Below are 62,277 nucleotides of genomic sequence, written 5' to 3'. Positions count from 1 at the left end.
CTCTTGTAATCCCAATGCGTCCCCTTAGTCTCTCTGCTGGACTCTGCATTCTGGAGAACAACTTCTTTGGTTCTGACAAGGTGTGAGTGTTAAACATACAGCCCAGCCTTCTAAATATCTGTTCTACGCTCCCTTTTTCATTTTCTGGCCACATCGGCCCTTCCCTCCTGGCGCTCTTTGCCCCAGCAGATTCTCTATTTCCTGTCTTTCCAGCAGTTCATGCGATCTGTACATTGGCTGAAGCGTTGTCTTAAATTCCCCAAATGAAACCATTACTTTCATATTTTTCGCCAGGAAATCTAGGAACTGGAGTGCTCCAAAGAAATAAGGCATGGTTGAGGTGTCTGCATAAGTGGAAATTAGGTCCCCTGGTTGACCTTCCTCCTGCATTCTCTCCTGACTGACTCGTGTTCTTTTAAGATGGTTCGCTCCTGCTTTGGACTCCTCCTATCCTGTTCATGATGCTAATTAGCATAGCCTGACCTAGGCAGGTCACTGCAAACTGTGAGGAGAGGCAGAGGCAAACCCAGAGAAAAAGGATCATTTTAAATGTTTAGAACTTGAAAGGGAAACCCCCAAAATCGCACCAGGAGGATAAATAATATAGAACATTACCAAGTACTTACTACTTATAATAATTAACTATAGGTTACCAGTGCTGTCAGTTTGGGGTGCATGTGTGTTCTCTTCATGCGCTGTCCTGGTTCTGTGTAGGTAGCTGGCTCAGCAGACCTTCATGGAACTGCCTAGAAAGACGACAGATTCTGTCCGGTGGCACCGGTGCTCAGCCAGATTTATTGTCCGTGAAGCGCAGTACTAGACCCCCAGCTCAATGGTTACAAAAACACTAACGTGTATGGCCGTCACAATGGACCAGCTCAATCTGCTGCCACCAAGGCCAGGCAAAGGGTTAAAGTGAGGTACCCCAACATTTATAGACAGAGACAATCTGCAATAAACAACTTAGGTATCACCTGACATGTTTCATTACATGGTTGTTACCCCCCATAGTACCTTGCTCCTGATTTTTTCAGACCAAACAACCCTATTCACCACTTCTGTCTTTGTACTTTACTCCTGATGTTTCAAACAATTCATCACTTTTGTCAAATAATCTTATCTTGTGCTAGAGAACTTAAGTGCTGGACCTATGACTAGAAAATCATCGTCCAGAACCTGTTTGACCGGTTGATGGAGATTCGTGGTAATCCTTGAACTCAATTTGCTAGTTGGATTGCCCGTTTCTCCAAATGGCAGACAATCTGCAGCTGGGTAGTTACGGGGAATGCATCGGGAACGCTGATCCATTGTCCTTCAAAATGACTCAATTTCTTGGAGCTCTTCATGCCTTGAACATCATTGATAAGAACGCTGTGGCTTGGCTTGACCAGATCGCATATGCCAAATAAAAATAATCTTGTGGTAGGTTAGGGTGTATTTGTGCTAACCCACTGGAATTTGTTTACGTGGTCAGTGTGTTTTAGCAGTGCTAGAAGTACCTGTGCCAAGATCATGTACAAAACAGTGAACGTGCAAGAAAGCATCTGCTTTTTAACAGCGCCTGACTTTTGCTCATAGCATAACTTTTGCTGACTTTGGTTCAGACCTCAAGCCTTGCCAGGCCTCATGCCCCAGTCTCTCTTTCTACTTTTCTGTCTTTTTTTTTGTGGGGAGGATGTTTACTCATCATCCCGGAAAAGGATTATGCATAGGCTCAAGATGACCCAGTGGGCTAAACAGGGTTATATGGCCATCTTGCACTGCTATCCACACAGTCATGCCCCATCTGTCCTTTGGTCTACACATTCCTATATAAGATCAATAGGCAGATTTTCATCTCCAATTGTTCTTAGTTCCATATAGTGGGCCTGGGAATGTTAGGTCCAGGACCTTGACTGAGGAATTAGTTTTATGATGGAGCCTACTACTCTCAATCAGTTAAGAGCACATTAGCCTTTGAGGGAAGAGAGAAGGAGCAGACCCCCACCCCTGCTGTTTCTTGGGACTTGTTTAAGTAATTGTTGAAACCGGTTAAGGGGTTAATTATTTAAGAAGGAACATGTCTACTATACATGTACACTATACATATGTATAGTGTAAAGTGCGAACTAAACTAGTTAGTAGAATTTAATTAAACTCATTTGAGGTAGAAGATGCAGGTGAGTAAAGTTACCTGAGATTTCTGGGAACCCAATTATGATCAATCAAAATGTAGCATGAAAATACATTAAAATTCAGAAAGGAGTTTTTGTATGAATGCAACATAGCCGGAATATTTTAATCACCCCTAGTCGGTGGGGTTTGATCATATGATCATGTATTTAGTGTAATGTTTAATGTCTGGTGTGGTGTGGTGTGGTATGGTATAGTCAGGAAAAGTACAAAAACTGCACTTACAAGTATCACAAACCGCTAAAGCTTATTGGGGTAATAAAAGTGAAAACTGTCTGTCTAAGTGCAGCTGTAAGTATGAGCTGCACTACCAACAAAGCAGGGCATTAACAATCAAGGAAACTAAATTGCATAGGAATGGTTAAATAAAACATAAAAAACAACAACTGTTACTTCCCAGAAAGCACTGAAAGCTCAGCCCCGCCCCCCACCCTACAGGTCCTAGAGACTGTAACCCATATCTTATACGCTGTCAGGCTGACTGTCACTTTGCTTTTAATTTAGGAGTTTGAAGCCAACAGGAAACAAAAAGTCACTGAATCTTTGATTAGCAGCTAACATGTTGCTGTGAAAACCGCAGGGAAAATGCTTCTGAGCATTTTGAGAAAGAAAAAAAAAGGAAGTGGGCAAAGTGAATTGCTTCTGACAAAATAATATTAAAGTTAAAAAACCATAAAACATCTAATTCAGCATCCTTTTGATTCATTGGGCTATGTCTAATGTACACGTACACGGTAAAGCAAATTCTTGCTTACTACTGCCTCCCCCTGCAACCTGTAAGTGGGAGGCAGTAGGAAAAGAAGTGAGAGTAACACCCCTTGGGTGAAATCAATTATTGTTTTGTTACTTGCATATTTGTATTAGCCAAATTGCAGTCACAACACTTTGGGGTTAAATCAGTTGCTGCGCATCATGATTCCAAAAATAGGTATCACGTTAGTTGCCATTTCAGACATTCCCAGCACGGTAAAGGAAGCCGGCACTGTATAATCTTTCTGCTTTACACAGGAAGTATCGAAGCAAAATGCAACCGCTTTTGCTACCTACAACCTAAATCATAGTTATTGTTACAAGTCTTAATTCAAAATAAAATATTTGATCTCTTGCAATTTTCCCTTTCCATCGCCTAAACAACTAAAGTTAATCTTTTAATATTTTTCCCTCTTACCCACCTATGTTTTAATCTAGGGTCTAAAGATGCAAAAAAGAATAAAATAAAACCCCACCCATATTTGGCTCCTAACTAAATCCTTAAACCTCTTTTACAGGCAAACCAAGGTGTAAACCTGAAACGATTAATGATTTCAACCCTTAGGTTTCCTGGACCTGCTCTAAACACAGGCGAGGTTAGCAAACAAAGGATATAAAGGAAAATCAAACTGGTATGTAAAAATATTTGAGACAGGTTATGTTGTTAGCTCTGAGCAAGGAGTGGGACTCTGAGGGTTAAAGCGGTTGGGAACCTGTATCCCTGGCTTTATCCTGATTCTGGGAAGAGAGTAGGGGTCATCTGCTCTTGCAAAACATGAATTTGTTCCCTCAGTGTCTGTAGCTTTTCGTCTACATGCCAACTGGATTGCAGGAGGGCCCTGCTCTGCTGCAGTTAACCATTTCTAGACAGTCCATGTGCTAATGCATCAGTTTTAGGTGTTAACCTGCTTACTTTCGGTTTTCCACTTGAAAATTCTTTTTTATCCACTCCTCTGTGATCACGTCACATCTCCTGCCTCCTAAGGTGCTCTGTTAACCCTACCGTTTTCTCCTTCATCTGATTTACTAATCCATGTTTGTCACCTTTCTCCTGATGTTTCAGACAAAACATCCCACTTCATTACTTCTGTCAAACCATCTTATCACGGGCTAGGTTGGCGTGTTCTTTTACTGGCCTGCTGGAATGTGGTTACATATTCAGTGTGTTTTAACAAGGTTAACAGTGTCTCTGCCAAGCAGCGTTGCCTCTAATTTGTGGATTGAATTTTGCTATGTGCACCAATATGGAGGTGATGTGTGGCACATCACCTTCATATTGCTGCACAGAACAAAATTCATGTGGTGGAAGTGGGGCCGCGGGGTTCAGAGTGTGGGAGGGGGCTCAGAGCTGGGGCTGAGAGTTGGGGTGCGGGGGAGGGAGGGAGCGCTCTGGCTGGGGGTGCAGGCTCTGGGGTGGGGCTGGGGATGAGGGGTTCGGGGTATGGCCTGGGCTGGGCCAGGGGAGGGGCTCCTCTCCCCCTACTGGGGCAAGTCTGGGGCCGGTCCACGCTGGGGACGGCACAGAGGGGCCAGGGACACCTTTCCCCGCCACAGCAGGTCTGCGCTGAGGAAGAGGCATCTTCCCCCCACCGCAGCCCAGAGCCCCTGCATGGGGCTTAAGAGGCAGTGACCCCGCAGCTTAGAGGGAACTTAGGTGCCAAGTTCATTTACCAGACAATGAACTTGCAGGCAAATGTCTGCCTGACTTTTGCTCATAGCATAACTTTTGCTGACTTTGGTTCAGGCTTCAGGCCTTGCACCAGGCCCCATGTTCCAGGCTCTTTCTACTACATGGATGTTTCAGGCACAACATCCCTATTCCTCACTGCTGTCAAACCCTCTTATCTTGTGCTAGGTCAGGACGTGCCTGTGCTAATCATCCCCGGTGCCTAGTACTTCTGAGGAATGCCTGTGTTTTAGCAATGCTAGCAGTACCTTTTCATATACGGGACAGTGAACTTGTAAGCATCTGCTTTAATACATGGCCTGATTTTGGTCAGTGGCAGATTAATGTGTCCAGGGGACCCAGCCAATTTGGGGCCCCCCGCAGGAGCGCCAGAACCTGTGAAGAAGGTGGAGGGGCCACCAGCACCAGAACTGTGGTCTCAACTTCTGCTCCTCCTCTTTCCCCCAAGACCCCACCCCTGGCCAGAGCTGGGCTGTCGTAAGGGCTGCCCATGGAGCTTGGGCCACTGTGGGGAGCCCCACCCGGACCCTCCACCTGCCCGAGAGCAGCCCCGAACTTGTGTCTCCACCCTGAGCGCGCGCCGCCCAGGGCAGGTGGAGCGTCTGGGGCTCCCCAGAGGGACCTGGGCTCCCTAGGATGCTTTTACTACTGCCTGGTTCTGGCTTCTGGCCTGGCCGGGGAGCACGGCCTTGGGGGGAGAGGAGAGGAGGGGCTCTGTGGCAAGGGGGGGCTAAGGGCCACCTCACCCCCCCCCCCCCCCGACCGGGAAGAGACCCGCGCCACCGGCAGGGGCTGCGATTTGCTGGGGGTGGGGAGGAGCTGGTCAACTTATCACCTCCTCCGCCGCAAAGCACGGCCCGTGCCCCAGTCGCTCTGTGCCTGCCCCAGGCTTCTATGCCCATGTTAAAAGGGGGGAACATGGCCCCCCGATTCCAGTGGCCCTGGGCCTCCAAGGTATGAGGGGCCCAAATGTTCTTTGTGCCCAGAACCGCCGTAAATCTTAAACTACCTCTGCTTTGGTTCACGGCATGGTCTGACTTTGGTTCACTGCCTGTGGTTCAGGCCTCAGGTCCTGCACCAGGCCCAGTGCTCCAGCCTCTCTCACTCTTTACTACAGTGGGGTCGGTCAGCCCTGGCAAGAACGACTATGTCAACCTCCGTCCCAGCCTGATGCCTCCAAACAGTAGCTCCCTCCCCCTTTGCACCAGCCCCTCAGCATGCCCACCCCATTGCCTCTCCGGATCCGCTACACTACGTGGACTCAGAGCATCCTGGGGGAGGGGGCTATGAACCAGGACTCCGGGGTTCTAACCCTGGCTCCGGAGGGGGAGTGTGGGCTAGATGGTTACAGCAGGTGGGGCTGAGAGCTGGAACTTCTGGGGTCTATCTCTGGCTCTGGAGGGGGAGTGGGGTCTAGTGGGTTACAGGAGGGAGAAAGGGCTGGGAATCAGGACTCCTGGGTTCGGGTTCCAGCTCTGGGACAGGAGTGAGGTCTGTTGGTTTATGGCGGGGGTGATGCTGAATCTCTCTGGGCCTCAGTTTCCCCACCTATAATAAGGAGAGAATAATAATATACTGTGAGCTGTTTGGGGCAGAGCCTGTCTCTCACAATTTATCTGTGCAGTGCCCAGCACAATGACAACCCTGATCTCACCTCGGGCCTCAACGTGCTCTTGTAGTACTTCTAATAAAACCAGCCTCTCAAAGTCCTTTGCCTGACTTGTCTGAATTCTCAGGTCCTTGCAAAGTTTCTCTAAAGAGGGTGTTTGTGAGAGAGAAAGGAGCTGTGTTGTCAGCTCCGGGCCAACTTCCACCTCACGCCAAAAACCGAAATGATTTTTAATAGTACTGATTGAAAAGAAAAAATAGATGACCCTACACTGCGGATTGACCCTGAGGAGTTTGCTGCCCTACGACAGAATTAAGGCCGAGCGCTGCAGCCAGAACTGCAGAGGCTGATGTAGGGGAGAGAGAGAGAGAGAGAGAGAGGGAGAGCCAGCCTGGAGCACTGGGCCTGGTCTGAAGTCTGAACCAGAGTCCATAAACCAAAGCCAGGCCATCTTAAAGCACATGCTTACACGTTCACTGTTCAGTACGTGAACTTGGCAAAGTTGTTGCTAGTATACGAGGCACTAGATAGTTACATAAACATATTTCAGCTAGTACCAATACATTCCCATCTAGTACAAGATACAGCGGTTTGACAAAATAAGGGTATGTCTATACTACCCGCTGTATCCATGGGCAGCGATCGATCCAGCAGGGATCGATTTATCGCGTCTAGACTAGCTGTTGGTTTAAAATTGTTTAAAACTTATACTGTATATAATGTCTTTTATCTGGCAAAAAAAATTTCACTGGAACCTAACCTCCTCATTTATATTAATTCTTATGGGGAAATTGGATTCGCTTAACATTGTTTCACATAAAGTTGCATTTTTCAGGAACATAACTACAGCGTTAAGTGAGGAGTTACTGTAACAATAGCACTTACTCCAAGGACAGAAGCACTGGGCAGCCTGAACAGTGTTACGGAGGCAACGACATTCCAGCCTTCAGCACTTAACCACACGGGGCAGTACTAGCGAGATCTACCAAACCAGCTATCAGCATCGAGCTGGGACAGCGCGCGAGGAGAGCACACACATGCAAGCCGACTGAGAGGTTTGTATGGATCCTTTCATGTGCTCGGTCACAATGATGGTAAATTAAGGATTCAGTCTGTTTGGCTTATCAGAAAGAAGATTGAGAAGTCACTTGATTACTTTGTATAATGTTAGATAGGATAGGCTATCTATCTTTCTATCTATCACACCCAAGGAGATTACCTAGATTCTGGGGGCTCTGTCTGCTGGCAGCTCAGGGAGAGGCACACCGTCCCTGGTAGGGAGGGGGAGCCAAGGCAAACTCAGAGTCTGCCCAGCAACCACTAGGGAGCGAGAAGCCCTTCCCAGGTAGTTCAGGAAAGGGGAGAAGCCGTTTTGGAGAGGCTGGAGCCAGCCCGGGCAAGGGCAGGACTGGCTGTGTGGGGAGCTGGTGAGTCCCAGGCCTGCATGCAGGGTCCCCCCTGGGAACTGGCCTCTAGAGACCTGACAGCAAGATCCCTCAGCTGGGCTTTTCCTTCTCCACTGATGATTCCCAGTTTGTAGAGTTTTGCTGGGAAACTTCCCCAGCCAGGCTGAGTTCGCCCCCCAGCTCCCTCGGTGAGACCAGTCCCCACTTGGTCAGCGCTGCTCTGGCTGCTAGTCCAGGGCTGCTGCCTGCTGGGAGTGTGTCTGGGCACTGGGCCAGGAGACAAGAGTTTGGATGTTAGTACAGTTGTGTAATCTGCACCTTGAGCCCTGCACCCCTTTGTGGTGAGGGGAAATCCTGGGATCAAAGCAGCCTTATTCCTGCTTGAGGAGGATCCTGGCCAGCAGAGATCAGCCCCTCTGCAGTGATTGAGGAGTCCAGAGTCATCTTTGAACCTGAGGATCATTCGTGGAGTTTGCGAGGGCACCATCTTTTAGTTAGTCAGTCAGGGAATTTGTTTTGGGGACCCCCTACTCCCTGAACTGCATCCTCAAGCCAGGGAGTGAGGGTTTGGGGATTTTATAACCTGCTGCATATTAAACCTGTGGTGGGATTTACCACCTTCTCCCACTTGTGAGTCCTTTGAGCTGAACTGAACCCAGCCAGCCAAACTGCTAAACCACGGCAGAGAAGAATTTTGTGGTCATAGGTCATCAAGGGCCCCAACAAAGTACACGTACCAACGGGACACTAATCTTACATTTGCTACATCGAATCATGTGACTGCTGGGGAAAGTCACAGGTATTAGCAGTGCAGGCACCGGTGAACCCTGTTATGTTCTATTTGTCTTCTGTTTAATATAATTAGTGTGTTGAATACATTGCATTTGTTTGTGTTATTTTTTGGAAGTCTCCAACTATCTGGCAAGTAAGTGGGGGTTACCCTGTGGTTAGAATTCCCCTCCCAAGCTGCCCTGGTGACCCTGCCAGGAAGGAGGGAGTGGGGTGGACGCATCGCCAAATAAATTCATAGGAAAAAATAAAGACGCTACACCCTGCTGAGTGGGTGTCAGGATCCAGAAGAACCCAGACCTGTCCCTCAAAACCTGTAAGCAGATTGGCATTAAAGAAGGTGACCAGGTGGAGAGGGGGCAATGCATATTTATCTATTGGGCTTTATATTCTTTATACTTATGTTAACAGTGTGTAACTGTGAATCAGATTCCCAGCATGCTTTTCACTGAGGCCAAGCCTGCAGGGAACTGTGTGTAATCCCAGTTCCTTGTGCATGCGGGACCTGCCCGATACTCAATGTATGTTGTGCTGAAGTTTGCCAGATGTGCTGGGTACAGGCCGTACAGCTTGGTAAGGCGAAGAGAGATGATGTTGTTGATGCTTGACCAATATGCAGGCTCACCTAGGGCTAGTGCAGGATGGGGCTGGGTTTGCTGACACCTGGAACCCTGTGTTCAAAACAAGATAGGCAACTCATTAAAAACTGGGTGCAGCCTTTCTTTGTTGTAAACAACTGAGGTATATACACAAGGAGGGTTAAGTTGATGATTTTGGAGAAGACTGATGTTGCCAGAGAAGATAGATGAGTCTCTGCTTCCCAGATCAAAGTGATAAAGGGTTAACCCTTTCCTTTCTGCCTGTTACCCTTTCCTTTCTGGGTGGGGCTCTTTTGTCTCTGACTAATAAAGCTGATTGAGGCTGCGTTATTTGACATCTTCTCAATATTCTAAAGCAAACCCCAACAATTAGTACTTTCAAGGGGAGAAAACACCAGGTATGTTGCTGCTGCCGCTTTTTATTTTTATTTTTTTGATCGGCTCCTGGCAAGGGGGGGCAAGGGGGGAGAGAGTCGGGGTGCACAGAGGGCCCAACACAGTCCCAGACTGCAGGCCGGGGGCAGGGGATCTAGTCACGTAGAGTGTTGGGGTTCTTAGGGATTGGTTTGTTTTGAAATGGGATTAGCTTGAGTTTGGGCTTCTTGTGGCAATCGGGTGCTTATTTACCCGGGGTGAGAGTTGGCAACTGTGTTTCTCACATCATCCCCTGCTGCAGCTGGCTTTGGGCAGAGCTGGAGGCAGGATACTGGCTAGGGGCCCAGCATTGGTCTGATCCAGGGAGGTCTGGCTTGATAATGGAGCAGGGAGGAGGCTCTGGATCTCCCTGGTTCTTTCCCTGTTGGGAGCTCCCCTGCGGGCTGGAGAATGAGAGGGTTAAAACCAATGAGCTCTGAGCCTGGCCACTTCCCAGAGCGGTGCTGTAAGGGGCGGTTGTAAACAGTGCAGGGACCTTAGCTCCTTCCTGTCCAGCCCGCTGCACCTCGCCTGGATTCGGAGTCACTCCCTGTGCGCAGGGGCGAGTCTCCGTCTGCAGCGGGGCCGGGCGGTGAGTGGGGGCGCTGGGCGCGGGGGGGAGAAGCAGCCAGAGGCGGCTCCAGGGAGGGAGAGAAACGGCAGCAGAGGCAGGAAATCGCTGCCTGGAGGAAGAGGCGCCGGGGACGAGGGGATCGGAGCCAGCTGCAGGGAGTGTGTGTGTGTGTGTCACACACCCAGCAGGGTGCCCCCAACTCAGCCAGCTCCAGGGCAGCGCACAGATATTAGACACACTGGGTTGGGTCACCAGAGGCCTAGTGGTTAGAACGGGGGTGGGGGGGCTGGGAGCCAGGACTCCTGGGTTCTCTCCCTGGCTCTGGCAGGGGAGTGGGGGCTGGGAGCCAGGACTCCTGGGTTCTTCCCTCAACTCTGGGAAGGCACTGGGGGCTTGTAATTAGATCCGTGAAGATCTGTGTATCAGGATCTAGGACAGGGCTTCTCAACTGGGGGTCGGGACCCCTCAGGGGGTCCTGAGGTTATTACATGGGGGTTGCGAGCTGTCAGCCTCCAGCCCCAACTCCGCTTCGCCGCCATCATTTATAATGGTGTTAAATATAAAAAAAGTGTTTTTAATGTATAAGAGGGGGGTCGCACTCAGAGGCTTGCTGTGGGAAAGGGGTCACCAGTACAAACGTTTGAGAACCGCTGATCTAGGAACAGGACACAGGTGAGGAGTCTGTAGCCCAGAGGGCTGCCTTGCCTTTATTGTATTCACTGCTTTGCATTATATTCAGCCACAGGCGCCTGCTTCCTCCTTTTCCTGGAGGTGCTTGACACACACCCCCTGGCCCTGCCCCCACTCATGGGCAGCAGGTGCTGGCTGGTGGACACTAACCCCTAACTCTCCCCCGCCCCCGCTGCAGCCCCACCCCCACCCCCTTGCCTTGCAGGAGTCCGGAACCCCCCCTCTGCAGGGCCACCACCCCCCATACCTCCAGCCCCCAAGCACAGGATGGGCAGACTGAGTGCCTCCAGCTCCCCAACTCAGCACCTGGGCCCCCGCAGCGCTAGGCAGCCCCAACCCCCCAAGTCCTGGCCGCCCTAGCTCCAGCCCCAGCAGTGCTGAAGAGGAGCAGCAACCTGGGCTGGGGCCAGGGGGAAGGGCAAGGAGGAGGTAGCTTCGGAGAGGAGCATGGCTGGGGCCATGTGGGGTTGTCTGAGGAGGCACAGCCTTCCCCAGCCTATTGGACACACCACCCAGGCCCCCACTCCACCCCTTCCCCAAGGCTCTGCCCCACCCCTCCTCTTCCTGCCCCACTCCGCCTCGCCCCACCTCTTCCTGTCCAGTTCCATCCTCCCCAAGTGCGCCCCCTCCGCTGCTCCTTCCCCCCTCCAGTGCCTCCTGCACACCATGGGACAGCTGATCACAGCGGGTGGGGAGCACCGGGAGGGAGAGGGAGGAGTTGATCAGCGGGAGGCACTGGGGGGAGAGGGGTAGCTGGCTGCTGGTGGGTGTTTTCTGTGGGGTCTCCAGCGCCTACGTATTCAGCAGTAATGCAAGGAACCTACAGGCCTGAATCCTGTAAGACGTTAGCTTCAGCCAGTTAGCATAAGGCTTGAGGCCTATGAACTCTGAACAGCTCAACTTTGCGCAGATAAACGGCCCAGTGGAAAACCCCAAGTATTTGGGGAGCTGAAAATAGAATGTTTAAGGGGAAGTTCTGACCACGGGTACATGATCCAATTTCAGAAGTGTCATGGCAACAAATTTACATACATAACAGGTACATGTGCTACATCCGCAGATACCTAACCACTAAAGGGCCATGGAAACAAATTGACAGATATGATGATAAGTTGAGATCACTGATATACTAACCCACAGAAGAAAGACAGTCCAAAATTGGAAAGGCGAGGATATACAAATAAGGAAAAAGGGAAATATCCCTACTGAATATGCATCAAACATAGTGTCGGCAGCGTATCATATTACAAAAGTTTCATCCAGCCTAGGAGCAGTAGGAGACAGAGATGATGTCCTTGGGTTGGACACTGGAGATGACGGGGAAGTTGATAGTAATGTTCTGCAAGGGATGGTGAGAGTATATGGCTGTGGAGCGGTACATTCTGTAGTATCTCTACCTACCTTACTGAGTGGGGTGTTTGTGACTGTACCAAATGTATTAATAGACCATATTTATCAATATAGAAGAGTTCCTATAATGTGAGTGTTGCAACTGTGCACATTGGGGTTCCCAACTATATAATAATTTAAATAATACAGGGCCTGATCTTGGGGGCAAGAACCTGTCAACCCTCAAAGTGATAATTGGGGATTCTTAAGTTTATATATATAATCTGTAGATCAGGCTACAAGTCCTAACAATGATACTTTTTTGGTTGATTTTCACTTCACATGGCCAGGAGGGGACCCAGGCGTGCAGAAGTACGTAGGTGATAGGAGGGAAAGAGTCACCAACTTTGGGGGCGCCTGGGCTGGGTCTGTGTCTCTCCCCACAACACTGGGGCTGGGGACAGGGGGCTGTTCCTGTGTGTCTCATTCCTTCTGTGGCTCTAATTTCTCTCCCTAGAGGTGATCATCCCCTGGGCTGATCTCATCCCCCCTTGGACGTGTCCCCCACCCCTGTACGGATGGTGCTGCAGGGGGTCCATTGCTGATGCCAGGCGATCCCCAGGCAGATACGGCCGTGCTCCGGCTCAGAGACGGGCCATGGCTGCCCAGGTGGCTCCCCCAGCCGCTCTCAGGCTCCCGTTCCAGCCCCCACCGGGATGTGGCCTGGTTCCCAAAGAGGAAGTGGAAGAGCCAGATGCCCACGGAGCCGTCGACATGGAGATGCATCGTCTGCGCTTCAGGGGGTTCCGCTACCAGGAGGCTGAGGGACCCCGGGAGGCATACGGCCACCTCTACCTCCTCTCCCGGGCGTGGCTGAGGCCGGAGCAGCGCTCCAAGGAGCAGATGCTGGAGCTGCTGGTGCTGGAGCAGTTCCTGAGCATCCTGCCCCAGGAGATCCAGAGCTGGGTAGGGGGGTGTCACCCCCAGACCGGGGAGCAGGCTGTGGCTCTGGCAGAGGGTTTCCAGTTAGCCAAGCAAGAGCCCGGAATATGGCAGCAGCAGGAGGTAAGGATGTGAAATCATTAGGGAGTGGGACACGGGGCCTTTCCCCTCTAGGGGGCGCCAGCTCCAATCCACCCATGAGGCGGAGGGGACTGGTTGGCTGAAGGGGGTCTGGGAATGGGACACGGGCCCTTTCACCTTGGGACGGGGAGGCACTGGCTCTGATCTGGCCCCGGGACAGGGGACTGGCTGGCTTTTCCTCCTAGATGGGGGGGACGGGGTGGCTCATGGGGGTGGGGAATGGCACAAGAGTCTCCGGGTCAGGAGTTCCCATCTGACGGTTTGAAGGCTGGCAGGGAAGGAGTGGATCTGGCTAGAGTTGCAGCTCCTGGTGACCAAACTGAAGCAGTGCTTAGGCCATAGGTGAAGGGAGAGACCGCGGCTTGCAAAACTCCTGTGCTAGTACTAGAGAGGCAATTTCCGTACAAGGAATGGAATCCTGCTGAGGAATGTGAAAGCAGCTTGCAAACAGATGGATTAACAAATGGGAATTGCTTTACTACTCCACTATGATTGTATAAAGTGGCTGTGCAAAGCAAATAAGGCAGATGTATATCCATGAGCGTACTCTCCAAATTCTTTGTACTTGTACTACCATTTCCACTTTGCTGTGGAAAGCTCATGGGAGCTAAACGGTTGCAATCACTCTGCTGCTTACCTGTGCCTCTGTTCTCTGGATGGTTGGAAGCTTAGCAGGACCTATCAGAATGAGGATATCTGAGGCTTGCGAAACCCAGAAGCCTCCGGGTATCTGAGTCTGGCTGCTACAAGACACCTCTGTGTCTGGCAACTCGTAAATGGAGCTACGAGAAAATCAATGAGGTCTCCGTGTTAACCAATCTCATATCCATAATGCCAATCTATATCAATAGCATGTGTTATAGTCATGCTTTATGTGACTATGAATTGTATTCATATTAAGCTCTTCCCAGGGTGCTTTTCAGTTATGCTAAGATTGGTTAACTGAGGGCACATATGAAGTGTTGCAATTTCAGTGTCAGGTACAGAGACATAGTAAAGAGACAGGATAAGATGAATAGTTTTGTTGATGCTTAACAAATATCTGTTCAGTACCAAGGCACGTGTCTCTAAGGGTTGCTGACCTTTAGAGAACTATGTTCAAAACAAGATAAGAAACTGGTGAGGACTGGTACGTCAACCTTCGTTAATATCATGGGATGAGTAGAACTTTCCTTTTGTTGTAAACAACTCAGGAATAAATACGATTGGAGGTAAGCCAATAATTTCAGGACAATCTGTGCTGTGCTTTTTGGCCTCTGACTAATGAAGCCTGATTGAGCCTGGTTGTGGGATGGCTAAACTGAACCATAACATGCCGATCGGGGGCCCTTGTTATTCCAGGAGCTGGTGACGTGGAAGGAGGAGACTGTGTGTTCCTCTATGGCAGAGCAGGCAGAGCTGGATCCAGGACAGGGCGAGATCTGCAGGGAGGTTAAGGAGGAGAATAAGGAAGACACTCTCATTTTGCTGGGTGAGGAACCGTTTCAGGAGCGGGGGGTGGGGGTTGGCAGGAGTTACTGAGTAATCAGGCTGCGTTGGGGGCATGTGGCTTGTGAAGCCCCCAGGCCCAGCAGCAAGAGACAGTCACCCTCCAAATGGTGATGCTGCGTCTTCCCAGCAGAGACCAGGCCTGGGGTTAAAATCGGGGCATGTTCTCCATACAAAGCCCTAGGGGGAGATTTCACCAGGTGCGTCTCACCCATTTCCTCCCCACCAGAAGGATTCACCATCCCCGACCCGGCCGCGATCCCCCAGATGGAGCCTGAGGAAGAGCCGAGGGTCCCGAATCTCCAGGGCTCTGAGGAAAGGTTGATCCCGAAAGGCGCCCGCCCAGGTGAGGAATGAGCGACACCAACTGGGAGTGAAGGGAACAGGTGGGATCCCAGCCGAGCCAGTGGGAGCCCCTCAGTTCTGCCTCCACTCGCTCTGTATCGTCCCCAGCAGGTCCCTGTCCTCATGGCAGGTGTCACTGCCTGATCCCACCCCCGGCAGGAGCCCTCCCCTCCCCCAGCCTTTCTCTGAAGGCTCAGTTGGGATTCTGGGGCAGCCCCAGCCCCTCCTCTCCCCTCAGGGAAGGGTTTGGGGGTTTCACTTCCCGCCCATCAGGTTTTCCGCTCAACGACAAACCCCTTTGCTGCCCCCTCTCGCCCCAGCACAGGGAACGAGCCCCGGCTGGATTCTCTCTCTCTCTCTCTCTCTCTCTCTCTCTCGTAGCAGGTGCCAGGGCAGATGAGGGGAATCCCCAGTGGGAAGGACCCGTGGGAGCTGAGCCACCTGGGACGTCCCGGAGCCCCGAGCAGGGAGATGCCTGTGGGACAGCATGGCTGCAGGGAAACCCCCCAGGGGAGGAAAGACCTGCTGGGTGTGATGACCCCCAGCCTCAGGGAACCCACATGGGACACAAACCCCGTAAATGCCCCGACTGCGGGAAGAGCTTCAGGTGGAACTCGGCGCTCCTCCACCACCAGCGATCCCACACGGGGGAAAAACCTCATCAGTGCAGGGAATGTGGGCAAAGTTTTGGGCAGAAATCCACCCTGACAAGGCACCTGAGGATCCACACTGGCGAGAGACCCTACACATGTCCCCAGTGTGGGAAAAGCTTTAGCCAGAAGTACAGCCTGTCCCAGCATCAGATGACGCACCAGCAAGAGAGACCTCACAAATGCACCGCATGCGGGCAAAGCTTCGCTCTCAAATCATACCTTGTTCGACACTTGGTGAAACGCCACATGGGACAGAAACCCTATAAATGCCTCCATTGTGGGAAGCAGTTTGCTTGGAGCTCAGACCTGAGGAAGCATCAGACGACCCACACGGGGGAGCGCCCCTATAGATGCCCCCAGTGCGGGGTAGGGTTCACCCAGAGGTTCAGCCTCCTAACACATCAGAGGACCCACCTGAACGAGAGACCCTACAAATGCCCCCACTGTGACAAGAGCTTCAACAGGCGATCGGGGCTTGTCAAGCATCAGAAGACCCACACGGGGGAAAAACCTCATGAGTGCACTGAATGCGGGCAAGGCTTCGGGCAGAAATCAAACCTGACTAGACACCTGAGGATCCACGCTGGGGAGAGACCCTACAAATGCACCAAATGTGGGAAAAGCTTCACTCAGAAATCGAACCTGGTTCAACACTCGATGAAACGCCATATGGGAGAGAAACGTGATGCAGCAAATGTAACTTCAGATTCAGTAGCTCTAGCATTGCGATAGGGACTCCACACACGGTGTGGTACTTCCTGGGCTTGGAGAGGGGCACTTCTTCCCCCATACGTATTAAAAAGTACAAGGTTTAAAGAGCCTGGGTGGGTAGTAGCGGCTTATCGATTGGTGATAAGTGTGAGAACTCGGAGCACAGGCACCAGCTTCCCATTTTCCTTGGGGGTGCTCAACCCCCGCTCAGCCCCAGGCCCCACCCTTCCCTGCCCCACTCCTTCGCCACCTCTTCCTGCCGTTGTGCACCCTGTCCCCTCTCCTCTCCTCCCAGTACCTCCTGCATGCTATGGAACAGCTGATGATGGGGGCCAGGAGGCGGTGGGAGGGAGGGGAAGGAGTTGATTGTCGGGCTGCCGGTGGGCGGGAGGCACTGGGGGGGAGGAAAGGGGGATCTTGACTGCCAGTGGTGCTAGACACCCGCTAACTTTTCCCATGGGTGCTCCAGCCCTTGAGCACCCACAGGATCAGCAGGGCCACCCAGAGGATTCAGGGGGCCTGGGGCAAAGCAATTTCGGGGGCCCCTTCCATAAAAAAAAGTTGCAATACTATAGAATACTATATTCTCGTGGGGGCCCCTGTGGGGCCCGGGGCAAACTGCCCCACTTGCCCCCCCCACACACTCTGGGCAGCCCTGAGGGTCAGAGCCTATGTTTGGGAGGAAGGAAGAGATCTTTCTCCGAGGGTGGGAGGGGGAGATAGTTAGGGGGAGTTTCAAGGTTAGATGATTGGATGTTGGAGAGAAGTGATCACAAGGGCACTAGTGGTAGAAAACTAGAGCGGAGAGAGACTGGCAGTGGAGGTACGGACCATTTGAAAAGTGGGATGATGTAGGCGTGGGAATACGTGTGTGTTTCTGTGTGCGTGCGTGTGTATCTTTTAAACACGCCTTAGGGCACGTCTACCCCGTGAGGTTTACTAGTATAATTATCCCTCTCTGGGAATACTGGTTATAACTTCCCCAGTGGACACGCTTATTCCAGAATAAGTGTGTCCACCCAGGAAGTTAGTTATAATTAGACTTGTATGCGGACGCCTGTAAAATACCCTGTGCTGACCAACCCTCACTGGGGGAAGTTTAAGGTGACAACTGAGTAGGAGTAAATCAGTCGTGCCACACCCAGACAGCAGTTTGCTACCATGCTCCTAACTGGCAAGTAGCATTATGGGATAAAAACGCAGCTCGTTGCACAGAGCACATGGTGAACAATGGGTTACCAACCATCCCGTCTTAGCCTGCGGCTTCAGCGCTGAGCCGCTCCGTCTATCGCAGGGCTCTTGTAAGTGGTGGGCCCACGGCGGTTTTCCTGTGTGGCTGCTTCCTGTAACTGGTGATTCACAACCTACTTCCTCGCCTAGCTCTGCATCCCACAGTCCACTGTGAGTGTCTGAACTAAATAACGTCCTTGTGGGAGGGAGCTGCTGCTTGACCAGCGTGGACAAACAGTCCAGGATATTTCACCGTTTACTCCTACAAACGCCGCTGGGCCGAGTGCTGGATGTGAACCCAGTTTTCTCGGCAGTGTAAATGGGGCGTCGGCCAGTCGGTTTCATAGGGATTGAGCAGGACGGTGTCCCAGAAGTGTGGGACTTTTAGGGGAGGGGATTGCAGGGGCACCACGAAGCAGCCATTCCTTTTCCTTTCCCAATAGGCTGATGGAACCAAACAATCACTACTTTACCTAATCAACCCTGCGTGCTGTTCATTAAGCATTAGTGTGCCCTGTGAAGGCAGCTGTACCTATTGCAGAACAGCGAGTTGGTGTATTTCTTTGGCTGTGTTGGGGACTGCTGTGACCCTGCCGCTCCCAACAAAAGACCCCTCCCCATCCCCCCCCCCATGGCTCCTCACTAGGGAACACATTGCTTTGAGTCTGGAAGGTGTGTGGGGGGGTGAATCCCTTGTTTCTGAAAAATGGATCCCCTTGGAGTCTCCTCAGCTGCCTGCTCACTGCCGTCCGCTGGGAAGAGACTGGGGGTATGTCTACACCCCACGTGCTACCGCAGCACAACTCCAGTGCTGCAGCTCTGCTGGTGTAGTGCAGACACTACAGTGATGGAAGGGGGTTTTCTGTCACTGTAGCAAATCCACCGCCTCGAGCGGCGGTAGCGAGGTTGGCAGAAGAATTCTGCCAAGATTTCAAGACATTTTTCACAGCCCCAAGCGATACAGCCAGGTCGACGTCAGTTTTGATGTAGACCAAGACTGCGATATGAGTTCTTTCCCTTTGCCCCTCGCCAAAATCAGCTCTCTTTTCTTTCACCATCTGCCATGATGTTCAGTCCCCATAGGAACAAGCCACACTGGTGGCCAGTGGCCAATATTTAGGCCCTTCGTAGGTACATGAAAGAAATCCAGTAGTGGACAAAGGTGGCACAATTTGCCCCTCATCCAAGTGTCTTCCTAATCCTGTCAGCTAGTTGTTGGGTTGTGCCCAGAAGCAGATTCCTCCTAAAAACATTTTTCACTTGGGCTAGTAGCGTACCTAGGGAGGTTCTCATTATCCATGTTGCTATCTGATCCTCCACTGAGCTCCAGGCCTCAGTGCTATCTAGTGGAAATGAGTTCCACAGGTTAATAATGCATTGTGTGTAAGTATGGGGGGGTGTATGAAAGTAGAACCTACATTTTGATGAATTTTCTCCCTCTGAAGTCACCCCTTTACCTTTCTGATAAACTAAACAGAGTGAACCATGTCCCTCCGTGTAAGGCATCGTTTCTAGCCCCTGAATCATTTTTGTGGCTCTTCTCTGCACCCTCTCCAGTTTGTCAACATCCTTGGACATTGTTTTCTAATATTGGTCTCCCCAAAGCCACGCAAAGAGGTCAAATCACCTCCCTCCTCCCCGCTCCTGTTTAAACAGCCATGGATGGCATTGGCCCTTTTTCCCCAGAGCATCTCACTGGGAGCTCATGTCCAGTGGCCTGTCGACAATGACACCAGAATCCCTGTCAGAATCAGTGATTTCCATATGAGAGTCCCGCGTGGGGTCAGTAAGGCCTGTATTCTTTGTTCCCGGGGGGATACCATTTCATCTGGATGTATTGAAACACATTGTGTTTGCATGTGCCCAGTTTACCAAACGGAGCAGATCCTGCCCATGTTCCCACCAGCGTCACCAGCTCCCATCCGGCCCCAGGGCAGCAGGACTGGCTGGCTAATGGGGGTGGGGAATGGGACATGAGACCATTCTCTCCTAGGACCGCATGGCAGGAGCTCCCATCAGATGGTTTGTTGGCTGATGGGGAGCGAGTGGGTCTGGCGGGGATTGCAGGTGCTGAGCGGGGGTCTTTGTTGTTCCAGGAGCCGGTGACTTGGGAGGAGGAGGCTGCGTGTTCCTCCAGGGCAGAGCGGGCAGCGCTGGCCCCAGAGCAGGGCAAGATCTGCAGGGAGGTGAAGGAGGAGAATAAAGAAGAGCCTTTGATCTCACCGGGTGAGGAGCACTTTCCCCTCAGGGATTAGCAGCTGGGGTAGGGGGGAAGGGAGGTTCTGAAGCCCGTGTGATGCCTTTGGGGCATTGGCCTCTGGATCCCCCAGACCCAGCAGCACAGAGACCATCACCCCACAATGCAGATCCCACTTCCCCCCAGCAGAGAGCAGGGCTGGGGTTAAAATCAAGGAGCAGTTGTCCGTCACGAGCCCTGGGGGGAGATTTCACCGAGCGCCATCTCGCCTGTTTCTTTCCCCCGGGCAGGATTCCCCATCCCCGACCTGGCCATGGTCTCTCAAATGGAGCGAGGGGAAGAGCTGAGGGTCCCGGATCTCCAGGGCCCTGAGGAAAGGGAGACCCTGCGAGGCGCCCGCACAGGTGAGGAATGAGCGACACCGGCTCAGAGACTGTCCGGGAGGAAAGGGAAAAGCTGCCAGGGTCTCCCCCCTATCTCCCTTCTGTTCTACCTTGTCTCTATCAGTACCGTCCCCAGCAGGTCCTTGTCATCACAGCAGGTGACACTCCCAGATTCCCACCCCTGGCAGGAGCCCTCCCCTCCTCCAACTTTTCTCAGAGGGCTCAGCTGGGCCATTGGGGCAGAACTGGCCCCTCCTCTCCCCTCAGGGAAGGGTTTGGGGGATTTGTTTCCTGCCCATCAAGTTTTCTCCTCAGCAACAAACCCCTGTGCCCCTCTCCCCGGCACAGGGAACGACCCCGGCTGGATTCTCTCTCTGTCCCAGCAGGTGCCAGGACAGAGGAGGAGAATCCACAGCAGGAAGAGCCTGCAGGAGCAGAGCCGAATGAGATGTCCTGGAGCCCTGAGTGGGAAGACCCCAGCGGAGCAGGATGGCAGCAGGGAGACCCCGTGGGTGAGGAGAGACCTGTTGGGTGTGATGATCATAATCCTCAGAGAGCCCACGTGGGACAGAAACCCCATAAATGCCCCGACTGTGGGAAGAGTTTCAGGGGGAACTCGGCGCTCCGCCATCACCAGCGATCCCACGCGGGGAAAACACCTCATCAGTGCAGGGAATGTGGGCAAAGCTTTGTGCAGAAATCAAACTTGACTAGACACCTGAAGGTCCACACGGGGGAGAGACCCTACACATGTCCCCAGTGTGGGAAAAGCTTTAGTGAGAAATGCAACCTTTCCCAGCATCAGTTAATGCACCGGCAAGAGAGACCTCACAGATGTACCGAATGCGGGCAAAGTTTTGTGCAGAAATCGACCCTGACCAGACACCTGAAGGTCCACACTGGGGAGAAACCCTACACATGTCCCCAGTGTGGGAAAAGCTTTCGTCAGAAGTACAGCCTGTCCCAGCATCAGCTAAGGCACCAGGAAGAGAGACCTCACAAATGTACCACATGTGGGCAAAGCTTCGCTCTCAAATCGTACCTTGTTCACCACCTGATGAAATGCCCCATGGGAGAGAAATCCTATAAATGCCCCAATTGTGGGAAACTTTTTTCTCGGAGCTCATATCTTAGGAAGCACCAAATGACCCACATGGGGGAACTTCCCACAGATATCTCCAGTGCAGGGTAGGGTTCACCCAGAGATTCAACCTTCTGGTGCATCAGAGGACCCACACAAGTGAAAGACCCTACGGCTGCTTGGACTATGGGAACAGCTTCAGTTGGAGATTGGGGCTTGTCCAGCACCAGAAGACTCACACGGGGGAAAAGCCTCATGAGTGCACTGAATGTGGGCAAGGCTTCAGGCAGAAATCAAACCTGACTAAGCACGTGAAGATCCACACCAGGGAGAAGCCCTATAAATGTCCCCAGTGTAGGAAAAGCTTTTGTTAGAAGATTGCCCTTTCCCAGCATCTGGTTATACACACCGGCAACGGAGCCCTCACAAATGCAGCAAGTGTTGGAAAGCTTCACTGTCAAATCAAACCTTGTTGAACACCCGATGCCATAAATGTAAGTTCAGATGAAATGTGTTCTGATGAAATGCGATCTAGCATCACAATAGGGACTCCACACAAGATAGAAACCATCTTGGGGGGAGGGATAGCTCAGTGGTTTGAGCATTGGCCTGCTAAACCCAGGGTTGTGAGTTCAATCCTTGAGGGGGCCACTTAGGGATCTGGGGCAAAAATTGGTCCTGCTAGTGAAGGCAGGGGGCTGGACTTGATGACCTTTCAAGGTCCCTTCCAGTTCTAGGAGATTGGTATATCTCCAATTATTGGCATGGTACTTCATTTTCTTGGAGTGGGGCACTTCTCCACTCATATATATTAAAAATTACAAGGTTCAAAGTTCATGGATGGGTAGTAGCGGCTTATTTATGGTGACAGGTGTGAGATTTGGGAGGGGGAAGGAGCTGGTGAAGGAAGGAAGAGATGTTTCACTGGAGCGAGATGGTTAGTGGAAATTTCAAGGTAATATTATTAGGTGTTGGGGGGAAAGTGATTGCCAGGGACTGGCAGGAACCAAAAACAGAGAGAGCCTGGTTGTGTCTAGGGACTTATGGTGGTATAATTAACCAGGTATATTTGTGATGGTAAAATTCCCCATGTAGACGAGCCCAAATAAGATCCACCTGGACAATAAGAAAATGGTTCATATCATGTGAGACTGAAGGTCTTATAGCGCAAACTGTTACCCCGAGAACCAAAGCACATGTTTTCATCCCAAATGCGAAACTATACATCTGCTGTGCTTATCAATCAAATATACCATGGATGACCTGTTTTGTCCTATCAATATGTCTTCAACCCCAAATTTAGAAGCTGCGCACTTGTCTGCTCTGTGAATCTGATAAACTCTCTCTCTCTATGTAGATAACATCTTCTGGGCTATTGTGAGAACTAAATAGTATGAAATGCGTCTATACAATCAAAGAACGTATGGAATTTATCCACCAAATTTAGAAGACTATAATGGATTTTGTTTGTTTTCTTGGTATATGGTGGTTGCACTCCAGAAGCAATAGGCATTGGATAGCACAAAACGGAAGATTGAAAGATATAACCACCTCACCAGCGTACAGCCTTGAATTATTAAAAGAAATTGCTTAAAAGGGGTGAAATTCCAATAAACAACATCACAAGATGGGCGAGGTGATAAGTTATTTTTACTGGCCATTTGCCAAGGGAGTGCTCAGATTTCAGCTTAGTTTCTCCGCTGTTTCCAGGGGTATCCAGTAGATGGCGGTAGTGTACAACAAAAGTTTTCAATCCTTTTCCTATCAGAGTCTTTTTGTTTGATTCACTTCAAGGATTGTATTTCATATTCACCTGCCTCATTTATTGCATGCAGTGTAGTTGTAGTCGTGTTGGTCCCAGGATACTAGAGAAACAAAGCTACTCTCATTCCCGTGCTGCTGCTGGTGGCAGAGCTGCCTTCAGCGCAGGGAGGCTGTGAAAAGTGAAATTAACAAACAAACATCTATCACTTTTCACAGCAGACTTGCTAGCGCAGAGGTCACAGCGGCCAGCAGCAGTGCAGAAGGAAGGGTGGCAATGGGGCGCTAAGTCTGCTGTGAAAAGTGATATTGACAAAATTCCTTTGCGCCACATCAACCGTATTAAACAGGAACTATTTTCCAAAATAACTTTTCTGCTTAGAATATTTCAGTAAAAATGTGTTTTAGTCTTAAGCTGGTCAAATAAAAGATATCACTTCACCCATCTTGTTTCTCTTGTATCCTGGGACCAACATGGGTACAACTACACTGCATGCAATAAATGAGGCAGGTGAATATGAAATACAGTCCTTGAAATGAATCAAACATAAAAAGACTCTGACAGAAAAAGGATTGAAGACTTTTGTTGCACACTACCGCCATCTACTGGTTACCCATGGAAGCAGCAGAGAAACTGAGCTGAAATCTGAGCACTCCCTTGGCAAATGACCAGTAGAAATTACAGGGAGGCCCCCCTCCAACAAGGACTGGAGTCAGGGTGACCTCAGTTTTATAGACCCTGTGGGAGGAGTCTAGGGTTGACTGAACCCCCGAAGAAGCTGCAGTAGCCCCAGATGTTTGGAAGCATTCTCCCCCTTATCCAGGGTTAACAGGATAAGAAGAAGAGGTGAGATTTCATTTCAAAGATTGTATTTCCCCTTCTGTTCTTTAACATAATTGAAAGTTGTATTGAGTAAGTCAGTATTCTCTAGTGAGACATCACCTAACAACACTATAGATTTTCACTAATGCTATAAGCACGCTCTCCTTTATAAACAAACAAACTGGCCTGCGAGAGATTTAAAACAATAACTTTAATCAATTGCTTTTAATAGTCTAAATTTGTCTGTTTTGGACCAATCCATTCAAGTAGCCGTGATTACGCTCTTCAAAGTGCCTTAAAGATAAGTACCTCCTTGGAACTGCCATAATGTGTCAAGTACTAAAGTACCGATGCCTGATGTCATAATAAATGTCATAAGAAACCTTGGTGACTTGTATTATTCATTGATAATGACTGCAGAGCCTCAATGCTCGCAAGACTGTATTGTGTATATTCAGTACATCCCCAGAACGGGTGGTTGTATCTACACTGGATTGGTGAATTGGTGGTTCTACATTAGGGTGGTTCTCGGTGAATTCATACATTCTTGACTGCTTAAGAATAACCAGTGTCCTGATTGGAAAGACACTGTTCAAGTTTAACGCTGACCTGAAGAGAAGCTAGTGTTAAATGACTGAACTAGCATTCTCTGCATTCAATAGGAAGGGATTATCCGATTAGAGTCCATTCTAATATTGGCCACACCCCCTATCCAACGGATCTAGTTTGCTTTAAATCTAACTGGCACATTGGCAAATTAATAAACTGACCCTCTTTCACACTTTCAGCAGGACTAAATCAGTCATGCCCCACTCACACAGCAGCTTTCTACCATGCACTGACTCATGTGCTATTGGCTGAAAATACAGCTCATGTGCACAAATAATGTTAATAATGTTACCAACGGTGCATCTTAACTCACAGCTTCCATCTCTAGCTGCTCAGTCCATCCCAGGGTTCCTGCAAGTGCCTAGGCACACAGGGATTTTCCTGTGTGGTAGGTACCCTCAACTGGTCATTCAAGTCCTACTCCCGCCCATGACTGCATCCCACAGTCTGCCGAGAGTGTCTGAAAAACAAAACAAAACAACCCTGCCCCCCATGCCCCAAAACACATAGTCCTTGCTGCATGGCCAGTGTGGAATAGCTGCCCAGGATGTTTCACAATTTACTCCGAAAAACACATCTGCAGAGTGTGAACTGGAAAACAGAAAACGCCCCGTTTGACTTGTAACTGGTAAAGCCTGAGAGTCCCTCCAACCTGTTACAAAATCCCAGTTCTCTCTGCAGCGTGAATGGAGCCTTGGCCGGTGGGTTTCTTAAGGACGGTATCCCAGAAGTGTGGGGCTTTTAGGGGACACTGAAAGGGAGAGAACTACAGGGCAATGAAAATCTGCCTTTACTTATCCTTCCCAAGAGGCTGATCGAACCAAACGCTCAATCCTTGACCTGATTAACCCTGTGTGCTGTCAATGACACCTGATGTTGCCCTGTGAAGGCAGTTGTGCCTATTGCAAAACAGGTTTGTGTATATTTTTGGTTGTTCTGGGAACAGCTGTGACACCACAGCTCCCAACACAAGCTCCCCCCCACCCCCTGATGGCTTCTCACTAGGGAACACGTTGCTTTGTATCTGGAAGTTTGTGGGGTAAATCAGAAGAATCTCTAAGCAAGCTCCTTGTCCCCAGCTGCCTGCTCCCTGCCGTCCGCTAGGAAGAGACTGGGCGTACGTCTACACTACACATGCTACCGCAGCACAACGCCAGCGTGGCAGCTATGCCTGTTGCTGTATATAGAGATCAAGTCACCTCCCTCCTACTCACTTTTCCTCTTTGTACATTCAAGGATCGCATTTTCCCGCACAGTGTATATAGCCTTGCTTGTATCTTGTGCCTTATGTTGTGTTCCATAGATGCTGAGTCCTTTGCCTGTATCCTGAGCCACATACCGTCACTATCATCAGCATCTCCTTTCTCCAAAACTAAGCTTGGGTAGGGGGTGGTTATGAGTGGATTCCATCCACACCTATTTTGAGCCCCCCCTTTGAGCCTGCTGTGGGCTTGCCTGGATGGTTTTAGATACCGTGTTGTACCACTTTCTCCTTGGATGCCCGGGGCCTCTCTCTCCATGCACTAGTATACAGAGAACAATTGTAGATTGTCAGTATGGGGTCATTCTGGCATGATGGCCAAACCCCTTGTAGTTGTCACTGAGCTCTGCCTGGCAATCCATGAATGGGAACTCCTCTCCTGGAGCCAGGCAGCTTAGGTGCCTCAGCTGTGTCTTGGGAGAATGAGCTAAGCTGGTGCCTTGCTCCCCACAAAATAGCCAGAGGAGGAGGTGCCCACATTGCAGGGGTTAGAGCACTCACCTCTGATGGGTCAGACCTCTGTTCAAATCCTCTCTCCCCAAGTGGGGAATTGAACATGGGCCTCCCACATCCCAGGCAAGTGTCTGAACCACTGGGCTAGACAGTAGAGTCACCCACATTGTCCTCCTCCTCCAGACAGATTTTGAATAGGCCCTGAGCCAGTAGTTCGCCTCTGAGCACATCTACCGGATCAGGACCCACCCTCACCTACCATCTTCCCTGATTCATGAATCACTCCGGGGGTTCGATTGGATATCACCATCCAGATGCCTAGGATAAGGCAGCTGTGCGCATGCACAAAGGCAGAGGTGTAGGCCCCTAAGTAATTTTTACCCAGAAAATGCAGCTGCTGAGTTTGTTTAGGTGCCTAAAGGGTTCAGCGGGAGTTTTGGGAATTGCAAGCGGAGCCTAGAATTGGGATGTCGACCTAAGTCTTTACAAAGAGACCCGGAGAATTTTAGACCAGTCAGCCTCACTTCGATAGCTGGAAAGAGACGGGAACAAATTATTAAACAAACCATCAGTCTGTAAGCACCTGGAGGATAATCGGGTTTATAAGAAATAGCCAGCATGGGTTTGTCGAGAACAAATCACACCAAACCAACCCAATTTCCTCCTTTGACGGGGTTACTGGCCTAGTGAAAAGGGGGGACACAGTAGATGGGATATAGCTTGATTTGAGGAAGGCTTTTGACACAGTTCCACATGACAATTTCATAAGCAAACTAGGGAAATGTGGTCTAGATGAAACTACAGTAAGGTGTGAGCACAACTGACTGAAAGACCATACTCAAAGTGTAGTTATGACTGGTTTAATCTGGGAGGGCATATCTAGAGGGTACTGTAGGGATCGGTCTTGGATCTCACAACTATTCAATATTTTCATTAATGACTTGGAGAATGGTACTGAACGCACACATGTAAAGTTTGCAGACAATACCAAGCCGGGAGGGGTTGCAAGTGTTTTGGAGAATAGAATTAGAAATCAGGATGATCTGGAGAATTGGTCTGAAATAAAGAGGATTAAATTCAGTAAGGACAAATGCAAAGTACTCCGCTTAGGAAGGAACAATCAGTTCCACACATACAAAATGGGAAATGACTAGGAAGGAGCACTGCAGAAAAGGATCCCGGGGTCATAGTGGATCACAGACTAAATATGAATCAACAATGTAACACTGTAGCAAAAAAAGCAAACATCCTTCTGGGATGTTGTGATGGGATGTATAAATCCCTCACTGGACAGCAGTGGATTCAAGAGCAGCTCCGGGCTCAGGAGGCCCCGCCCCTCCACCCTTGCTGAGCATGCTCCAGTTGGAGGCGGGGTTTAAAAGGGAGCCAGCGGCTCAATGGGGGCTGGACAGGGCAGGGAGAAGGACCTCCTCCAGGACAGAATGCAGCCAGGCCCTGTCTGGGAAAAGGAATGTCAGTGAGCGGAAGCCCCTATGAGTTGGAGGCAGGTAGGCAACCTGCAGACTGGTGCTTATGTGGACATCCTGCATCCTGGTGCAGGAAAAAGGAGGTAGGAAGTGGCCCAAGGAGGCGGCCTTAGTGCCTATCCCTGCACCTTCATGGGCCTCAAGAAGGGACCTATATGCCCACCGCTTATTTAAATGCCTCACAACTTGATTAATGTTGCCCCATCCCCTTTCAGAGTGGCTGAACCTAAATCTCTGAAAACCAGGAAGCACAAAGTCAAGGTACATGATCTTGAGGTACAAAAGAACCTTGGAGCTATTTGAGTCACGAAGCAAGTAGAGGGGTTTTGAAAACAAATTCTAGCTGCTTCAGTGTGGTGACATCCATTGTGCTGGCTGCAACATCTGAATGCTCTGTGTGTGTGTGTGTGTGTGTGTGTGTATGTATCTGTGTGTTCATGTACTGTGATGCAATAAGCTTGAAAGAACACACTTTGCAGAGAACAGATCCCATCTCATGAGGGAATAATTTCTCCTGGGATTATTTTTAAATTTCCGACCTACTGTTTCTTAGATGTGATGATGCATGCTGGGATTTTCCAAGGACCCTGGGGGAGTTAAGTACCCAACATCCCAGCTGTAAAGAATTGCTGGATTTACAAGGAATAGTGAAGGGCATTCCCTCATCTGTGCATTTGATCTTTCCCTGTAAAACAAGAGTATTTATACTTAAAATTACTGAATAATTTCCTAAACAACCTAACATATGTCCACAGGAGGGGAAGAACTTCTGCTGTTGAGCCTTACGGGTGCTATTTTCCAAAAGAGCTCAGCATTGCTCTAACTCTGCTTCCTTGGGAGGAGCAACTGAACAGGCTGCCCTGGGAAAGGGCCCATATCTCAGTGTCTGCCCTGGAGGTCACTGGGGAAGTGTCCCCAGAAGTAAGACACCCCATTCCTCTCCCTGCCTGTCCTTTAGTGAAGGTATTTGTGCATTGGATCCGGACTGTGTCCTGGCAGAAGGGGGTAGCAGTGTGGGAAGTTTGACACAGGGCAAATCTACACTACAAAATTAAGCCGACCCAAGTTGAGTACAGCCACTGCAGTAATTGAATCGGTTTTACACGTCCACACTATGCTCCTTGCATTGGCTGTGCACATCATCTTCAATAGAAGTGCTTGCACCAATTTAACTGCCGGGGTTGGGCATTGGGGGATGATTTCTGAAAGGCAGCAACTATCGATGTAAGCAATGCAGTGTCCACACTGACACTGTGTCAGCCTAACTACATCAGCCTAAGCACTAACCCTCTCAGGGAGGTAGAGTTAAGTTGGTGGGAGCTACATGTCAGTATAGATGCTTACAAAGCTCGGCAGACGTAAGCTGCCTCACGTTGACCTACCTCTGTAGTGCAGACCAGGCAATTGTAGGGCACTGCTAACCCCATTTGGTTCTGATCAATGGTACACAGGAACTGACCCTCAAGAGGACAAGATTAGCCTCACGGACACAGTTGATACTCCCCCCTTTTATGATCATGTTTAGAAAAGTTACATTCTACAAGACAACACAACTTCACGTTCAAGTTGAATTTAACAACTCAGATTGCACAAGATCAACACAATGGCTCTTCCAAAAATAAGGGGTAGAAAAGAAACTCACTATCTGCCCCACTCTAACCCGGAGGCCCCACTCCTCTGCCACAGCAAAAGTCCTGTTCGGAGCTCTGAATGATGCTTACCTCCACGTTTATTTCTCAGGCCTGTCTCTGCTGTGGATCCTCTGATGATCAAGGTACATCCTGGGATTAAAGCTCTTTCATCAGTTGGAGCATTTATAGGGTTGCCCCCCCATGTGGATTTTCTGGTACCTACGAAGCTCTGAGCGGAGACAAAAGCTCTGGCTACAGTTGGGGCATTTACAGCATCTCTCCAATGCATGGGCTCTCTCTCTAAAGAGCCCAGAGTGCTCACAGTAGCATCTCCCAGAATTGGGTCACCTGTCAGGTTTACTCCTGGGCGTGGGTCCTCAGATGCCTGCTAAAATTTGGCCAGCCACTAAAGCTCTTCCCACAATCGGGACATTTGTAGGGTCTCTCTCCTGTGTGGATCCTCTGGTGGACAACAAGGCTGGAACTTACACTGAAGCTCTTCCCACACTCATCACATCTATAGGGCCGCTCCCCGGTGTGGGTTCTCAGATGCTGGGCATGGGTGGAGCTCTGACTGAAGCCCTTCCCGCAATGAACACACTTGTAGGGTCGCTCGCCTGTGTGGATGCGCTCATGCCGGGTCAGGACGGAAGGATCGCTGAAACACTTCCCGCAGTGGGCACATTTGTGGGGTTTCTCCCCCGTGTGGATCCGCTCATGCTGGATCAGGACTGAGAGAACGGCAAATGCCTTCCCACAGTGGGGGCATTTGTAAGGTCGCTCCCCTGTGTGGATCCTCATGTGTCGAACGAGCATGGAGCGGCGTCCAAAAGTCTTCTCGCACTCAGGGCATTTATAGGGTCTCTCACCTGTGTGGACCCGCTGATGGTTGGTCAGGGAGGAGCTGTGGCAGAACACTTTCCCACAGTTAAGGCATTTGTAGGGTTTCAGGCCTGTGTGGATCCTCTGGTGCTCTAGGAGCTTGGAGCTTTCTGAGAAGCTCTTCCCGCACTCATCACATCTGTAGGGTCTCTCGCCCGTGTGGGTCCTGCAGTGCTTGATCAGGGTCGCGTTGTGCCCGAAGCTCTTCCCGCACTGGGCACATGTGTAGGGTCGCTCCCCCGTGTGGCTCCTCTGATGGCGAAGGAGGTTGGAGCTGTCAGCAAAGCTCTTCCCACACTGGAGGCATTTGTAGGGTCGCTCCCCCGTGTGGGTTCGCTGGTGCCGCCTTAGGGTCGAGCTCTGCTTAAAGCTTTTCCTGCAGTCAGAACATTTATGGGGTTTTTCTTCCATGTCTCTCCCCTGGGATGGGGCGGGGGGGGGTCTCTCTCTGGTGCCAACCAGCCCGGTACGGACTCAGGCTGGTGTCTCTCCCTGCTCAGGGCTTTGGGGTCTCCCGCCAGTGGCCTGGGCAGCTCTGGGCTCCAAGTCCCGGCCGGACGCGGATTCCCTCCTTTGTTCTCACCTCCGGGACAGGACGGAAACCCCGCTCCGACTGCTGCCCAGGGCGAGCTCGGCTGGGGGGGGGCCCTGCTGGGCTCAGCGGCACAGACCCCCCCGCGCTGCTCCAGAGCTGGCTGGGCGGGGGTCTCTCCGCTACCAGCCGCGTTTCGGCTCCGACCCCCCCGGCCCTGCGACCACTTCCTCCAGGCAGCGATGTCCTGCCTCGGCCTCTCCCCGGCGCCCCCACTCACCGCCCAGCAGCCGGGGCGAGCCCTTCCCGGGCCCGCTGCCTGCAGACTGGGACTCGCCCCTCTCGGCGCTGCGAGCCAGGCTCGGAACCCAGGCGTCCGGAGCTCCCGACCTGCCCTAGTCCAGCCCCCTTATGGCACCACGTGCTCCGAGAAGGGGCGGGGTTCGGATTAACCCTTCCCTGCCCAGGCGTCAGGGGCAAGGCGCTGGCGAGGGCGGGATGTATAGCCTGGGCATTAGCGCGTCGCACCGCCATGCTAGGACTCCCCCCCGGGGGCACTGGCAGGCAGCCAGCCCTTGTGGACGGGAGCCCCGGCTGGGATCTCACCCAAGGCCTCATTCATCCCATGGATGTTCAAGCACAAATGGACACAGTCCCACAGGGATCCCTTCTCCCAGGAAAGTGCAGCTGGGCGAGATGTTGGGACCCTGAAGGTTCCCTGGCAGCTGCACGGAACATTGGGGCCATGAGGGGTCCGAGGCAGGTGCACAGAATGTTGGGGGCTCTGAGGGTTCTGAAGCAACTGGATGGAATGTTGGGGCCCTCAGGGTTCTGAGGCAGTGGTGGGTGAGAAGCAGACAAACTTGATTCCACTGGAAGGGGTTTCATGCCTCAGACTTTGGCCTGGGGAGGGGTGTGGGGAGGTACCTACTGAGGCTCTCAGGAGGGGATGGTGGAAGCCCACCCATATCTAAGGCACCCCTCCTCCAGCCTAACAGGGTTTGCTACTGGACCCAGCTCTCAAATGATTTTGAGGGACAAGTGAAAAAAAAACCATCAGGGATCCAAGTCATAGGTTCAAAAACCTAGATCCAGCTGGGGCACCAAGAAGAGAACCCTGGACAGCGCTCACACCCATGCTCATGGCTCTGTGAAGAAGCAACCAACTAATATCCCCGGTGGGCCGTGGGACTAGCGTGAAATATGCACTTGCCCACCAAAGTTCCTCACCCTCCACAGGGGATAGGCGGTCCCACCACTTGGTGCTGGGGCAGGACACAAGGCTAAGGAAGTGAAGGGTGTGGAGCACAAGCCTCGACAGCTGTTTCCAAGGCACAGTTCAGAGGTGGGCCAGCTGCATATCACACAGCTGGCTCAGGTGGTGCATAGAGGGTGGCTGGGGAGGCTCACGCGTCAGGGGCCTGATTGTACTTGGGGTGGATAGCTGAGGAGGCAGAAATGTCTCATGGATTCATACTTCCTGCTCCCCGCCCCGACAACTGCTTAGGAAGTTTGTCCATTGGAACTGGACTATGGCCACTACATCATTTCACTCTGGGGTCAATGAATGCTCAGCAGAAGGGCTTTGCATTAGGTAGGAAAGGCAACTATTAGTACTCAGCAGATGGGTCTAACAAGTATTTATTAAGGCAAAACACTCAGCAAGTTGTGATCAACTACTTACAAGTGGGAAGCTCCTCTTCCAGCATCAGACAATACAACTTCAACCTCCCTTTGTTACACAAACTTACTTATCAGAGGGGTTGCTGTGTTAGTCTGGATCTGTAAAAGCAGCAAAGAGTCCTGTGGCACCTGCATCCGACAAAGTGGGTATTCACCCATGAAAGCTCATGCTCCAATACGTCTGTTAGTCTATAAGGTGCCACAGGACTCTTTGCAAACTTACTTATAATTTTTATTCTTTTCTTATATATGTGTATTAGTTTCTCATTTCCATGTTAACTCTCCTCTCTCATCAGTACAAGTTTAATGTTAGTTCAAACCGGTCTTTTCTAGCTTTTTAGTCACTGGATCTTTTCTTGTTCTCACGACCATGATTGCTCTGCAGTTTCTTACACATACATAGCTCTGCTTCTGCTGTTAAATGGTATCAGAACAAACTCTTAAAATCCACAGCAGGCTTCTGCCTTCATTCCCAACAGCTCCAGTTCACGTTTTGTGATTTTGTTTTGTACTGTGACCACCTCTCTCTTGTTTCTAGTGGAAACCTTTTGTTTTATTATAAGTGCTCTGAAAGTGGTGAGGCAAGGTCAGACTCGTAAATTGGGCTACACTACTCCAGTGTCAGGGGCTGTATGTCACAACGGGAATGCGTCAAGGAGACTAGAGTGAACCTCTTATTTACCTGCAAGGTAAAGACAGGGCTGGCATAGCCCAGAGGAGAGTGTTTGGTGGCTGAAGGATGGTGGTGATAGGGAGTTAACTCCCAGCTACCACAGGCAAGACTCCCTCTCACCAGAGGCAGGAGGGTAATAGGGTGACTTACAATCCTGGATACCCAGAGAGAACCATCGCAATTGTTAGCCGACATGATAAGCAAATGAATAATGTTGGACTACATGGAATTGAGAGAGCAAACGATAATGGGGAAAGGTTAAGAACTTCCTGTGAGATACACAACCTGATGACTGGCCGTGCTTGGTTTCCTCCCCGAGTTATGCACACAGCTACATGGAATTCACCAGCTGATCAAACCAAAAACCTGACTGACCTGATTCTTATCAGCGAAAGGCCCACATGGCCACTGTTGGATGTTAGAGTCTAGAGAGTGGAAGGGATCACAAGCTACTCATGGGAATGATTAAGTGAAAGTCCACAAAAGAGATGGGTGCAATTGGGCCAAATTTGATTTTGATAAATTAAAGGAATACTCCATGAGGGAGACACACAAGGCCATGCTTGGTGGGGGGGGATTTCAGGTTATTAATTTGTGATGATGAAGAAATCTCACTACAGACCGAATGGGAACCATTCAAGGAAGCTATATAAAATACAGCGGCGGAAGTTATTGGGAAGGTGTAAGCACACAAGGAAAAACTGGATAAGTAACAGAACAAGAACCATGCAGGAAAAATGGAAAGTGGAAGAAGAAAAAGTGTTCCACAAAGGAGTGAAGAAATCACAAAGATTGGACAAGCAAAAGTTCTGCAAAGAAGCAGCTCAACAACGAGAAGAGGCGTCAAGAGAACAAGATATGAAAACGCTAAACTGCCTAGGGAAGTGGTGGAAGCTCGTCCACCGGAGGTTTTCAAAAGGAGGCTGGACAGCCATCTGTCTTGGATGGTTTTCTATGACAGGAATTAATGGTGACACTGTATTGCTCCCTGGGTCTCCAAAGATGGATTGGGATGAGAAGAACCTCTACTGGAAGTACCTTGCCTGATACATCCTGGGATTGTGTTTGCCTTTTGCATGGCCACATGACATTGAGGCGCATAGGTATCCCAGCAATGGTGTTTATAAAACTAAAAGGTTAGGAAAGTAATCAAATGCCCTCCCCACTCTAACCAGTAGACCCCACATCATCCCAGAGCTGGGATGGAACCCAGACATCCTGACTCCCAGCTCCTCCTCTAACCCACTAGATCCCAACTCTCATAGCAGGGAACAAAATACAGGTGTCTTGACTCCCGGCCCCCTGTGTTAACACACTAGGCCCAATTTCTCTCCCAGTGTGGGGAATAAAACCCAGGAATCCGACGCTCATCCTCCCGCTGTTCTATCCCATTAGGCCCCACTCCCTTCCTAGAACTGGAAATAGAATCTAGGAGTCCTGATAATCCAAGACCCTGCTCTCATCAAGGTCTGAGCTCCAAATTAAGCTTTCTTCCAAATGTATTTCTCGGTCCATCCTGGGTATGTGTCTTCAGATGTCTTGTGAAATTTGGCCAGTCACTAAAGTGCTTCCCACAGTTGGGACATTTACCGGGTCACTCCCCTGTGTGGATCCTCTGGTGCATAATAAGCCTGGAGCGAACACTGAAGCTCTTCCCACATTCATCGCATGTAAAGGGTCACTCCTGTGTGGGACTGCTTATGCTGGATGTGGTTGGACCTCTGGCTGAAGCTCTTCTCAGATGACACATTTGTAAGGTCGCTCACCAGTATGGACCCTCCGATGGTCTGCCAGTGAGGAGCTGTGGCAGAACACTCTCCCGCAGTTCGGGCAGTTGTAGGGTTTCACGCCCGTGTGGATCCTCTGGTGCTCCAGGAGGTTGGAGGTCTGAGCAAAGCTCTTCCCGCACTCACCACACCCATAGGGCCTCTGGCCCGTGTGGGTCCTGCTATGCTTGATTAGGGTCATGCTCTGACAGAAGCTCTTCCTGCACTGGGCACACATGTAGGGTCGCTCCCCCGTGTGGCTCCTCTGATGGTGAAAGAGATTGGAGCTGTCAGCAAAGCTCTTCCCACACTGATGGCATTTGTAAGGTCGATCCCCAGTATAGATCCTCTAGTGCCTGTGAAGGTTTGATCTTCGGCTAAAGATTTGCCCACATTCGGAACATTTGTGGGCTTTTTCTCCCATGGTGATAGGGTTGGCTTTGGTTTGGCTGAAGTCTTCTCCATGCTGCGCGAGGGTTTCCCCACTGCAGTCCTGCTCTGCCCTGACTCTCGCTGATGTCTCCTCCTGATGCTCTCCTCCTCATCTCCTGGAAGAGAATAAACCACAGCTGAGCAGCAGATGAATACAGCCAAATCTTTCCTGCTTCACTGCTGCCCAAGAGCTGGCTGGGTGGGTGGGTTCAGCTCCCCAAACTCCCTCCCCTTGCTGCTCCGGAGCCCGCGGTGTGTGTGTGTGTGTGTCTCCAGTCCCTGTTTAGCTCAGATCCCGACCTGTCCCCTCCACACATGCACACTTCCTCCAGGCAGAGATTTCTTACCTCTGCTGCTATTTCTCTCCCTCCCCAGATCCCCCATCGCTGAGACTGCATCTTCTTGGAACCCTCGCTCACTGCCTGGCCGGGGCGATCCCCTCCTGGGCCTGGGGCTGCAGACGGGGACTCGCCACTGTCCCCCTTTACCACCCAGAGCCCAGCTGGTCACATCATCAGCTGATGGGGGTGGGGGAGGCAGGAAAGCGCCTGAGCTGTAAAACACTGCTCAGACGTTATGCAATAGCTTGGTTCTAGGCTGGCACCGGCTAGAGGACGAGGGGTGTCTGGGACACAGCTAACCCTTCTGGAAGGAGGCACGGGGTGCAGACGTCCCTGGGGAGCCATCCAGGACCTCATCCCTGCAGATGTTCAAGCGCATGTGGACCCAGCTGTCATGGTGCCTGGCCTAGGTCCCAGCTGAAAATGCCAAACTCAGAGCAGACTGTCAGAAACAGGGCAAACCTTCCCTCCCAAAAAAACGGTGGTATATTTTTGCATTAGATTTCACCAAGCCAGTAACAAAAGTCACTCCTGGAACACTGTATTAGTTTTACCTTGAAGCCACAGACAATTCCCTTAGACAGTCCAACCCCCAACTTTCTTTTTACCACCCAGACAAACTGGACTTTGTGATGAAAGCTTATTAAAACTAAATTCGCCACACATCAGGTTCATCCAGCCCTGGGGGGCCAGCCACTTACCAAGGTCAATGGATACTTCATATCATAAATAAAAAACCATGCCGATAGCCAATTCTTTAGTAAGCGGTCTAGAGGTTATTAACTAAGAAAAAGAAATGAGAGTTATTAAAAGATTAAACAGATAAAGTACATTACAGTTGAATTATATAGCATATAGTCCAGAAGATAGCAGGGATGTTAAATCTGCCGGTTTTCTGTAAATCTCTCTGGATTGCCCAAGTAGTTTGGGGTGGGGTGGGGGGGGGGGGCGGGACCACAGTCTTTTTGTTCAGAATTCCCTTGTTAGAATTCAACAGTCCAGACAAGGGACAGGAAAGAGGTGGGAGGAGCCTTTTTCTCTCCTTGTATATCTTGACCCTTCGGGCTGGAAAAATACTGGCTGTCTCATGGGGCAAGCATCTCCATGGCACAGAGCAAAAGAAAGAAACCTCAGTACCCTATGTTGTGGAGCTCCTCCTGGTGCTGGCCAAGATGACCATCCACCAGACCAGGAGGAGGAAGCTGGACAGCGAGGTGCTCTGGAAGTACAGGGCCTACTTCCAATCCTCCCTTAAATCACATCTCCAGGCAGAGTTCCTCAGGTCCATGTCCACTGGCTCCCTGGATGGCTTTGAGGAGCAGGGCACTGTCCACGATTCCTTGCTCAGCGCCCCCCTCTGAATCCTTGTCTTTGAAATGGTGACTTTCACTCATGTCCCTGTATTTTTAACTTGCTGTCCCTCAAAATAATATCAGCCCTGGGTTCAGTAGCCCCTCCCTTTAGGCCCACCCATCCCCAGTACCCACCAAAGCAAATGATCAGGCATGAAATCCCTTCCAGTGGAACCTGTTTGTCTGCTTCTCAGTCATCCACTGCCTCAGAACCCGCAGGACCCCAACATTCCATCCAGTTGCTTCGGAACCCTCAGGAACCCAACATTCTGTGCAGCTGCCACAGAAACTTCAGGGCAGAGAACCAGTATTTCATCCAGCTGCACATTCCTTGGGATAAGGGATCCCTGTGGGACTGTGTCCATTTGCGCTTGAACATCCATAGGGTGGATAAGGCCTTCAGTGAGATCCCGGCCGGGGCTCCCTTCCACAGGGGCTGGCTACCTGCCAGTGCCCCCCTGGGTGGATGACGGTGCGACGCGCTAATGCCCAGGCTATAGCTAAATCCCGCCCTCGCCAGCGCCTTGCGCCTGACGTCTGGGCAGGGAAGGGTTAATCCGAACCCCGCCCCTTCCCGGGGCACGTGGTGCCATAAGGGGGCTGGAATAGGGCAGGTCGGGAGCAGGGTGCGAGCCCGGCAGCGCTCCGGACGCCTGGGTTCCGAGCCTGGCTCGCAGCGCCGAGAGGGGCGAGTCCCAGTCTGCAGGCAGCGGGCCCGGGAAGGGCTCCCCCCGGCTGCCGGGCGGTGAGTGGGGGCGCCGGGGAGAGGCCGAGGCGGGACATCGCTGCCTGGAGGAAGTGGCCGCAGGGCCGGGGGGGTCGGAGCCGAAACGCGGCTGGTACCGGAGAGACCCTCCCCCCCTCAACCAGGTCTGGAGCAGCGCGGGGGGGTCTGTGCCGCTGAGCCCAGCAGGGCCCCCCCAGCCGAGCCCGCCCTGGGGAGCAGTCGGAGCGGGGTTTCCGTCCTGTCCCGGAGGTGAGAACAAAGGAGGGAATCCGCGTCCGGCCGGGACTTGGAGCCCAGAGCTGCCCAGGCCACTGGCGGGGAGACCCCTGAGCAGGGAGAGACACCAGCCTGAGTCCGTACGGGGCTGGTTGGCACCAGAGAGACACTCCCCCCCCCACCCCTTCCAGTGTAAAGACGACCCCGCCCTCATGGAAGAAAACCCCCATAAATGTTCTGACTGCAGGAAAAGCTTTAAGCAGAGCTCGACCCTAAGGCGGCACCAGCGAACCCACACGGGGGAGCGACCCTACAAATGCCTCCAGTGTGGGAAGAGTTTTGCCGACAGCTCTAAGCTCCTTCGCCATCAGAGAAGCCACACCGGGGAGCGACCCTACGGGTGTGAGTGCGGGAAAAGCTTTGCCGACAGCGCCAAGCTCCTAGAACACCAGCGAACCCACACAGGAGAGCGACCCTACAAATGCCTGCAGTGTGGGAAGAGTTTTGCTGACAGCTCCAGCCTCCTTCGCCATCAGAGGAGCCACACGGGCGAGCGACCCTGCATGTGTGCCCAGTGCGGGAAGAGCTTTGCCGACCCCTCCAACCTCCTTCGCCATCAGAGGAGCCACACAGGGGAACGACCCTACACATGTGCCCAGTGCGGGAAGAGCTTTGGGCAAAACTCGAGCCTGATGAAGCACTGCAGGGCCCACACAGGCGAGAAACCCTACAGGTGTGATGAGTGCGGGAAGAGCTTTGCTCAGACCTCCAACCTCCTGGAGCACCAGAGGATCCACACAGGCGTGAAACCTTACAAATGCCCCGACTGCGGGAGAGTGTTCTGCCACAGCTCCTCGCTGACAGGCCATCGGAGGGTCCATACTGGTGAGCGACCCTACAAATGTGTCATCTGCGGGAAGAGCTTCAGCCAGAAGTCTAACCACACCCAGCATCAGCGGACCCATACGGGGGAGCGACCCTTTACATGCGATGAATGTGGGAAGAGCTTCAGTGTTCGCTCCAGGCTTATTATGCACCAGAGGATCCACACAGGGGAGTGACCCGGTAAATGTCCCAACTGTGGGAAGCACTTTAGTGACTGGCCAAATTTCACAAGACATCTGAAGACACATACCCATGATGGGCCTGAGGAATAAATTTGGAAGAAAGCTTAATTTGGAGCTCAGACCTTGGTGGCGAGAGCAGGGGTCTTGGATTATCAGGACTCCTGGGTTCTATTTCCAGTTCTAGGAAGGGAGTGATGTCTAATGGGATAGAACAGCGGGAGGGATGAATGTCGGGACTCCTGGGTTTTATTCCCTGCACCTGGAGAGAAGTTGGGTCTACTGTGTTAACACAGGGGGCCGGGAGTCAAGACACCTGGATTCTATTCCCTGCTGTGGGAGTTGGGATCTAGTGGGTTAGAGGAGGAGCTGGGAGTCAGGATGTCTGGGTTCCATCCCAGCTCTGGGATGATGTGGGGTCTACTGGTTAGAGTGGGGAGGGCATTTGATTACTTTCCTAACCTTTTAGTTTTATAAACACCATTGCTGGGATACCTATGCGCCCCAATGTCATGTGACCATTGAAAAGGCAAACACAATCCCAGGATGTATCAGGCAAGGTACTTCCAGTAGAGCTCAGGGGGGATAGCTTAGTGGTTTGAGCATTGAGCTGCTAAACACAGGGTAATGAGTTCAATCCTTGACGGGGGTGACTGTCTACAGCAAAATCAGTACTTGGTCCTGCTAGTGAAAGTAGGGGGCTGGACTCAATGACCTTTCAGGGTCCCTTCCAGTTCTATGAGATAGGTGTATATCTCCATATATTTAGGTTCTTCTCATCCCAAACCATCTTTGGAGAGACAGGGAGCAATACAGCACCACCATTCATTCCTCGCAAAGAAAAGTTGGTCTGGAAGGGACCCCCTGAGCTCATCCAGTCCAGCCCCCTGTACTGAGGCAGGACCAATTCTGCCTAGATTATCCCTGACCTGTGTTTGTTTGTCCAACCTGTTCATCCAAAATTCCAGGGACAGGGAGGCCAGAGCCTCCCTTGGAAGCCTGGTCCAGTGCTTAACTATCCTTAGAGTTAGAAAGATTTTCCCAATATCTAACCAACATCTCCCTGCCTGAAAACTGAGCTGATTACTTCTTGTCCTGCCATTGGTGAACATGGAGAACAAATGATCACTGTCCTCTTTATAATAGCCCTTGCTATATTTGAAATGTTATTAGGTCCTCCCCTCCCATCTTCTTTTGTAAAGTCTAAATATGCTCCGTTTTTCCCCCTCATAGATCAGGTTGTCTAAACCTTTGATCATTTTTGTTACTCTCCTCCTGGATTCTCTCCAGTTTGTCCACATCTCTCCTAAAGTGTGGTGCCCAGAACTGGACACAGTATCCTGGTGAGGCCTCACCAGGGCTGAGTAGAGCAGGACAGTTACCTCACATGTCTTATGTACAACACTCCTGTTAATACATCCCAGCACGATATTAGCCTGTATTGTATTGACTCGTATCCAATCTGTGATTCACTATAATCCCAGATCCTTTTCAGTAGCATTACTGCTACCCAGTGCTCCACGTTTTGTAGTTGTCCATTTCATTTTTTTCTTCCTAATTCCAGGTCTACACTCAAAAATTAAGTCAACCAAGTTATGTTGCTCAGACACCAAACACTCTCTTCTGAGCTGTTCTAGCTCTGTCTTTACTTTGCAGGTAACAAGAGGTGCACTGTAGTCTCCTTGAAGCATCCCCCTTGTGACATCCAGCCCCTGACACTGATTACTCACAGAAATCCCAGATCCTCTGCTCCCAAAGGAGCAGTGTACCCCAATTTACGAGTCTGACCTTACCTCACCACTCGCATAGCACTTGTGAGCACTTCTAATAAAAACAAAAGGTTTACTGAGGGAAAAGATAGATGTTCCACTAGAAACAAGAGAGAGATGGTCACAATACAAAACAAAATCACAAAACGTGAACTAGAGCTGTTGGGAATGAAGGCAGACGCCTGCTGTGGATTTTAAGAGTTTGTTCTGATAACGTTTAACAGCAGAAGCAGAGCTATGTATGTGTAAGAAACTGCAGAGCAATCATGGTCGTGAGAACAAGAAAAGATCCAGTGACTAAAAAGCTAGAAAAGACCAGTTTGAACTAACATTAAACTTGTACTGATGTGGGAGGAGAGTTAACAGGGAAATGAGAGACTAATACCCATATGTAAGAAAAGAATAAAAATTATAAGTAAGTTTGTGTAACAAAGGGAGGTTGAAGCTGTATTGTCTGATGCTGGAAGTGACTGCAATTGTCCTAAGGAGATTCCCACTTGTAAGTAGTTGATCACAACTTGCTGAGTGTTTTGCCTTAATAAATATTTGTTAGACCCATCTGCTGAGTACTAACAGTTGCCTTTCCTACCTAATGCAAAGCCCTTCTGCTGAGCATTCATTGACCCCAGAGTGAAATGATGTAGTGGCCATAGTCCAGTTCCAATGGGCAAACTTCCTAAGCAGTTGTCGGGGTGGGGAACAGGAAGTATGAATCCATGCGGAATTTCTGCCTCCTTAGCTATCCACCCCAAGTACAATCAGGCCCCTGACCCGTGAGCCTCCCTTGCTACCCTCTATGCACCACCTGAGCCAGCTGTGTGTTATGCAGCTCCAAACTGTGCCTTGGAAACAGCTGTTGAGGCTTGTGCTCCACACCGTTCACTTCCTCAGCCTTGTGTCCTGCCCCAGCACCAAGTAGTGGAACAGCCTATCCCCTGTGGAGGGTGAGGAACTTTGGTGGGCAAGCGCATATTTCACGCTAGTCCCACGGCCCACCTGGGATATTAGTTGGTCGCTTCTTCACAGAGCCATAAGCATGGGTGTGAGCGCTGTCTGGGGTTCTCTGCTTGGTGCCCCACCTGGATCTAGGTTTTTGAACCAATTATTTGTATCCCTGTTTTTTTTCCACTAGTTGTCCCTCAAAATCATTCGAGAGCTGGGTCCAGTAGCTCCCACCGTTAGGCTGGAAGAGGGGTGCCTTAGATATGGGTGGGCTTCCACCATCCCATCCTGAGAGCCTCAATACGTACCCCTGCCACACCCCTCCCCAGGTCAAAGGGTGAGGCATGAAACCCCTTCCTGTGGAATCAAGTTTGTCTGCTTCTCACCCACCACTGCCTCAGAACCCTGAGGGCCCCAACATTCCATCCAGTTGCTTCAGAACCCTCAGAGCCCCAACATTCTGTTCACCTCGGAACCCTCAGGGCCCCAATATTCCATGCAGCTGCCAGGGAACTTCAGGGTCCCAACATCTCGCCCAGCTGCACTTTCCGTGGGAGAAGGGATCCCTGTGGGACTGTGTCCATTTGTGCTTGAACATCCATAGGGTGGATAAGGCCTTCAGTGAGATCGGGGCCGGGGCTCCCTTGCACAGGGGCTGGCTGCCTGCCAGTGCCCCCGTGGGCGCGTCCTAGCATGACGGTGCGACGCGCTAATGCCCAGGCTATAAATCCCGCCCTCGCCAGAGCCTTGCCCCTGACGCCTGGGCAGGGAAGGGTTAATCCGAACCCCGCCCCTTCCCGGGGCACGTGGTGCCATAAGGGGGCTGGACTAGGGCAGGTCGGGAGCTCCGGACGCCTGGGTTCCGAGCCTGGCTCGCAGCGCCGAGAGGGGCGAGTCCCAGTCTGCAGGCAGCGGGCCCGGGAAGGGCTCGCCCCGGCTGCTGGGCGGTGAGTGGGGGCGCCGGGGAGAGGCCGAGGCAGGACATCGCTGCCTGGAGGAAGTGGTCGCAGGGCCGGGGGGGTCGGAGCCGAAACGCGGCTGGTAGCGGAGAGACCCCCCTCCCCGCAGCCAGGTCTGGAGCAGCGCGGGGGGGTCTGTGCCGCTGAGCCCAGCAGGGCCCCCCCAGCCGAGCCCGCCCTGGGCAGCAGTCGGAGCGGGGTTTCCGTCCTGTCCCGGAGGTGAGAACAAAGGAGGGAATCCGCGTCCGGCCGGGACTTGGAGCCCAGAGCTGCCCAGGCCACTGGCGGGGAGCTCCAAAGCCCTGAGCAGGGAGAGACACCAGCCTGAGTCCGTACGGGGCTGGCTGGCACCAGAGAGAGACACCCCCATCCCCTCCTTCCATCCCAGGGGAGAGACATGGAAGAAAACCCCCATAAATGTTCTGACTGCAGGACAAGCTTTAAGCAGAGCTCGACCCTAAGGAAGCACCAGCAAACCCACATGGAGGAGGGACCCTACAAATGCCTCCAATGTGGGAAGAGCTTTGTTGACCGCTCCAACCTCCTTCGCCATCAGAGGAGCCACACGGGGGAACGACCCTATGGGTGTGAGTGTGGGAAGAGCTTTGCTGAGAGCTCCAAGTTCCTAGAGCACCAGCGAACCCACACGGGGGAGCGACCCTACAAATGCCTACAGTGTGGGAAGAGTTTTGCCGACAGCTCCAACCTCCTTCGCCATCAGAGGAGCCACACAGGGGAACGACCCTACACATGTGCCCAGTGCGGGAAGAGCTTTGGGCAAAACTCGAGCCTGATGAAGCACTGCAGGGCCCACACAGGCGAGAAACCCTACAGGTGTGATGAGTGTGGAAAGAGGTTTGCTCAGACCTCCAACCTCCTAGAGCATCAGAGGATCCACACAGGCGTGAAACCCTACAAATGCCCTGTCTGTGGGAAAGTGTTCTGCCACAGCTCCTCGCTGACCAACCATCAGAGGGTCCACACGGGTGAGAGACCCTATAAATGTCCCGAGTGTGAAAAGAGCTTCAAACACCGCTCTGTGCTTGTGCAACACGAGAGGATCCACACAGGGGAGCGACCCTACAAATGCCCCCACTGTGGGAAGGCCTTCGCCGATCGCTCAGTCCTGATCAAGCATGAACGGATCCACACGGGACTGACCCCATAAATGTGCCCACTGCGGGAAGTGTTTCAGTGATCCCTCCGTCCTGACCTGGCATGAGCGCATCCACACAGGCGAGTAACCCTACAAGTGTGTTCATTGCGGGAAGGGCTTCTGTCAGAGCTCCACCATGCCCAGCATCTGAGAACCCACACCGGGGAGCGACCCTATAGATGTGATGATTGTGGAAAGAGCTTCAGTGTAAGTTCCAGCCTTGTTGTCCACCAGAGGAGAGAGACTCTATAACTGTCCCGATTGTGGGAAGAGTTTTAGTGGCTGGCCAAATTTTAGCAGGCATCTGAGGGCCCACGCCCAGGAGTAAACCTGACAGGTGACCCAATTCTGGGAGATGCTACTGTGAGCATTTTGGGCTCTTTAGAGAGAGAGCCCATGCATTGGAAAGACCCTATAAATGCCCCAACTGTAGCCAGAGCTTCTGTCTCAGCTTAGAGCTTAGTAGGTACCAAAGAATCCACATGGCGGGTTACCTATAAATGCCCCAACTGATGGAAAAGCTTTAGTTCCAGGACATACCTTATTATTCATGAGAAGATCCACAGCAGAGGCAGGCCTGAGAAATAAATGTGGAGGTAAGCGTCATTCAGAGCTCTGAACAGGACTTCTGCTGTGGTAGAGAAGTGGGGCCTCAAAGTAGGGCCTCAGAGTGGGGCAGATAGTGAGTTTATTTTCTACCTCTTATTTCTGGAAGAGGCATTTTGCTGATCTTGTGGAATCTGGGTTGTTAGAAATTCAACCTGAACGTGAAGTTGTTTTTTTTCTTGCAGAATGTAATTCGCCATCCTAAAGGGTGGGGAGGGGAGATTAAATGTGTCTATGAGGCCAATTTTGTCCCTTTTTTGGGCCAGTTCCTGTCCTTCTCAGCCCTGTGACTGAGGGGTGAAAACATTATCTAAATTGATCTGTACCATACGGGGTGAGCAGTGCCACACTGCTACCTCCTTCTGCCAGGTCACAGTCAGGAGCGCCGGCAGCCTTTTTGGCACCCTAGGCGGCAGAAGGTCCCACCCCCGAAATACCGCTAATGACCGCGGTGGCCGAACATCCGGTCACTGCCCCCCAAATGTTAGTGCCCTAGGTGACTGCTTGGTGACTCCCTCAAAGAATTCTAATGGATCGGTGAGGCAGGATTTCCCTTTACAAAAGCCATGTTGGCTCTTCCCCCATCAATTCATGCTTATCTGTGTGTCTGATCATTCAATGTGCCTGGTACTGAAGTTGGGCTTACTGGCCTGTAATTGCCAGGATCACCTCTGGAGCCTATCCTCCAGTCTTCTGCTACAGAGGCTGATTTAACGGATAAGTGTTATGGACTGGGGTGTAGGTGGTCTGGCCCAGTAGAGCGGGAGTGAAGTCTAGTGGGTGGAGCAGTCATCCAGGTTGGGGAATGAAGCCAAGGGTCAGCACCAGTTAACTACCAGTTATCAGAGCCTGGGGTCAGGCCAGAGTCAGAACTAGGAATCGAAGCTGAAGGTCAGAGCCAAGGTCGGATGCCAAATTCCAGAGCCAGGATCAGAAGTCAAGAGGATGGGGGTCAAAGCCAGGATGGGTCACTGAGGATTGAAGGTGAGGCATAAGGACAGGAGGAGAGACCAGAATCAAGCACAGAGCAGGAGCATGGTGGGAAGAAGAGTGAAGCTGGGGGTAAGGCAGGAACCAGGAGCAGGGATGGGTGCAGGAGGCAGGCACAAGCAGGGTCCAATGCAACCACAGCAGGAATCCACCTTGTTGCTCAGACAAACATCCTGTTCTGCCTCCTGGCTTAAATAGCGTAGTAGGACCAATCAGCAGAGCCGGGCAGTACTCTAGTCAGAGCGATCGTGGATGTTTCATGTAACCCCAGTAGTGTTTCAGCCCACTTGAGGTCAATAGCTATTGGGGGTTAGCCAGGATGTGGCAGCTGTCTGGGGATGTGTAGGCCTGAGTTCAAGTCCTGGGGCATCATAATAGGTTATGTACCACAGTTAGTAGTTCTGGGTTTTCATATTTGACTTTCTCTAGAACTCTTGGGTGGCTCACGTCTAGTCCTGGGGACTTAGTACTGTTTAATGTATCAATTTGTTCCAAAAACTCCTCTACTGACATCTCAATGTGGGACAGTTCCTCAGATTTGTCACCTAACCAGATTGGCTCAAGTGTGGGAATCTCCCTCACCTCCTCAGCCATGGAGACCAATACAAAGAATTCATTGAGCTTCTCCACAATGACCTTGTCTTCCTTGGGTGCTCCCTTAGCACCCCGATGGTCCAGTGGCACCACTGGTGGTTTGGCAGCCTCCCTACTTCTAAAAAAAGCTTCTTGCTGGTAGTTTTTTGCCTGTTAGCCTTCAATTTATTTTGGGCCCGCCTCCTTATACTTTTACACTGGACTTGCCAGAGTTTGTTCCTTTCTAATTTCCTCAGTAGGATTTGACCTCCAATTTTTTAAAGGATGCCGTTTGGCCTCTAATCAACCTTTTTACTCTGCTGTTTAGCAGTGGTCACATTTTTCCGGTTTTTGGGGAGGCGGGGGTATACATTGAGTTTGGGCCTCTTATGGTGTTTTAAATTGTTTCCATGCAGCTTGCAGGCATTTCACTCTTGTGGCTGTTCCTTTTTATTTCCATTCAACTAGTCTCCTCTTTTTGTGTAGCTCCCCTTTTTGAAGTTAAATGTTATCGTGGCGAGTTTCTTGGGTTATTTCCGCCCCCTCCCGCAAGGTTGTTCAATTTAATTACATTATGGTGGCTATCACTGAGCCATCATGTTATAGTCATCTCTTGGGCTACGTCTATTCTACCTGCCCGGGTCGGCGGGTAGCGTTCGACTTCTCAGAGTTCGATATATCGCATCTCATCTAGACGCGATAGTTCGAACTCCGAACGCGCTCCCGTCGACTCCGGAACTCCACCACCGCGAACGGCAGTGGCGGAGTCGACGGGGGAGCCGCGGACTTCGATCCCGTGGCATCTGGACGGGTGAGTAGTTCAAACTAAGGTAGTTCGAGTTCAGCTACGCTATTTGGGTAGCTGAACTTGCGTACCTTAGTTCGACCCCTGCCCCCCCCAGTGTAGACCAGGCCTTGGACCAGATACTGTGCACCACTTAGGACCAATCAAGAATTGCCTCTCCCTCTGTGGGTTCCAGGACTAGCTGCTCCATGAAGCAGCCTTGAAATGCAAACGCTATTTGACGGTAGGGACGTACTTTATAGTAACATTTCTGTAACTTTGCCCTCTTCATCAGATTGCCTGCTTAAAAACTGCCATGGGAAATATCCTTAACTATGACCCCCTTGTGGATTCGCTCACTGTGTGACCTTGGGAAAATAATTTTGCATCTGTTTCTGAGTTTCCCCACCCATAAAATAGCAATTATGAAACTCACCTTTGTGGTCTGCAGATTAAAAATGATATTTAGGTGTTCTTACTACGCTGGAAACACAGATTTGCAGCGAAGCAAACTTTGAACTGACACTCTCAGGCCTCACCATCGGGAACGAGTGAAAATTGAAAGCGTAGCTTCGTCTGCAAGCATCAGAAATGCAGAACGTTGCAGCTCCTGGGGAGACACTGAAATGGACGGAGGGGAGGATGGGGGTCAAACAGCTCATGTTAAAACCACCTGTGACTATTGATAATAAATCAAAGTGGAAAGCACTTCGCATGTATGTGTTTCTTTAAACAGACTGTGCTACTGTGCAAGACAGGGCACCACTGCTTTATCCCGCTGTAGGAGAGCATGGCCGTCCCTCCCTGTCAGCCTCAGAGGGAGGCCACACATCCTCGCTGTCACATCTATAGAACGGCATTTTTCCAGAGGGGGTATTAACAGTTTGTGAAGCTCAGGCCCTCTGTCACGGCAGATTCCCCACCTTGGCACTTCGAGTGCAGAAGGTGGGGGCCCGCAAGGATTCTAAAAATGAATACTGGCCACTCCAGGCTTGTATTAAACTCCCAAGGTTACAGCTTCAATCTGACCTTGGATGGGTACATGCTGCCACCATCCAACTGCAAAAACCCCCTGTGAACCCAGAAAGGTGCACTTGGGAGTTCCTCCCTGTGGGGTACACACAGGGACTGCTGCCCCTTGCAGATTGCCCCCCCAAGCACCAGCTTGGAATGCTGGTGCCTGGAGCCAGCCCTGCCTCAAGCCCTTTCACCCTCCCTCTGGGGAAGAGCTGGGAAAGAAAACAAATGTTCATTTTATTAAAAATGAAAATAAACCTGGAGCTTAAGCTATTGCTAGATTTTTAAAAAGAGCAAATATAATAATTAAGCGTAAAGAATGGTTATCAGCAAAACAAAAGCATTTGGGGGTTAGCACAGGGGAGTCCACAAGCGTTACAGAAATAAAAGAGATGAACCTAATCGCGTCTTCCTAGACATTTCCTGATCTACTTACATATCTAGGGTTTCAAATTGGGTAGTTCTAGGTGTGATCTGGTGGTTTTCAGACCTGGTTCACAGCTTTTTATGGCATAGCTTTAGCACTGTCTCTGCTCTGTCCCCTCTCTCCGGAGAACAACAGACAAAGGGAAAGTTTTTTTCCAATTTAGAAAAGTTCTAGCCCTCCCATTGGCTCTTTTGGTCAGGTGCCCACTCCCTTCCTTTTACCTGTGGGCTTTTTTAACCCTTTACAGGTAATGCAAGTAGAGAACAGCTACTAACAGGGATTTTGTAGCTAAGTGGCTGGCTGGCTGTCCATAAAAGGGAGCTACCCCTTCCCCCTTCATTTATCATCCCCCCCCCCAATCACAGATAGTGCTGGCCAGCCTGGTTCAAGTCATGTCCACATCGGCTGGGATTTCTTCCTGGAGGTTTAGGAAACAGAGTTAATAAGATACCCACACCTCTAATATTACTACTAATTACATGAAGAACTAAACAGTATTTTTCACATTTCAAGGACTACAATGACTTAGAATACAGGGACATTTTTACCCAGCTGATTCTGGGAAACCTTTCCAAGAGAGGCAACAGTCACTTTGTTAGAGACTCCTGAAATGTGTTGTATTTCAAAATCAAAGTCTTGAAGAGCTAAACTCTACCGAAGAAGTTTTTTGTTAGTTTATTTGACTGTGTGAAGCCACTTCAGTGCAGCATGGTCAGTCTGCCGATGGAAACGCCATCCCCAAATGTATGGGCGTAGCTTCTCCAGAGCATACGCAATAGCGTAACATTCTTTTTCCGAGACTGACCAGTGGCTTTCCCTCCCAGAAAGTTTTTTTGTCTGAGAAACACAACAGGATGGAATTGTTGATCTGGTCCTTCCTGCGTTAAAACTGCTCCTACACCATGCTCGGACGCATCTGTGGTTATGACAAAAAGTTGGTCGAAGTCCGGGGCCCTGAGTGCAGGGTCAGACGTAAGGGCTACCTTAAGCTGGTTAAAGGAATTTTGACACTTTTCAGTCCACTGAACTGCATTTGGCTGTTTTTTCCTGGTTAGGTCTGTCAGCGGGGTGGCAATTTTGCTGTAGTTTGGTACAAATCATCGGTAATACCCAGCCAAGCCCAAGAAGGATTGGACCTGTTTCTTTCACTTAGGAATAGGCCAATTTTGGATAGCATTTACTTTAGCCTGTTGATAGTTCCTTGCCCACCTGGTGTCCAAGGTACCGTTACTATGTTTAGGCCTATTTGACATTTTTTGGCCTTAATGGTTAATCCTGCCTCCCTTATGCGCTGGAAAACATCTTGGAGGTGTTCCAGGTGTTCTGCCCGTGAATCTAGCCACATTGACAAGGTAGGCTACTGTAAATTCCTCAGATTCAGCCAGGAGGTTATCCACCAGTCTCTGGAAGGTGGTGGGTGCATTTCGCAGTCTGAAAGGGAGCACATTAAATTCATACAGCCCTACATGGGTGATGAGGGCTGACCTTTCCTTGGCAGGGTCATCTAGCGGCGTTTTCCAGTACCTCATAGTTAAATCTAAGGTGGAGATGAACTGGGCATGTCCCAGTTTCTCCAATAGCTCATCTGTGTGTGGCATTGGATAGTTTTCTGGGTGAGTTACAGCACTGGGATAATCGTCATAGACTGAAAAAGTTCATATTCTTGACCAGCCCTTGTCCTGGACAGGCAGCCTGGCTGTAGACAAGTTAAAAGAGTTGGCCTTAAAGGGTTGCACCATCACTTGGGCCTCTGGGTTGATGAATTTGGGGTCCCCCAGGGATTGGTGGATAGCTGACACCTGCGCTCCAATGTCTCTCCATGCAGTAATCTTCCTCCCACTCACAGTTTTCCTTTGCTCTGGGGGTATTTGCGAGGCATCTGGGCCTGAAGGCTCTTGGTGAGACCCTGGGGTGATGAGTTGTAGTCGGCTGGTGCTCTTGGGGCAGTTGGCCTTCACATGCCCCAGCTCATTGCATTTGAAGCATCACCCAGCTGACTGTGGGGTGGGGTGAGGTGGGTGGTTGGAGAGCAGGGTGGTGGGATGAGAGGGCATTTGGGGTCTCCCTGGCTGTGTGGACGGCTCCTCCTTCTGAGGTGGGGCCTTGGGCTGACCCCAATGGTGTGGTGTCTGCTCGGGTGGCCCCTTCTGGTATCCACACCAACTGCTACTAGCTTTTTTTCTTCTCTGCCACCTCCACCCATTTGGTTCTGATCTCCCCCACCTCAAATTACAGTTTTGGGCTTCCCCTCGAGGATGTACCTTTTTATTTCCTCAAGAACACCCTCTAAGGACTGCTCCATTTGTATTAGGAGAGACAAATCTTCCAGAGACTTAACATTTGCTCCTGATATCCAGGCATCCCAATTTTGTACAATGTGGTAGGCGTGTCGGGAAAAATGCCACATCTCGTTTCCACCTTAGGGCTCTGAACCGCTGACGGGCATGCTCGGGTGTTAGCCCCATCCTAATTTTGGCCTTGTGTTTAAAAAGTTTGTCCAGGTGAGCCAAATTCATCTCCAGGTCAGTGTTCAGTTGAGACTTAGGGGCCGTGTCATGTGCTGGCACCTGGTCTGTCGGCGTCACAGAGGCCACTGTCTCTGAATCATCCTCCCGGTTCCTGACAATTATAAGGTGTACCAGGAACTCATGAAAAGGGCAGCCTGGGTACACAGGTAGAATTGGTTAATGACAATCCATATAAGTTAGTTCATATTTGACATATTGCTGGGCCTGCTAGAGTGGTTTTGCTTATTCATGAGGCCCATCTGGGAGCTTACTATGATCCTTCGGCAAACTCCCTCTTGTCTGATGCCCACTGCCACGAGAACAGAAAAGAGGTGCCAGATTCCTTCTTAGGGATGTGAATATTTTTATTCATCCCCAACCTCAGGATCTTTGGCCTTCATTATGCTTAACCATCAATTCCACTGATTCCAAGAACTTTAATGAAGCTCAGACAAGACTCTCAGTGGTTTGAGCATTGGCCATCTAAACCCAGGATTGTGAGTTCAATCCTTGAGGGGGCCATTTGGGGATTTGTCCTACTTTGAGCAGGGGGTTGGACTAGATGACCTCCTGAGGTCCCTTCCAACCCTGATATTCTAAGACTCAGCTTCTATGATTATCATTGCACCGGTATGGCACAGACAATACTGCTTTCCAGAACTGGTCAGGCTGGCGATATGGCCAACAGTCCCCCTTCCTCTTATTCCCAACTTGATATTGCAGAACGGCATCTTCATCATCCTCACCAGGTAGGTCACTGCAGAGCCAGAGGGGAGAGCGCCCCCTGCTGGATCCCCTGTTCCCTGCATCACAGCATCCCCTAGTGCTGCACTTGGTCATAGGTGTCAGCGCTGACTGCAAGCGGAGAGCGCCCCCTACTGGCTCCCCACCCTGTTTCCTGCAGCACAGCGCCCCCTACTGAACTCTTCCCTGCAGTACAGTGCCCCCATCCACTGCTACTCTCCAGCCCCATCCATCACTCCCGTCGCTTTCCTTCTTTCCATCCTTTGCCTCCCCCAGCCTTGAGGAATCAACCAGTACATCAACTTGTCCACCGAGGAGGCAGGGGCAAGTGTGCCAGTGACACATCGGTACGAGGTGAGGCTGGCAGCAGGGAGCTAGGACTCCTGGGTTCTATCCCCAGCTCTGGCAGGGGAGTGGGGTCTGAGGGTTAGAGCAGAGACTGGAGATCAGAGCTCCTGGGTTCTCTTCCTGCAGTGTTCTATGGTGAGTCTGGTGGGTTTTTTTTTTTGTTTTGTTTCAGGTCAAGAACCTGCGGCAGCAAAGCGTCCCCATCTCGGTCACGTTCCAGTTCCCCGTGGAGATGAACGGGGTCCGGGTGTGGGACATCTCTGAGGTCATCCCCTCCAAGGTACCTGCCTCTCCCTGCCCTTGTGTGTGTGTGAGATGGGCCCAGTGACGCCTCTGCCCTACAGCGCCCCCTAGAGCTCCATTTGCAATTAGACGTAGGGGGCAGTTATCTGTGCAAAGGGCATATGTAATCACCCAATTAACTACTGCACTAACAGGCATAAAGGAACAACAGAATTGGCAATTTGCACTTGCATTTAACACGCCTGTGTCTGTAATTGTGGTAAAAACTTGTGCTTGAATTGTATGAAAATCTAGCCCTAGCAGTCTGCCTAAATTTGGAATTGAAAAATAAATAAAAAGGAAAAGGGTAAGGAGATGTGTCTATGTAGGGACACATGTAGATAGAACAGGATCTGTGGGAAAGCTACAAAAAGGAAAACTCCAGCATGGGAACAACATTCAAGCCAATGGATTTTTCTCCCTGGGGAAAGGCAGGAAGAGTCTGAGGCTACGTCTACACTACAGAGTTTTGTTGACAGAAGTTATGCCGCTTTAATTAAACTGCCATTGCTTGTCCACACAATGCTGCTTGTGTCGGCAAAGTACATCCACACTAGCAGCTCTTGCATTGATACAGCCGAGGACCGTCAACACCAGCATCACTTGCCTGGAGAAGATTGAAGAGTGATCCTGAGCCACAACATCTGCTCTGGTTCCGTGTTCCCCCTGCTCGAGCTACATTGGGACAGTAGAAGTGGAGCCCATGGATTGCCTGGTGACTGGTTCCAGTTGTCATCAGCTGCCGTCCATCTTCTGCTTGCCTCTGCCATTGGGACCTGCAAGTATAAAACCCATAGTGTCGCCAAGGGTAGTTGGGAGCCAGGCTTCATGCCTATATGGTGAAACCACTGAAGTGTCTGTTGTTTATCTTTCCCTCTGGGTTTCCCTCCTTCCATACACTTCCCTCAATAAATGGTGGTTTGTTTTGCACCTTATTAAGTCTTTACTTACCCAATGCAGTGGGGGAGCGTCTAACGTTCCAGACACACATTAGATACTGGAAGCTGGGGCCAAACTGACAATCGTCTAGGCACCTCTTGCTATAATATTCTCAGTGCAATAGCCTGAGACTCAGGTGTCTTTCCATCCTCTGCTGTCCCAGCTGCCCATCAATCTATAGAAAGGAGGTGCCCTAAGCCCCTACAAATAAAAGTAAGAATCAGTTTTCTAGTGTAACCGATGGCCCTGCCAAGTCTTTCTCACTCAGGTTCAAATCCTACAATCCGTATTCAGGCAAAAACCCTATTGGTTTCCGAGAAGCTTTGCCATGATCTTGCTACAGTGGCCTAGCGAATAAAAGGTCAAAAAAAACCAAAAAACAACTAATTGCAACATGGCTACAGGCAACTGTGATTGATTACAGCCAGCTGTTTTTTTTTCCCTTGATGCAGCTCCACTTGGTGAAAAGTGGAGATCTATTCTACGAATAAAAGAAGAGAAAAATGAAAGTAAGTGTTAAATTTCATTTTACTTGCCAGCTGGGGCCGGGTTTCCAGGAATTAAGAGCTGTTCATGAGAACAGTGATACCATAAACAAACATGGATTTTTGGACATGCTTGTAAGAGATAGGCCAGAGCCTGGAGTCCCCCTGGATGTATTAGACCCAGCCCCAAGGGCAGAGGCCCACAAATGCAATTATCCAGCCCAAGGTTATGCTTCCTGGGATGCTCAGGGGGTTTTCTGTGGGCTCTGAGTCATCAGGGCTATGCAGGGTTGATTTTTACAAAGTAACCACACAGAACCCAAACCTTTCCTTCAGAATGCCCAGGGGCTTGTATTGAGATTTAAAATCCAAATGTCTCCTATAGTACACATACCTCATGCTTACCTTTCTACCTTTTGAATACCAAACACCCCTCCACTAATCCCACCAAATAAACTGCGTTTCTCTCAATCAAAAACTAGATAATTGCCCAAGTCTGGTTTCCTTGCTGTAATCAACCACCTCCCATTTCCCTTTAGCCCTCCTGTAGCCTCTTCACTCCTTCATATACTTATAAGCAGAGTCAGGATGAGCTCTACCCTGACATCTGGTGGTGAATTATAGTGAGTGTGGAAAAGAACTTAGGGGGCTGATCTTGTTTGAATAGGCACACCCACTCTGCCTAGCATGAGTCCATGGCAGCCCAAAATGGTCACTTTGACAGCTGTGGGATCCCCAATTTCTCCGTTATTGGGGTAGGAGGAATAAAGTGTTGCTACCCTGATTATGTGAATGAAGGACTATGAGACTATTTTATGACAGAGGGTCTCACCGTCAACTAAGTAGCACTTGCTAGACAAGGGACATGGGTTCAAAAACCCAGTGAATTGAGAGAGGTTAGGGACAGGCCCTTTTTGGTCTGGGCCCCCTCTTGAAGGCCTGGCACACCAATTGCACCTTCTTCTTTCTCTCCATTGTTGAATATCAGAGCTAATTTTGATTCTACTAGGAGTCTAACTAGAGGCTGCTGAGCTGAAGTCACTTCGGGCCAATGGTGCACCAGCACTGGGGCTCCCCTACTACAAGCTGAAATCACTAAGAGTTAAAACTACTAAAAGAGCTAAAATTACTGAGCTGAGATTGCTGAATGCTGTGTTAACTAGTGGGGGAGCCTGAAGATATATTGCTAAGTGGTGAGCAGAGCAGTTGCAGGACGGTTGGAGTGGAGTGGTTTGCAGGGACAGCTGGAGTGGTTCATGGAATGGCTGGTGGAGTGGAGCAGCTGGCGGAGTGGAGCAGCTTGTGGGATGCTTGGAGCGGCCCACAGAACAGCGAGTGGAGCAGAGCAGAGCGGAGCAGTTTGCGGGGACGGCTGGAGGAGCGGAGCAGCTGGTGGAGCAGAGGCGTGGTGAAGGCTGCAGCAGAACTCCACGGAGAGGCAGGGGCAGTTGGCCTTGGCCCATGTAAGGTGCCCCTTAACACTCCGTGTGGCCCTCCCCCCAATTCCACCCAGGCTGGGGGGGTGGTAATACTCTGCAGATAAACTTTTGAACTCTGGGGCAGCACTGACCAGGGACAGAGACTTTGGGGTTGTTGGACTTTGGGGTGATTTGGACTTAAGACCCTGAGGGGAAAAGGACACTGCCAAACTTACTTGGAGGTGGGTCTTTTGCTCATGGTTTGTGTTATGAATCCTGTTTGTGGTGTTTCCCCAATGTAATGCCGCATTGTTTCCCTCCTTTATTAAAAGGATTTTGCTACACTCAGACTCCGTGCTTGCGAGAGGGGAAGTATTGCCTCCTAGAGGTGCCCGGGGAGTGGTATGTAATTGTCCCAGGTCACTGGGTGGGGGCTCGAGCCAGTTTTGCATTGTGTTATTGAAACGGAACCCCTAGATACTGAACCCGGCCCTTGTTGCTGCCAACTCAGAGGGGCAGAAGGGTTACATACTTATCCCAGCACCATCACGTGCAGGCCTGGGCACATGGCTAGCCTAGATGGCCTTGTTGAGGTGTGAATGGCAAACACTGCCCCAAGCGGAGAGCAAGGAATTGGTTCCCCAGGAGGATGGGTGTGGTTAGGAAGAAGTAGCTGTCTCCACTCTCTCCCCATAACTTGCAGAAATGCAAATATTCCAGGCTCATCTATTTGACCAGTGAATGGGGGGTTTGCAGGAGTGGAGTCCAGAACAACAAAAAGCTTCCCAAATAGAGGACCTAGATAGGAGTGTAGGGCAGGGGTCGGCAACCTTTCAGAAGTGCTGTGCCGAGTCTTCATTTATTCACTCTAATTTAAGGTTTCGCGTGCCAGTAATACATTTTAACGTTTTTTAGAAGGTCTCTTTCTATAAGTCTATAATGTATAACTAAACTATTGTTGTATTAAAGTAAATAAGGTTTTTAAAATGTTTAAGAAGCTTCATTTAAAATTAAATTAAAATGCAGAGACCCCGGACCGGTAGCCAGGACCCGGGCAGTGCGAGTGCCACTGAAAATCAGCTCGTGTGCCGCCTTCGGCACCTGTGCCATAGGTTGCCTACCCCTGGTGTAGGGTAAGACTGGAAAATCATTTGGCAAACACAGCCACCTTGGAAGATAGCTTTTACTCTAGTATGGGGAGGAGATGCTGTCTGCTCATGGCCGGAAAACTCCCATCTCATATGCAATATTTTGTAAGATCAAATTGGAGTTGCTGTGAAAACTATCGTGATAGAAAGGAGCTATGTCAATATGTAAATACCCAAGACTCTATCAATGGTAATTTGTTAATTTATTTCCTTTTTGAGAGGGGAGGGTTTTGTTACAGGTTGGATAAACCCTAATTCAAACTGCCCTTTGTTCAGGACTCATGTCAGAAAAACACCATCAAGCTCCTTTATGAAATGGCTAGCTGAAACCATAGACGCTGCTTCTCAGATGTTACCAGATTTGCCCGTAACTTTGGGGTAGGCTCATTTACTAGGGTTTGGTCATTCTACTGCTTGTATCACTTGTGTTCTCATACGGAGCTCTACTTCTCCCTCCTGCTAGTTCCCTGCCAATGGAGCTCTCCTGCAGGAGCGAGGTTCCCCGGGGCTGGGTTCCTCCAGCCCCAGAATCAGACGAACAGACACGTACACCCCCATTAACAGATGTATCTGAGAGGACCGCGTTGATCAGCACTCCCAAGCTGACCCCTTATATGTCCCTGGACTCAGCAGGCTGGGTCGAACAGCACTTCCAGGTTGCCACCCTCATGTGCTCTGATTCAGCATGTCCCTATCTCCACTTTTACGTTACAATTCTTCTCTGCTCTCCCTCGCTGGCGGCTGCCGCTGCAGCCTGGCTGGAAGGGAGCAGGGCTGGCGGCAGGTGACTGCTGTGTCTGTGGAGAGGAGGAGAATGGTAGCTCCCCTCCCCTCCACTTTTACGTTACAATTCTTCTCTGCTCTCCCTCACTGGCGGCTGCCGCTGCAGCCTGGCTGTAAGGGAGCAGGGCCGGCGGCAGGTGACTGCTGTGTCTGTGGAGAGGAGGAGAATGGTAGCTCCCCCGCCCCCTGGCAGGCATCTCGGAGTGGACTCTGGGCCTGGGTGAGTGCTGGGAGTGGGAGCGGGAGTCCTCCTCTCTGGCCCCAGCCCCGGGGCAGCCTGCCTCCTGCACAAGTGAAACTGTACAAAGTTTGAGCTCCTGTTGCTGTGACAAGACTGGCGCTGACCATTCAATGCCTAGCTATAAATTGCTGGCGCAGTTGACAGCGTCTGTCAGTCTATTTTTTAAACCTCAGGTTGTTCTAAACTTAGATCTGTGCCTATTGGTATGAACACACAGTGCTTCCCCAACACCTCCTCAGATCTCCCCCATCTGCTGCTTGCTGTGGGGTGCATTCCCTCGGCCAAGGGGACCGCATTGTCCTCATCAGCCCTCTCACACACACACACACAGAGCAATCACCCCTGGGGATCTGCTTGCCAGCAGAGACAAAACCTGCATGTTTGCAATGAGGTTTTTCTGCCCGTTGAAACTGCTCTGGGTGCTGCAGCGGCATTTGCTGCTTGCTCCCCTGTGGCCAAGTCATTTCACTTTCCACCTGGGGAGATTCACAGGTTCTTAATTACTCTGCAGGGAAGGATCTCCATACACATATGCACACCCCAACTGACCAATGTATCCCCTGCCCAGCCCCACCCCAGAGTCCGCACCCCCAGCAGAGCCTGCACCCCCCACCCCAACCCTCTGTCCCTGCCCTGAGCCCCTCCACACCCAAAAACCCTCATCCCCAGCTCCACCCCTGAGCCAGAGTCCTCACCCCCAACCTTTACAAGGCAGGTACGTGGGGGAGGGCGGGACTTGGACCCGTTCTGGGCACCACTAAAAATTATACAAACCTGCTGCCTCTGGCTGTTTGATTCCTGCTGTGTTCAGGGAAACAGGACTTTGCATGTTCATTGTAAACAAACAGGATTGTGTCAAAGAAATCCCTGACTCCATCATCAATTTAGCCTTCTAGCACAAAAAACCCACAAGACCTTTAATTCTGACTAAATACTCAATGCAAAAAGATTAACACAATGGGTGGTGGGTGGAGCCCCCCTTTGGGGAGGCTAGCCCCTGTCTCTGCCCCATCCACCTCCCCCACCATGACCGGAACCCCTTTGCCCCCCTCCCCCCCCAGGGCCAGAGCTACAATCCCCCCACCCAGAGATGCCCTGAGTGCCCCCCTATGCCAGAGGAGCCCTGTGCTGGCTGAAGCCCTGAGCCTGCCGCACCTGCCTGGAGGAGCCACAGGCCCGGCACAGCCGCACTGCACCTCCCCTCTTCTCCCCACACCCAGCCACAAACAACCTGTCAGTAGAAGACCATCTTTGGTAACCATGTGTCATCCATCTTCATAACACGACCAGTCCAGCAAAACTGTTAGTTCATAAGCATTGCTTCCATGCCCATGATACCACACAGCTTAAGGGCCTCCGTGTTTGGAATTCTGTCCCACCCGTTCACATGGGCGACCTTCCTGAGGCAGCGCATATGGAACAGGACAGTCAGGACGACTAGTGACTGTCCAACTGCCTGACAAACTGCTACCTTCCTATGAAGTTTAAGACCAGGGTCATTCCATAGGCATTTGGTCAATCTTCCAAAAGCAGCGCTGGCTTTGGCTACATGAGCAGTCACAATGTGGTCAGTGTTTATACCGGAGGAGAGTACACTTCCAAGGTAGCAGAACTTGTCAACAGCCTTAAGCACAGTATCAGCAGCAGTGATCACGGGAGTGCTGGGCTCTTTCCAAACAGACTGAGCTATAATTCTGCAGAAATGGACCTGGGGATTATAGTGGATAAGAAGTTGGATATGAGTCACCAGTGTCCTCTTGTTGCCAAGAAGGCCAACATCATATTGTGCTGTATTAGTAGAAGCATTGCCAGCAGATCGAGGGAAGTGATCATTCCCCTCTATTCAGCACTGATGAGGCCTCATCTGGTGTATTGCATCCAGTTTTGGGCCCCCCACTAGAGAAGGGATATGGACAAATTGGAGAGAGTCCAGTGGAGGGCAATGAAAATTATTAGGGGACTGGGGCACATGACTTAGTTGGAGAGCCTGAGGAAAGTGGGCTTATTTATTCTGCAGAAGAGAAGAGTGGGGGATTTGATAGCAGCCTTCAACTACCCGAAGGGGGTTCCAAAGAGGATGGCACTTGGCTGTTCTCAGTGGTAGTAGATGTCGAAGAAAAACTCAGTTCTCGCTTTTTGTTTGGGTGCAGCAAAATCAAATTCTTTATTATTTCTCCAGTAATTACCATGGAGGGAGAGAGTGCCATAGGACACAGGGTCACCCCAGTCCTGGACAGGTCTCTCAACTGGTAAACAATCACAGCAAGCCTTTATACCTTTTACAGACAATTTCTAACAATAATACAGACAGTAAAAAGCAACAACTACATTTTGTTTATACATAGCAAAAAGGCTTATCTTATTTGTCTCAATCCTAAGAAAAGCAAGCCTGCATTTTGGTTAGTGATTGCAAGGTCATAATAACTTTGTACACAGTTCCTGTCCTGTCGCCTCGCACTATCTTTGCTCCTACAAGTCTTACGTCATTAAGGTTACAGTATGGCCTGACTCTTGCTAACTAACATTCATTAAGATCTCTTCAAATCCTTGTTAATTATTTACTGGCTTCCACATAGATGACAGAACAAGGAGCAATGGTCTCAAGTTGCAGTGGGGGAGGTCTAGGTTGGATATTAGGAGACACTGTTAAACTAGGATGGTGGTGAAGCACTGGAATGGGTTACCTAGAGAGGTGGTGGAATCTCCATCCTTAGAGGTTTTTAAGGTCAGGCTTGACAAAGCCCTGGCTGGGATGATTTAGTTGTTGTTGGTCCTGCTTTGAGCAGGGGGTTGGACTAGATGACATCCGGAGGTCTCTTCCAACCCTAATGTTCTATGATTCTATAATCTCTGTCTTCTTGAGGTTCACAGTGAGTTCAAAACAGTGAGCAGAGTTAGCAAAATGATCAAAAAGTTTCTGAGGGGTAGCCATGTTAATCTGTATCAGGAGACCTTCTTATGAAATGTTGAGAATTGGCCACATCCACCCTGATTGAATTAGCCTCGTTAGCACTGACCCCCACCCCACACACTTGGTAAGGCAACTCCCATCTTTTCATGTGCTGTATATTTATACCTGCCTACTGTATTTTTCACTCCATGCATCTGATGAAGTGGGTTATAGCCCACAACAGATTATGCACAAATAAATTTCTTAGTCTCTAGGTGACACAAGGACTCCTCGTTGTTTTTGCAAAAAGTTTCTGTGCATCCTCAACTGAATGAGCCAACAACGCACAGTCATGAGCAAAGAGGAGGTCATGGATGATTGTTGTGAACACTTTGGTGCGAACCTGAAGTCTTCAGAGATTGAAGACGCTGCCATGAGTTTGGAACTGAATGGGTGTGCCCAACTTGTAATCCTTGAAAGCAATGAATAGCATTATTGAAAAGTAGATGCTGAACAGGAGAGGAGCAAGAACACATCCTTGCTTTGTACTATTTGATACTTCAAAAGGTACCAATGTCTCTCCATTGTCAAGGAAAGGACCCAGCATACCATCATGAAAGGACCAAACTGTATTGATGAATTTTTCAGGACAGCCCATTCACCCAAGTACCTTCCAAAGCCGGTTTCTGTTGACCGTGTTGAATGCCTTGGTCAGGTCGATGAAAATCATGTGGAGATCCTGCTGTTGCTCTCTACATTTTTCTTGGATATGCCTGGAAGTGAATATCATATTGACAGTGCCTCAATCAGCATGAAATCCACACTGACTTTAAGGAATGATGCCATTTGTGAACCCATGTAATGAGAGCCGATTGTAGAGGATGCGGGCCAGGATCTTACCAGCTAGAGACAGCAGTGAGATGCCTCGGTGGTTGTCACAGCATGCATGGTCACCTTTCCTTTTGTATATATGTACAATCAGGGCATCTTTGAAGTCCTGTGGAACTTGCTCTTTTTCCCAAATGATGATGAATAAACGGGTGAGATGACGCATGGATTGGCCACCACCAGCTTTGTAAATCTCCAATGGGGTCGCATCACCGCCAGGTGCCTTTCCAGATTTCATCTGGTTGGTGGATTTTTGTACCTCATCAAGAGTTGGGGGTGTAACCAGCTGTGAATCATTATCCCACCGAGGAATCTCTTCAAGAACACTGCTGTCAAAAGTTGGTGTCTGGTTTAATAGATTGCAAAAATGTTTGGCCCAGCAATCAATGATTTCAGTACTATCTGTAATCAGAGTGCTGCCCTCAGCAAAGCGCATTGGTGTAGAGCCAGCATCAGCTGGCCCAGAGACTGCCTTCAGCCCATCATAGAATGCTTTAAAATCGTTGCTGTCAGCTGCATCTTGAAGTTTGACCTCTTTGCATTTCCACCAGTCCTCCTTCATTTGCCGTAATTTGATTTGTGTCTTCTGCTTAGCTCAAATGTATGCTGATTTCCTGGAGGCTTTCTCTTTATCATTAATCCAAGCCAGGTATGTCACATGCATCTCATCAAGAAGATCACAGGCATCTTTATCTTTGTTGTCAAACCAGTCCTTGTGTTTGCATGTTTGGAAACCCAGTACTTCGACAGCAGTTTTATAGGTTGTTTTGTTGATGTTGATCCAGTCCTCCTCAGTAGTGACTGGCTGCTCTGGACCTTCATTGTTGATGGCTAAGGAGGCATCAAGACTGAGTTGGAAACAATGCTTGTGTCCCGGTCATGGCCCCTTTCATCATGGCCCTTGATATCTGTCTGTAGGTATCATAATTCCTACGGCTGGAGCGCAGCTGGGACTGGACAGCATCCTCCCCCCAAACACTGATGAGGTCCAGCACCTCAGCATTGCTCCATGCTGGGGATGTCCTGGCGCATGGAGGCAGGGTCACCTGGAAAGATGCGCTGAGAGCACTCCATGGAAGGGGACTTTCAAATTTCCCAGAGAATTGAAAGGGCGGGTCTGACGGTTGGTCACCTGAGGGCAGGGCAGTAGAGTTCAAAGTGACGACCAGAGTGGCTAGAACAGGCATTGTGGGACACATCCTGGAGGTCGATCAGAGCGCAGTAATAGACCAGGGCGTCCACACTGGCACCACGGTGCTCCAGCCTGGGCGCAGTAAGCTCTATGCCTCTCGTGGAGGTGGATTACCAGTGGTGCTCCAGCCACGGGGTCCGGGTGCTCTAAGTGCCTTGCCAGTGTGGACACCTCAGGCGTTATGGCGCCCGGGGCTGATTTAATGCACTCGAACTTCCTAGTGTAGACAAGGCCTAGATCCCCTCCCGAGGAAGACTCACCAGGCTGCAGCTGCTATAAAACAGGCATAGGAGGAGGCAGATGGGT

The 62,277-nt window shown here is 50.6% G+C and overlaps 3 protein-coding genes and 1 pseudogene across 12 annotated transcripts; 2 read left to right on the top strand and 2 right to left on the bottom strand.

Moving 5' to 3' along the window:
- Positions 1–7,091: 7,091 nt before the first annotated feature.
- Positions 7,092–22,801, top strand: LOC120395033 (zinc finger protein 436-like). 10 transcript variants are annotated; one of them, XM_039519217.1, is made up of 8 exons: positions 7,092–7,273; positions 12,537–13,084; positions 14,444–14,573; positions 14,820–14,936; positions 15,317–16,284; positions 19,626–19,755; positions 20,017–20,130; positions 20,493–22,801. In XM_039519217.1, the coding sequence occupies exons 2-8, from the start codon at positions 12,677–12,679 to the stop codon at positions 21,299–21,301; spliced, it is 2,676 nt and encodes an 891-aa protein (XP_039375151.1). In that variant the 5' UTR covers positions 7,092–7,273; positions 12,537–12,676; the 3' UTR covers positions 21,302–22,801. The 10 variants fall into 10 exon arrangements, with proteins under 10 accessions (XP_039375151.1, XP_039375158.1, XP_039375152.1 ...); XM_039519218.1 differs by lacking the exon at positions 7,092–7,273 and adding an exon at positions 9,367–9,410; XM_039519222.1 differs by lacking the exon at positions 7,092–7,273 and adding an exon at positions 9,899–10,018 and having other exon boundaries at positions 14,823–14,936.
- Positions 22,802–29,091: 6,290 nt separating this feature from the next.
- LOC120395016 (zinc finger protein OZF-like) lies at positions 29,092–31,163 on the bottom strand. The gene is made up of 2 exons (XM_039519185.1): positions 30,910–31,163; positions 29,092–30,473 (listed from the first exon to the last, which is right to left on the bottom strand). The coding sequence occupies exons 1-2, from the start codon at positions 31,161–31,163 to the stop codon at positions 29,573–29,575; spliced, it is 1,155 nt and encodes a 384-aa protein (XP_039375119.1). The 3' UTR covers positions 29,092–29,572.
- A 3,559-nt stretch (positions 31,164–34,722) lies between these two features.
- Positions 34,723–35,567, bottom strand: LOC120395015 (zinc finger protein interacting with ribonucleoprotein K-like). The gene is made up of 3 exons (XM_039519184.1): positions 35,531–35,567; positions 35,145–35,299; positions 34,723–35,016 (listed from the first exon to the last, which is right to left on the bottom strand). Exons 1-3 carry the CDS (start codon positions 35,565–35,567, stop codon positions 34,723–34,725), a joined length of 486 nt encoding a protein of 161 aa, XP_039375118.1.
- Positions 35,568–37,681: 2,114 nt separating this feature from the next.
- Positions 37,682–54,480, top strand: LOC120395040 (annotated as a pseudogene).
- Positions 54,481–62,277: the final 7,797 nt, after the last annotated feature.

The sequence above is a fragment of the Mauremys reevesii genome, unplaced genomic scaffold, assembly GCF_016161935.1.
Source record: "Mauremys reevesii isolate NIE-2019 unplaced genomic scaffold, ASM1616193v1 Contig9, whole genome shotgun sequence".
Classification (NCBI taxonomy): domain Eukaryota; kingdom Metazoa; phylum Chordata; order Testudines; family Geoemydidae; genus Mauremys; species Mauremys reevesii.
The sequence above is the reverse complement of the archived record's forward strand: the minus strand, read 5'-3'. Positions and strand labels throughout refer to the sequence as shown.

Coding starts and splice junctions, on each gene's coding strand:
- LOC120395033 (XM_039519217.1), top strand. CDS start 12,677: ATGGCTGCCCAGGTGGCTCCCCCAGCCGCTCTCAGGCTCCCGTTCCAG. Junction 14,937..15,316: donor CCCGAAAGGCGCCCGCCCAG/GTGAGGAATGAG, acceptor TCTCTCTCGTAG/CAGGTGCCAGGGCAGATGAG. Junction 16,285..19,625: donor AGAAACGTGATGCAGCAAAT/GTAACTTCAGAT, acceptor TTGTTGTTCCAG/GAGCCGGTGACTTGGGAGGA.
- LOC120395016 (XM_039519185.1), bottom strand. CDS start 31,163: ATGGCGGTGCGACGCGCTAATGCCCAGGCTATACATCCCGCCCTCGCC. Junction 30,474..30,909: donor CTCGCCCCGGCTGCTGGGCG/GTGAGTGGGGGC, acceptor TTCTGACTGCAG/GAAAAGCTTTAAGCAGAGCT.
- LOC120395015 (XM_039519184.1), bottom strand. CDS start 35,567: ATGGGGGATCTGGGGAGGGAGAGAAATAGCAGCAGAG. Junction 35,300..35,530: donor GGAGAGAAATAGCAGCAGAG/GTAAGAAATCTC, acceptor ATTCTCTTCCAG/GAGATGAGGAGGAGAGCATC. Junction 35,017..35,144: donor AGCCCACAAATGTTCCGAAT/GTGGGCAAATCT, acceptor TTTCACCATCAG/AGGAGCCACACGGGGGAGCG.